Below are 71,504 nucleotides of genomic sequence, written 5' to 3' on the forward strand. Positions count from 1 at the left end.
TCGCGAAAGATTCTGATAAGTCATCGAGTGGTTGACCAGCTCTCGCGGCATCATGACAGTCAGTTTTCGGCTTTCTCTACTGAGGTGCTTGACCAGATGAACCAGAAGCACAATCGCAGTAGTTCTCCCTTTACTACCCTAGCCGATAGAGCGGAACGTAAGGTAGCAAGCACAGGAGCCGGGCAACCCAACTATTGACCCAAGACATGATTCGGAGCTGATGCATATAAGGCCAAACTCGCGATGCCGGAGTACGCTATAAAGCTGTTCGGACTTGTCGGCAACTCATTTGTTCCCAGACCGAGCCCCTGGCAAGTTATGGCGAGGTATATGTGTGAAACCACCACAGGAGCCAAATTCATTTTTTTAAACCGAATGCTGGATGCGGGCTATGTTTACTGGGACCTGAGTGATATGCCAATATTTATTTTATAGATGACAAAGCCGCAACCCCGGCTATTTGACATGCTCGGGGTCGAAGGCGGAGGAAAAAGGCACATTACAGGCTCGAAATAAAGAGTGCGGTCTACAAAAAGTTATTTTGGACCTCCTATTGCACGTCTGCGCCGCCTGTCCTCAGTGGTTGGATTCCTTGACGGAAATAACCCTTAGGTGAGTGTATGAATCCGAACTCCGATGGAGTCCATTGAGGTGATTAGCCTTTTCATCACCTGTGGTAAAGGATAATGAAAGAGAAAGATTAATTAGAAAAAAAGGTTATGGGAGTGCTTGCAGGCTCGTCCGTATTGTGCTTCCGTCGATGCCCAGGGTATCTTAAGTGCATAGTTATGTATGCGCGATACAGATTTCGCAGGTATATGAGGTGGGCGGCGGAAGCCGAACTGCTAGGTCCGCTCCGGAATTGGTCGATCCTGTTGAACGGATACCGGTGGCTTAATGGCCGGCAAGGTGTGCGGTTTAATGAGACCGCTTTGTACTTCAGCTGAGGTTGCCACAGTATAATCTTTAGTCCGGAGGGAGTGCTTCTCCTGCTCCCATGTGGAGTTGTGTGTCGCGTATACCATATTCACTATTTTTACTTCGGGGGGAAATTTCTTCCGACCCCCGGTATTTGGTTGGTGAGTCTCTTCGTCGTCGCTATCACCGGGCGGCCTCCTACCCTTGTGTTTGGCCTTGAGCTTGCCGGCCTGCTTGAAGACCCAACAGCTTCTGTTGGTATGATTAGCTGGTTTGTCGGGGTGGCTGTGAATCTGGCAGGGCCGATCTAATATCCTGTCTAAATTGGATGGTCTGTCTCTATTTGCCTTGAAGGGCTTTTTCGTTGATCGGGTTTGGGACCGCTGAATCCGGCGTTGACCGCAGTGTCGCGCATTCTTTCATTATCATTGCGACGTTTGTGCTTGCTACGCCGTGGCTTGCCGTTGCCGTCTCGGACTTCAGAAGTGCCCGGATCGCTGGCGCTGTTGCTTCTACGAGCGAGCCAGTTGTCTTCTCCCGCGCAAAAGCGGGTCATTAGAGCGGTAAGGGCTGACATGGATTTTGGTTTTTCTTGACCGAGGTGGCGGGCAAGCCACTCGTCCCGGACGCTGTGTTTGAAGGCCGCTAGGGCTTCCACGTCCGGACAGTCTACGATTTGGTTCTTTTTAACTTAGAACCTAGTCCAGAGCTTCCTGGCTGACTCTCTGGGCTGCTGGACAATGTGACTTAAGTCATCGGCATCTGGCGGCCGAACATATGTGCCTTGGGAGTTGTCGCGGAAGGCATCTTCCAAGTCCTCCCGGCTGCCAATAGAGTTTTCCGGCAAACTGTTTAACCAGTACCGAGCTGGTCCTTTGAGTTTTAACAACAGGTATTTGATGGCGTGAAGGTCATCTCCTCTGGCCATGTGGATATGGAGGAGGAAATCCTCAATCCATATCGCGGGATCAGTTGTTCCGTCGTATGATTCGATATTCATGGGTTTAAACCCATCTAGGAATTCATGCTCCATTACTTCGTCTGTGAAGCAAAGAGGATGTGCAGCGCCTCTATATTGGGCCACACCACGACGTAGCTCCGATGGAGTCTGTCTGCGGTTTTCAGCCCGGGCGTGACTAGGTTTGTCGCGTCCGAGTAGATAGTCGTTGCCACGCGTCGGGGCATGTCCTCGTGATCCGTAGATCGATCTAGTATGTCTTTCTCTGCTATCCGGGCCCTGCCGGGGGTCGTATGTATAACCCTGAGCTGTTTTATCCTTGCCTTTATGGCAAGGTGGGGCGGGCTGGTATTCGGCTTGAGTTGCCGTTCTGTCGTGACCGCGTTTTGGTCAATCAGCCGCATTGTGTGATGATGGTATGGGCACCGATGCCTCATCACTGAACAGAGGTAGCAATTTGCGCTTTGAATAATTTTTAGTTGGGCCGCTGAGGCCGTATTCTTCGGCAACTAGGATTTCGGTCCATCTATCACTGAGCAAATCTTGGTCAGCTTGAAGCTGTTGCTGCTTCTTTTTCAGGCTCCTTGTAGTGGCTATTAGCCGGCGTTTAAAGCGCTCCTGTTTGAGGGGTTCCTCAGGCACGATGAAATCCTCATTGCCGAGGCTCTCCTCATCCTCGAAGAGCGGAAGATAGTTACTGTCCTCCGAGTCTTCATATATGGCCTGTTCGTCAGGGCTAACGTGCCTGTCTTCCCGTTCATCATGTTCGGTCGTTTGCTCGCCGGGATCTTCATTGTCTTCGGCACCGTCCGGAGTGTGACCGTCTCCTATGTCGGTGTTGCTGTTCTTGATGTGGCGGGATTTAGAGCGGCGCCGCTGACGCCGGCGCTTTGGTTGTGTCTTGGGAGGCTCGTCCTCGACTGGCTTTTCCTTGTCCTCGTCGTTATTCTCTTTGGGTGTATCCACCGTGTAAACGTCGTACGAAGAAGTGGACGTCCATCGTCCGGTAAACGGAGGGTTTTGGCCATGCTCCTCATCTGCATCGTCGTCCATACCATCAATGTCTTCGGAGCCATAATCGAGCATGTCGGTTAAGTCCTCGACAGTGGCTATGTAGTGGGTGGCGGGTGGGAAGCAAAATTCCCCATCATCAGCCTCCAGTTCGAACCGGACATAGTTTGGCTGTGAGTCCCCCGCTAAGGACAGCTTTTTTAATGAGTTCAGCACGTCGCCTAGAGGCGAGTGCTGGAAGATGTCCGCTGCACTGAATTCGGTGATCGATGACCGATCCATCTCAACATAAGCGGATGCACATGGTTCAGAACTTATCACCGGAAACAAGTCTGAGGTTCCGGAGACACAGATATCACCCGAGGTTGGGTCTGCGTGCGGCTCCAACGCCGCGGAGTCTGGGGCTTCCATGGCGGGGTTGAGCTTCCCATCCTCGGATGGCGAGGTCTGCTCTGGATCTAAGGCCGGAGCGGTTACAGGTGCAATTTCCTGAGTATGGTCCGATGACAGATTTAAATCATGTTCATCGTGGGGGTAGGGAGTGGGTGCCGTGGTCTCGAATCCGTCGAAGATCAAGTCTCCGCGGATGTCCGCGACGTAGTTCAAGCTACCAAATCTTACCTGATGGCCAGGGGCGTAGCTGTCGATCTGCTCCAGATGGCAAAGCGAGTTGGCCTGCAGTGCGAAGCCGCCAAACACGAAGATCTGTCTGGGGAGAAAGGTTTCCCCTTGGACAGCATCGTTGTTGATGTTTGAAGAAGCCATCGAACATTTTGGGGACGGCACAGTGGAACTCTCAATGAAAGCACCAATGTCGGTGTCAAAACCGGCGGATCTCGGGTAGGGGGTCCCGAACTATGCGTCTAAGGTCGATGGTAACAGGAGATGGGGGACACAATGTTTACCCAGGTTTGGGCCCTCTCTATGGAGGTAATACCCTACTTCCTGCTTGATTGATCTTGATGAATATGAGTATTACAAGAGTTGATCTACCACGAGATCGTGATGGCTAAAACCCTAAAAGTCTAGCCTGTATGACTGTATCCGTTTCCGGACTAAGCCCTCCGGTTTATATAGACACCGGAGGGGACTAGGCTTGTACAAAGTAAGTTACAGAGAAATGAATCTTCATATGTGGTCGCCAAGCTTGCCTTCCACGCCAAGGAGAGTCCTATCCGGACACGGGAGAGAGTCTTTGGTCTTGTATCTTCACAGCCCATTAGTCCGGCCCATGTCCAACAGGCCGGACGCCCGAGGAGACCTTAGTCCAGGACTCCCTCATCGATCACAGAGGGCTTCTACATCAACACCATAGCCTCTCGGATGATGTGTGAGTAGTTTACCACAGACCTTCAGGTCCATAGTTATTAGCTAGATGGCTTCTTCTCTCTCTTTGGATCTCAATACAAAGTTCTCCTCGATCTTCTTGGAGATCTATTCGATGTAATTCTTTTTGCGGTGTGTTTGTCGAGATCCGATGAATTGTGGGTTTATGATCAAGATTATCTATGAACAATATTTGGTTCTTCTTTGAATTCTTATATGTATGATTTAAATATCTTTGCAAGTCTCTTCGAATTATTAGTTTGGTTTGGCCTACTAGATTGATCTTTCTTGCAATGGGAGAAGTGCTTAGCTTTGGGTTCAATCTTGCGGTGTCCTTTCCGAGTGACAGCAGGGGCAGCAAGGCATGTATTGTATTGTTGCCATCGAGGATAAAAAGATGGGGTTTATACGCACTCTCATCTTTCCATCATTGCTAGCCTCTTTGGTACCGTGCATTGCCCTTTCTCACCTTGAGAGTTGGTGCAAACTTCGCCGGTGCATCCAAACCCCGTGATACGATACGCTCTATCACACATAAACCTCCTTATATCTTCCTCAAAACAGCCACCATACCTACCTATTATGGCATTTCCATAGTCATTCTAAGATATATTGCCATGCAACTTTCCACCGTTTCATTTACTATGACACGCTTCATCATTGTCATATTGCCTTGCATGATGATGTAGTTGACATCGTATTTGTGGCAAAGCCACCATGCATAATTTATCATACATGTCACTCTTGATTCATTGCCCATCCCGGTACACCGCCGGAGGCACTCATATAGTCATATTTTGTTCTAGTATCGAGTTGTAATCATTGAGTTGTAAATAAATAGAAGTGTGATGATCATCATTAATAGAGCATTGTCCCAAATAAAAAAGTAAAAAAAAATAGAAAGGCCAAATAAAAAAAGAGAAAAAAAGAAAGGCCCAAAAAAAGAAGGGACAATGCTACTATCCTTTTTCCACACTTGTGCTTCAAAGTAGCACCATGATCTTTATGATAGAGAGTCTCTTATTTTGTCACTTTCATATACTAGTGGGAATTTTTCATTATAGAACTTGCCTTGTATATTCCAACAATGGGCTTCCTCAAATGCCCTAGGTCTTCGTGAGCAAGCAAGTTGGATGCATACCCACTTAGTTTCTTTTGTTGAGCTTTCATACATTTATAGCTCTAGTGCATCCGTTGCATGGCAATCCCTACTCCTTGCATTGACATCAATTGATGGGCATCTCCCTAGCCCGTTGATTAGCCGCATCAATGTGAGACTTTCTTCTTTTTTGTCTTCTCCACACAACCCCCATCATTATACTCTATTCCACCCATAGTGCTATGTCCATGGCTCACGCTCATGTATTGCGTGAAAGTTGAAAAAGTTTGAGATTACTAAAGTATGAAACAATTGCTTGGCTTGTCATCGGGGTTGTGCATGATGAGAGCATTTTTGTGTGACGAAAATGAAGCATAGCCAAACTATATGATTTTGTAGGGATAAGCTTTCTTTGGCCATGTTATTTTGAGAAGACATAATTGCTTAGTTAGTATGCTTGAAGTATTATTATTTTTATATCAAAATTAAACTTTTGTCTTGAATCTTTCGGATCTCAACATTCATGCCACAATAAAGAGAATTACTTAGAAAGTTATGCTAGGTAGCATTCCACATCAAAAATTCTGTTTTTATCATTTACCTACTCGAGGACGAGCAGGCATTAAGCTTGGGGATGCTTGATACGTCTCCAACGTATCTATAATTTTTTATTGTTCCATGCTATTATATTATCTGTTTTGGATGTTTAATAGGCTTTATTATGCACTTCTATATTATTTTTGGGACTAACCTATTAACCGAAGGCCCAGTGCAAATTGCTGTTTTTTTTCCTATTTCAGTGTTCCGCAAAAAAAGGAATATCAAACGGAATCCAAATGGAATGAAACCTTCGAGAGAGTTATTTTTGGAACAAACGCAATCCAGGAGACTTGGAGTGGACGTCAAGGAAACAACAAGGAAGCCACGAGGCAGGGAGGCATGCCCAGGGGGGTAGACGCGCCCCCACCCTCGTGGCTCCACCGACCTACTTCTTCACCTATATATACTCATATACCCTGAAAACATCCGAGAGCACCACGAAACCCTATTTCCACCGCCGCAACCTTCTGTACCCGTGAGATCCCATCTTAGGTCCTTTTCTGGCGCTCCGCTGGAGGGGGAATCGATCACGGAGGGCTTGTACATCAACACCATAGCCTCTCCGATGATGTGTGAGTAGTTTACCACATACCTTCGGGTCCATAGTTATTAGCTAGATGGCTTCTTCTCTCTCTTTGGATCTCAATACAAAGTTCTCCTCGATCTTCTTGGAGATCTATTCGATGTAATTCTTTTTGCGGTGTGTTTGTCGAGATCTGATGAATTGTGGGTTTATGATCAAGATTATCTATGAACAATATTTGGTTCTTCTCTGAATTCTTATATGTATGATTTAAATATCTTTGCAAGTCTCTTCGAATTATCAGTTTGATTTGGCCTACTAGATTGATCTTTCTTGCAATGGGAGAAGTGCTTAGCTTTGGGTTCAATCTTGCGGTGTCCTTTCCGAGTGACAGCAGGGGCAGCAAGGCACGTATTGTATTGTTGCCATCGAGGATAAAAAGATGGGGTTTATATCATATTGCTTGAGTTTATCCCTCTACATCATGTCATCTTGCCTAATGCGTTACTCTGTTCTTATGAACTTAATACTCTAGATGCATGCTGGATAGCGGTCGATGTGTGGAGTAATAGTAGTAGATGCAGAATCATTTCGGTCTACTTGTAGCGGACGTGATGCCTATATACATGATCATGCCTAGATATTCTCATAACTATGCACTTTTCTATCAATTGCTCGACAGTAATTCGTTCACCCACCGTAATTTATGCTATCTTGAAAGAAGCCACTAGTGAAACCTATGGCCCCCGGGTCTATCTTCCATCGTATTATTTTCCTATCAATTTACTATTTCTTTCGTCTTTTATTTTGCAATCTTTACTTTCCAATCTATATCATAAAAATACCAAAAATATTTATCTTATTATCTCTATCAGATCTCACTTTTGCAAGTGGCCGTGAAGGGATTGACAACCCCTTTGTCGCGTTGGTTGCAAGGTTCTTATTTGTTTGTGTAGGTATGAGGCGACTTGCGTGTAACCTCCTATTGGATTGATACCTTGGTTCTCAAAAACTGAGGGAAATACTTACGCTTTGCTGCATCACCCTTTCCTCTTCAAGGGAAAACCAACGCATGCTCAAGAGGTAGCATACTAAAATTGCTTGAATCAAGTGGGAGTTAATTTTCCAGATAAAATAGTGATTGACAGAGTTCTCTAGTCACTATCACCAAGTTACTGGAACTTCGTGATGAACTATAATATGCAAGGGATGATGAAAGTAATTCCCAAGCTCTTCGCGATGCTGAAATCAGCGAAGGAAGAAATCAAGAAAAGCATCAAGTGTGGATGGTTGACAATACCACTAGTTTCAAGTAAAAGGGAAAGGGAAAGAAAGGGAACTTCAAGACAAATGGCAAGCAAGTTGCCACTCCCATGAAGAAGCCCAAAGCTAGACCCAAGCCTGAAAATGAGTGCTTCTACTGCAACAGAAATGGTTATTGGAAGTGGAACTGCCCTAGATACTTGGCGGATAATAAGGATGGCAAAGAGAACAAAGGTATATTTGATATACATGTTGTTGATGTGTACTTTACTAGTGTTTATAGCAACCCCTCAGTATTTGATACTGGTTCAATTGCTAAGAGTAGTAACTCAAAACAGGAGTTGCAAAATAAACAGAGACTAGTTAAGGCCGAGGTGATGATGTGAGTTGGAAATGATTCCAAGGTTGATAAGATCACCATCGCACACTCCCTTTACCTTCGGGATTAGTGTTGAACCTAAAATAAATGTTATTTGGTGTTTGCGTTGAGCATAAATATGATTGGATCATGTTTATTGCAATACGGTTATTCATTTAAGTCAAAGAATAATTGTTGTTCTATTTACATGAATAAAACCTTCTATGGTCATACACTTAATATAAATGGTTTATTAAATCTCGATTGTAGTGATACACATATTCATAATATTGAAGCCAAAAGACGCAAAGTTAATAATGATAGTGCAACTTATTTGTGGCACTGCCGTTTAGGTCATATTGGTGTAAAGCGCATGAAGAAACTCCATGCTGATGGGCTTTTGGAATCACTTGATTATGAATCAATTGATGCTTGCGAACCATGCCTCATGGGCAAGATGACTAAGACTCCGTTCTCGGGAACAATGGAGCGAGCAACAGACTTATTGGAAATAATACATACTGATGTATACGGTCCGATGAGTGTTGAGGCTCACGGCGGGTATCGTTATTTTCTGACCTTCACAGATGATTTGAGCATATATGGGTATATCTACTTGATGAAACATAAGTCTAAAACATTTGAAAAGTTCAAAGAATTTCAGAGTGAAGTGGAAAATCATCGTAACAAGAAAATAAAGTTTCTACGATCTGATCGCGGAGACGAATATTTGAGTTACGAGTTTGGTCTTCATTTGAAACAATGTGGAATATTTTCGCAACTCACGCCACCTGGAACACCACAGCGTAATGGCATGTCCGAACGTCAAACCATACTTTATTAGATATGGTGCGATCTATAATGTCTCTTACCGATTTACCACTATCGTTTTGGGGTTATGCATTAGAGACAGCTGCATTCACGTTAAATAGGGCACCGTCTAAATCCGTTGAGACGACACCGTATGAACTATGGTTTGGCAGGAAACCTAAGCCGCCGTTTCTTAAAGTTTGGGGTTGCGATGCTTATGTGAAAAAGTTTCAACCTGATAAGCTCAAACCCAAATCGGAGAAATGTTTCTTCATAGGATACCCAAAGGAAACTGTTGGGTACACCTTCTATCACAGATCCAAAGGCAAGATATTCGTTGCTAAAAATGGATACTTTCTAGAGAAGGAGTTTCTCTCGAAAGAAGTGAGTGGGAGGAAAGTAGAACTTGATGAGGTAATTGTACCTACTCCCGAATTGGAAAGTAGTTCTGTTGGGGATCGTAGCAGAATTTAAAATTTTTCCTACGCATCACCAAGATCCATCTATGGAGTATACTAGCAATGAGGGGAAAGGAGTGCATCTACATACCCTTGTAGATCGCGAGCGGAAGCGTTCTAATGAACGGGGTTGATGGAGTCGTACTCGCCGTGATCCAAATCACCGATGACCGAGTGCCGAACGGACGGCACCTCCGCGTTCAACACACGTACGGAGCAGCGACGTCTCCTCCTTATTGATCCAGCAAGGGGGAAGGAGAGGTTGATGGAGATCCAGCAGCACGACGGCGTGGTGGTGGAAGTAGCGGGATCCCGGCAGGGCTTCGCCAAGCACAAGCGGGACGGAGAGGTGTTGCAGGGGGAGAGGGAGGCGCCAGGGGCTGTGGTGCTGCTGCCCTCCCTCCCCCCACTATATATAGGCCCCCTAGGGGGGCGCCGGCCCTAGGAGATCAGATCTCCAAGGGGGGCGGCGGCCAAGGGGGAAGGGGGGCGGCGGCCAAGGGGGAGGGGGGTGGCTTCCCCCCCAAGCCAAGTGGGGCGCCCCCCACCCCCAGGGTTTCCAACCCTAGGCGTAGGGGGAGGCCCAAGGGGGGCGCCCCAGCCCACTAAGGGCTGGTTCCCTTCCCACTTCAGCCCACGGGGCCCTCCGGGATAGGTGGCCCCACCCGGTGGACCCCCGGGACCCTTTCGGTGGTCCCGGTACAATACCGATAACCCCCGAAACTTTCCCGGTGGCCGAAACTGGACTTCCTATATATAATTCTTCACCTCCGGACCATTCCAGAACTCCTCGTGACGTCCGGGATCTCATCCAGGACTCCGAACAACTTTCGGGTTTCCGCATACTAATATCTCTACAACCCTAGCGTCACCGAACCTTAAGTGTGTAGACCCTACGGGTTCGGGAGACATGCAGACATGACCGAGACGCCTCTCCGGTCAATAACCAACAGCGGGATCTAGATACCCATGTTGGCTCCCACATGTTCCACGATGATCTCATCGGATGAACCACGATGTCAAGGATTCAATCAATCCCGTATACAATTCCCTTTGTCAATCGGTACGTTACTTGCCCGAGATTCGATCGTCGGTATCCCAATACCTTGTTCAATCTCGTTACCGGCAAGTCACTTTACTCGTACCGTAATGCATGATCCCGTGGCTAACTCCTTAGTCACATTGAGCTCATTATGATGATGCATTACCGAGTGGGCCCAGAGATACCTCTCCGTCATACGGAGTGACAAATCCCAGTCTCGATCCGTGTCAACCCAACAGACACTTTCAGAGATACCCGTAGTGTACCTTTATAGTCACCCAGTTACGTTGTGACGTTTGGTACACCCAAAGCACTCCTACGGTATCCGGTAGTTGCACGATCTCATGGTCTAAGGAAATGATACTTGACATTGGAAAAGCTCTAGCAAACGAACTACACGATCTTTTATGCTATGCTTAGGATTGGGTCTTGTCCATCACATCATTCTCCTAATGATGTGATCTCGTTATCAATGACATCCAATGTCCATAGTCAGGAAACCATGACTATCTGTTGATCAACGAGCTAGTCAACTAGAGGCTTACTAGGGACACGTTGTGGTCTATGTATTCACACATGTATTATGATTTCCGGATAACACAGTTATAGCATGAACAATAGACAATTATCATGAACAAAGAAATATAATAATAACCATTTATTATTGCCTCTAGGGCATATTTCCAACAAGTTCATCATAGAAATCAGTTCCAGTGATTCCTACACCAATTAGTGAGGAAGCTAATGATGATGATCATGAAACTTCAGATCAAGTTACTACCGAACCTCGTAGTTCAACCAGAGTAAGGTCCGCACCAGAGTGGTACGGTAATCCTGTTCTGGAGGTCATGTTACTTGACCATGACGAACCTACGAACTATGAGGAAGCGATGATGAGCCTAGATTCCGCAAAATAGCTTGAGGCCATAAAATCTGAGATGGGATCCATGTATGAGAACAAAGTATGGACTTTGGTGGACTTGCCCGATGATCGGCAAGCCATTGAGAATAAATGAATTTTCAAGAGGAAGACGAACACTGATGCTAGTGTTACTATCTACAAAGATCGAATTGTCGCAAAAGGTTTTCGACAAGTTCAAGATGTTGACTACAATGAAATTTTCTCATTCGTATCGATTCTTAAGTCTGTCCGAATCATGTTAGCAATTGCCGAAAATATGGCAAATGGATAACAAAACTGCATTCCTTAATGGATTTATTAAAGAAGAGTTGTATATGATGCAACCAAAAGGTTTTGTCAATCCTAAAGGTGCTAACAAAATGTGCAAGATCCAGCAATCCATCTATGGATTGGTGCAAGCATCTCGGAGTTGGAATGTACGCTTTGATAGTATGATCAAAGCATATAGTTTTATACAGACTTGCGGTGAAGCCTGTATTTACAAGAAAGTGAGTGGGAGCACTACAGCTTTTCTGATAAGTATATGTGAATGACATATTGTTGACCGGAAATGATGTAGAATTTTTTGGAAAGCATAAAGGAGTGTTTGAAAAGAGTTTCTCAAAGAAAGACCTCGGTGAAGCTGCTTACATATTGAGCATCAAGATCTATAGAGATAGATCAAGACGCTTGATAAGTTTTTTCAATGAGTACGTACCTTGACAAGTTTTTGAAGTAAGTTCAAAATAGAATAGTCAAAGAAGGAGTTCTTGCCTGTGTTGCAAGGTGTGAAGTTGAGTAAGACTCAAAGCCTGACCACGGCAGAAGATAGAGAGAGAATGCAAGTCATTCCCTATGCCTCAGCCATAGGTTCTATAAAGTATGCCATGTTGTGTACTAGACCTATTGTATACCCTGCCCTGAGTTTGGCAAGGGAGTACAATAGTGATCTAGCTAGGAGTAGATCACTGGACAGCGGTAAAAAATTATCCTTAGAGGACTAAGGAAATATTTCTCGGTTATGGAGGTGATAAAGAGTTCGTCATAAAGAGTTACGTCGATGCAAGCTTTGACACCGATCTGGATGACTCTAAGTCACAATCCGGATACATATTGAAAGTGGGAGCAATTAGCTAGAGTAGCTCCGTGCAGAGCATTGTACACATAGAAATTTGCAAAATACATACGGATCTGAATGTGGCAGGCCCATTGCCTAAACTTCTCTCACAAGCAAAACATGATCACACCTTAGTACTCTTTGGGTTTTAATCACATGGCGATGTGAACTAGATTACTCACTCTAGTAAACCCTTTGGGTGTTGGTCACATAGTGATGTGAACTATGGGTGTTAATCACATGGTGATGTGAACTATTGATGTTAAATCACATGGCGATGTGAACTAGATTATTGACTCTAGTGCAAGTGGGAGACTGAAGGAAATATGCCCTAGAGACAATAATAAAGTTATTATTTATTTCCTTATTTCATGATAAATGTTTATTATTCATGCTAGAATTGTATTAACCGGAAACTTAGTACATGTGTGAATACATAGACAAAACAGAGTGTCACTAGTATGCCTCTACTAGCTCGTTGAATCAAAGATGGTTAAGTTTCCTAGCCATAGACATGAGTTGTCATTTGATTAACGGGATCACATCATTAAAGAATGATGTGATTGACTTGACCCATTCCGTTAGCTTAGCACTTGATCGTTTAGTATATTGCTATTGCTTTCTTCATGACTTATACATGTTCCTATGACTATGAGATTATGCAACTCCCGAATACCGGAGGAACACTTTGTGTGCTACCAAACGTCATAACGTAACTGGGTGATTATAAAGGTGCTCTACAGGTGTCTCCGATGGTACTTGTTGAGTTGGCATAGATCGAGATTAGGATTTGTCACTCCGATTATCGGAGAGGTATCTCTAGGCCCTCTCGGAATGCACATCACTATAAGCCTTGCAAGCAATGTGACTAATGAGTTAGTTGTAGGATGGTGCATTACGAAACGAGTAAAGAGACTTGCCGGTAGTGAGATTGAACTAGGTATTGAGATACCGACGATCGAATCTCGGGCAAGTAACATACCGATGACAAAGGGAACAACGTATGTTGTTATGCGGTTTGACCGATAAAGATCTACGTAGAATATGTAGGAACCAATATGAGCATCCAGGTTCCGCTATTGGTTATTGACCGGAGATGAGTCTAGGTCATGTCTACATAGTTCTCGAACCCGTAGGGTCCGCACGCTTAATGTTCGGTGACGATCGGTATTATCAGTTTATGTGTTTTGATGTACCGAAGGTAGTTTAGAGTCCCGGATGTGATCACGGACGTGACGAGGAGTCTCAAAATGGTTGAGACATAAAGATTGATATATTGGACGGCTATATTCGGACACCAGAAGTGTTCCGGGTGATTTCAGAGAAAACCGGAGTGCCGGAGGGTTACCGGAACCCTCCCGGGAGAACTAATGGGCCACATGAGCCTTAGTGGAGAGAGTGAGGGCTGGCCAGGGCAGGCCGCACGCCCCTCCCCCTCTAGTCCGAATTGGACTAGGGAAGGGGGGGCGCCCCCGTTTCCTTCTCCCTCTCCTTCCTTTCCCCCTCCTAGTAGGAGTAGGAAAGGGGAGTCCTACTCCTACTAGGAGGAGGACTCTGACGAATCTTGATTGTTTCCAGCCGTGTGCGGTGCCCCCCTCCACCATAATCCACCTCGGTCATATCGTCATAGTGCTTAGGCGAAGCCCTGCGTCGGTAGCTTCATCATCATCGTCATCACGCCGTCGTGCTGACGAAGCTCTCCCTCGACACTCAGCTAGATCGAGAGTTCGTGGGACGTCACCGAGCTGAACGTGTGCAGATTGCGGAGGTGCCGTACTTTCGGTACTAGGATCGGTCGGATCGTGAAGACGTATGACTTCATCAACCGCGTTGTCATAACGCTTCCGCTTACGGTCTACGAGGGTACGTGGACTACACTCTCCCCTCTCGTTGCTATGCATCACCATGTTCTTGCGTGTGCGTAGGAAAATTTTGAAATTACTGCGTTCCCCAACACCTGGATTAAGGGGTCCTCGGGCGTCCGGACTATGTAACATGGGCCGGACTAATGGGCTATGAAGATACAAGACAAAAGACTTCCTCCTGTGTCTGGATGGGACTCTCCTTTGCGTGGATGGCAAGCTTGGCGTTCGGATATGTAGATTCCTTCCTTTGTAAACCGACTCTGTACAACCCTAGGCCCCTCCGGTGTCTATATAATCCGGAGGGTTTAGTCCGTAGAGGCAAGGATAATCACAATCATACATGCTAGACATCGAAGGTTTAGCCATTACGATCTCGTGGTAGATCAACTCTTGTAATCCTCATATTCATCAAGATCAATCAAGTAGGAAGTAGGGTATTACCTCCATCAAGAGGGCCCGAACCTGGGTAAACATCGTGTCCCCCGTCTCCTGTTACCATCGACCCTAGACGCACAATTCGGGACCCCCTACCCAAGATCCGCCGGTTTTGACACCGACACCAGGCCCCGCAATAGAAATGGGACGAAGCACACTCTCTCCTCCTTATTGGGGTTGGGGAAGTTCTCAGCCATCGCATCGTTGCCGATTGAATACAAGCCCGCTCGAAATGACTCTAGATCCACGAGGGGGAGGTAACCCTACGTTTGGAGTCGGCTCAATTGAAGATGAGGCACAGAGCAACTCTGCCAATCACCCTCTTGAGGTCCATGGGGGCGCGAAGAGGAGCCTGGGGCACTGGCCATGATGGAAGGCTTTGCTCGTGGCTGAACTTGGTGGTTTTCCTTCTGCGTGATGTGAGATGATATTTGGAGATCTACTTCTCCTTATATAGGTGCCATCCAAGCATAATGAGGAGCTTATTTGCAAAAAAGAGTATAGACCGTTCATATTTGCCCGGCGCGCGAAAATCAAAGCATCAACAGGGGGAATCGTAAAAGACATCGAGGTTATCACCGGATTGTCATTGGTCCGGATTATAATGAAGAACCCGCCTTGCAAAGCCGAAGACATGAGCCGAATACTGCGTCATCATTGAAGGCAAGTTCGGGGGCTACTGAGGGAGTCCTGGATTATGGGGTCCTCGAGTGTCCGGGCTGTGTAGCATGGGCCGGACTGATGGGCCATGAAGATACAAGATAGAAGGCTTTCCCCCGTGTCCGGATGGGACTCTCCTTTGCGTGGATGGCAAGCTTGACGTCCGGATGTGTAGTTTCCTTTCTCTGTAAACCGACCCTGTACAACCCTAGGCCCCTCCGGTGTCTATATAAACCAGAGGGTTTAGTCCGTAGAGGCTATCCGAATTTACATAGGCTAGACAGCTAGGGTTTAGCCATTACGATCTCGAGGTAGATCAACTCTTGTAACTCCTATACTCATCAAAGTCAATCAAGCAGGAAGCAGGGTATTACCTCCATTAAGAGGGCCCGAACCTGGGTAAACATCGTGTCCCTTGTCTCCTGTTACCTTGGATCTTCAGACGCACAGTTCGGGACCCCCTACCCGAGATCGGCCGGTTTTGACACCGACAACCACGTCATGTGTTGGCTTGAACTCGGTCGCATCTAAGATGCTATTCGATCAATTCGCCTCCTGGTGGTTCCCATGGCCATAATTTCACAATAGTTGCTCGTGTCATGCCAAAACCCAACATTGACACATTGATGCCCGACAAGTGATAGGGGCACACATGATCTAATCACGATGTCCTTGGCATAAAAGGTCCATCCATGTATCTTCCGTCGAGACGATCAGGGTCAACTATTGGGAGCTTCAGCAGTGAATGTTCAGGGCCAAGTTGAGCCGGGGATTTTGGAAGCTATGGCTTTCAACGAAGGTCTTGCACTGTCATATGATCTTTACACCAGAAGGATACCTGTGGCGACCGATTGTGAAGCAACTGTAAAGCACCCGAAGAGCCCATATTTGGGAACCAGCTCAACTATTATTCAAGACATAAAGAAGAAGTTTGAAGATTTCGAAGCTATCAATTTTTAGCATGAGAAGAGAGAGATGAACCGGGAGGCTCCTGATATTGCTGATATTGCTAGAGCGTGTACAACTTTAGAGTTGCTTTACCCGCAAAAAAAAAACTTTAGAGTTTCTTCACAACCAAAGCCGCCCTGGACTCGAGAAAGCCTTTCTATCTTTTTTTTTTTAGAAGAGAAAGCCTTTCTATCAGGAGGGCGCGTCGTCCATGTCACAGCACAATGCCCGTCATTTTTCTCCGCACTTTGCTCTCCATCACAGCAGAGAACAAGCCCAAAGGTTGTTCTTTACCGCGCGGCCCCTCTCAACCAGCCCAACCCCCAAACGGCCCACGCAGGGCCGCCAGCCCGCGCCACCCTCCGCTCGGTGCGCGACAGCCAGTACACAGACAGGCAGTGTTGTTCTGAGCTCCTCCGGAAACCTCGCCACCCCCAGTCTCGCTCGAGCACAGATACAAGCTTGGAAAAGGAAAAATCTCCGATGGCTCCTTCCGCTTCGCACGCCGGCGCCGCGCTCGTGCGCCTCCCTCCCCGCCCCGCGCCGAGCTCCCTGCCACAGCAAGGTGCGCCAGCTTCCGCCTCTCACTTTCGGATCCAGTGAAAATGCAAGTACGAGAGCTAAAACCCTAGCCCTGCTCAAGGTTTTGGCCGCGCCGGAGCCTCGCTGCTGGCCGTGCGTGCGACCAAGGACTCGGACGGGTTCAGACCTCTGGTCTCCGAGAAGCCCGAGTGGCCGGCGCCGCCGCCGGCGAAGCGGGAGGGGCTGGATGGTTTCGGCCGGGAGGCGAGCAATGGGGAGGAAGACGGGCAGGCGCAGGGCGAGCTGGCTCCGTGGAGCGTTCTCAACCAGCTCGGCGTCGAGGTGAGCGCGTCCACCCGCCTTGGTATTTTTACCGATTTGAATTCAAGGAGTCTGTCTTGCTCAAGGTTTCAGTGTGTTTGTTTAGCATATGGGGATAATTGCTTCGGTATTCAGATGAGTTCCAGGATGCACATGATTTGTCCCACGTTCAGAAAACAAGCAAGTTGCCATTGCCAGCTTTGGGTTATGGTGATGACTCTGCTGGAGTTTGATATCGAGTTACGGTAGTTTAAACAGATTTGGTAGAGCACAGTTGCCTGGAATTACCCAAATTTCAGGTAATTTTCAGCCCTTGATTTGCACAGCGATCTGTGCGATTCTTCGTCCCGTCTGGTGGTGCAAGTACTTGCCCGAGCTGCGAGATGGAGCTGATATGGAGGCCGTGGAGAGAATGGGTGGCCTTGCTGAAGAGGTTGTTAGAGTTGTGAGGCAGAGCTGACTCTGGTGGCCTTGCTGGAGAGGCCTTCTGAGTGGAGTTTGGGGTTCACCAGCACCCGAGATGCACTCATGCTCTCTGTGCTTAGTGGGAAGGCCAGTGGGGGTCGCGCGCTTGCCTCATGCGACGGGGTGGTGTCGGAAAGCGGGTTGACGAGAAGGGATGGACAGTGGCGGTGACAGCGGCGACTACGGGAGAGGGGGACATTTAGAGTTGGGGTCAATGGAGAGAAAGCAGTTAACGAAATTTCAGTCACATGTGTACTAAGAGGTTCCTTAGAGCATCTCCAATAGATGATGTAAATGCAAAAATAACTAACTTATACATCTCCGAGGCCCAAAAACCCCATCCAACAGATGATGTAGATGCAAAAAAAATAATTTACATCACCTCTTCCAAGTGATGTAAAATACAACACTTGGAGATGCAAACTGCCTTCATTTCCCTTCCGCCCGCCCGCCTGCCACCCGCCCGGCTCCGCCGCCGGCGTTCTGCCTGGAAACGCTGGCGGCGCCGCCGCCGCCCGTCCGTCCATCCTCGACCCTGCCGCAACCCCACTGCCTATCACAGCCGCCAGCCGCGCCACCCTAGCCGCTGACGACCCACCGATTTGAGTCCGCCCCGCCGACGACCACCTGCTTTTGCCGCCGGTGATTTGTGCCCGGAAATGCCCCCGCCGCCGCCCGTCCGTCCATCCCTGACCCCGCCGCGACCCCGCAGCACATCCCCGCCGCAAGCCGTGCCGCCCTAGCCGCCGCCGACCCGCCGATTTGAGTCCGCCCCGCCATTGACCGCACGGCCGATTAGGAGGTTCGCCGGAGCTTCGGCGGCCGTAATGGCCGTAGCAGCTCACGGCCGCCTTCCCTGGTAGCTGCTGCCCGCTGCCGAGGCTAGTAGGGCAGCGCGACCACCGCAACCCGCCGAGCCGGCGTTTCTCGGTTGTTGCCGCCACCGTTGTGTCGCCGCGAGCGGAGTCCTCCGGCAGCCGTCCGGCCGTCCAGAGGCTGTTGAAGCACCCGCCGCCCACCCCAGACGGGCTTTGTGCTGCCCATCAATGCTCCAACCCGCCGCCAGCCGGTTTCTTCCACCTCGCATGCAACGTGTTCGACAAAATTATTTGTTGGAGTAGGAGGTTTACATCACCAAATATACATCATCTGTTGGAGTAGGAGGTTTACATCACCAAATATACGACATCTGTTGGAGTTGGTTCTTTTTTGGAGATGTAAAAAGCACTTTTTGGTGACGTATATTATACAACGCCCACTTTTACATCTCCAAATTTACATCATCTATTGGAGATGCTCTTAGTTAGTTATACTATCTCCTAAAGTGAATGCTTAGAGAGTGATTGTGTTCTCTTTACTCCTAAAGAGATGCAAATGTGTGATGACAGTCTGTTCACCTTCTCCTCTTGCTCCTTACATCTGGGATCATCACAAACCTACATACACTTGCAGAGACACCAATAACTGTCCTCCAAATTCAGAATCCAGATTCAAATCGTGGGTGTTTTGTGAACAAAGAAAAAAAAACAGTTGCCTTTGCATCCACTGCTAAAGTCTATCCTAATAAAGTAGTTTTGCTGATGTTAGAACTGATTTCTCTGTGCTTTTATTTTTTTTCATAGAGGCACATATGCGTCTAAGCAAAGAAAAACTATCTGTTGAAATGCATATATTTCTAAAGGTAAACACTTTATGATACACTAAGTTGAAGGTTTGTTTTCAAAAGACAATGAGTAACAGCAGCAATTCATATGTTGGATTCAGAATCTCTGGTAATTTGGTCACACTGTTTTGCCGTTATAATTACATTAAGCTACTTTCTGGATCTTCATAATGAAAATCTACTAGTCTTTTCAGTTCATACAGCCGTAGTTTTGATATGATTGAGTGAATATTTTACATTCACTAGGGACGATATAATATTTTGGAACTCTTTTGTTCTTAAATGCCATTAAATTTCTTTCAGGGCTGCTCTTGCTGTGAAAAATGCTGTTTTGTGCTATTCTGTGCACTGGTTGCGGTAATGCAGTTTTAATGGACTAACTATGTGTAACTGTCTTATGTAGTTGGATTCTGACAGTTCATATACTGCTCTAGTCTATGGGTCCTCCGCCATTGTTGCTATTTGGATATCATCAATAGTGGTTTCTGCACTTGAATCAGTCCCTGTGGTACGTTTCTTTCTATTTCTCACACTCTTGTCCCGTCCTGATCCCAATGCCGCCATTTATTTGTATCATAATATGTATCTGGTTTGAAAACTGGCTAGCTTTGGACTTGTTGCCATTTATTTGTAGATATCGATTGGAATAGGAAAAATGAAAATTAGACTTCTATGATTTGCTTATCACACTTGAAATAGCATGATATGGCAAAAAGGCAAGAATTATCAATCAAAAGTTTGTTTTGGAGAAAGCATATAGCTAAAAAGGGAGCATACTCCCTGAATCGCAAAATATATGTCTTATTCTTTTGGTCCTAAGACCTTTTTTAGTTTGCCCAAGCTTATAAGAATAAATATCGATATCTGTGATACCAAATAAATACACTATGGATATACATTTCATGCTGTATCTATTGGTATTGTAGACGTGGATTTTTTTAAATATAAACTTCGTCAAACTTAAGAGAGTTTGATTTAGGACAAAACAAATAGGACTTGCATTTTCGGGAAGGAGGGAGTAGTTTATTTGCTGGAAATGGTGAGTAGTGCAAACTTGCTGATTCCACCAATGGATAGAATCTGGTTTAGATCTTAATGAAACAGTTACCTGGTCACACTGAACAATTGTACCAGCTCTAGAAACATCCCTTCTTTTAAATAAGTTCTAAAACACTGTACGAAACGCGTATGGAAATTTGTGAATCTCACAATATGACTGTACATGGGCAGGTTCCTCAGGTGATGGAAGTGGTTGGCCTCGGCTTCACGGTTTGGTTCACCTCGCGATATCTGATATTTAAGGTGATCAGCGTGCCCAATTTCAATTTTGAATCGATAAATACCAATACCGGGCTGATGTTTGTACACCTCTGATGATGCAGGAAAACAGGGACGAGCTGATCACGAGAATCGGCTCCATCAAGAGGCAGGTGCTCGGGTCTCGTGACGACTGACTGATCAATTTTCCAGCGGTCTGTTGTAGCCCTAGTGAAAAAGAGGTCGCACTGAAACACCGACGGTGTTTGAGGAGAGATAACCTGGTACCCGTGCCTGCTTCCCCTTTTCCGACACAAAATAGTGTTCTGAATAATTAGTACACTAGTACTTCATTTCAGGCCTTCCTTCAGATTGTGGTTGCTTCTGGATTGGTTATACCGAATCCTGTCATTTGACTATCGCGCCTTTCTGCCACTCGGTCGGAATAAAGTGTAGGGGCAAATGCCGTCTTGCGGAGCTCTATGCATTGCATGGGGCCTGCTGGGGCGGCTAATTATTCAAGCCATCCGTCGTTGGGTGCAGCCGCGTCAGGTTCAGGTCAGGTGGCTGCGAACGCGGTCTCTGTCGTAGGGTTCCCGTGCAATCAGAGAGTTTTAAACTTGATTGTCACTCTGTTTCCGTGCCCTACTTTGGTTGGTGTTTGTTATTTTGTCCCTCGGCCAGCCAGGCTGTTGGTCGCCGCTGCAATGAGAATCGCCGCCCCCTCGGCAACAAATCATGCCGTTTTCGTTCCGCATACAAAAAAGGTAGGAATGCTCAGTTTCTGGAAAACAGTTCCTTTCTCTTGCTCTCGCTGTCGAAGACATTTTTTGATTTCCTGGGTTTAGCCACGGCGTGCATTCGTAACGATTACCTCGATCGAACGAGGCATGAGAAGAAAGGTAAGGTCAACTGGGCAGCTCAGTGTCAAAACTGACGATCGTTTTGAACACTGAAGCGTTTTGACCCATCACAGCGCAAAGGAGGCAATCGCTTTCCTAAAAGGCGCTTAGTTGGCCTCTCTCTCTAGTAGTCTATCATAGTCGGAAGGGGGCAATCGCTTTCCTAAATGGCCGTTAGCGCTGAGCATGAGGCAGGAATCGGCTGGGGTTTTTGCCCTGTGGCTGTGGGGGCGAGGCGAGGCGGCTATTACAGAAGCGACCAGGCAGCAAGGCGGAGGAGGGTCGTCCTGATTAATCTATTGACAGAAGATTGTACGGACAACAACAAAGATGAGAAATGAGCCTACCGACGACAATAACTGGGCCAACGTTATGAATTCAGTGCATTCTACTCCTACTACCGGTCAAGATAGAGGAAGGAATGGTCATCTGTTCAATCAATCAACAAGATGAAAAGGCCCATGGGACTTCTCGAGATCATAACCGTGAAGATAGATGAGATTTCAAGATAGATAGACCTACCAGCAAAATAGGCTTGGCACTGGCGGGGACATCCTACTGGCTGCAAGAGCGACCTGGATTTGTATCGTGTGTTTTGTGTTAGCTGACTACTATCCAAAAAAAAAAGAAAAACGCACACCCGATGGCAGCAAGGTTTGGATGAAGGATGGAAAGCACACCGCCGCAGGTGCGTGCAACGCATGCCATGAGAACCACGAGACCCATCACAGAACCAAACTAGAGGTCTACGACGGCCTTTCAGTCTCAAGGTCTTCAACAACAGAGATGCAAAACCACACGCAGCGAAAGTGAATCGCAATTGCTTTCCCCATCGCCGGAACAAAGAATCGCTCTCTCTCAAAAAAAAAAAAAATTTCGCTCTCTCCGTCAGCCCCCTAGAGAACGTCGCCTTCCGTGGCAGAAAGCAACCGATTTCCTTCCAGAAATGCACAGCGCAAGGCTGCACGGCCCAATTTCATCATCAGAGAAGAAAACACGCATCGCATTCCCGTTTCCAGCACGCGGACGCGAACACGCACGCAAATATCACCCGCAACACTTCTGTCGCGGTTTTTGTCCCCTCACGGAAAGATCCTCGTCGTCCCCACCCACCATCGGCCCCTCGCCGTCCGTTCAGATCTTTCCGCCCCCGGCCGGCGAGGCCACACCGCCGCACCTTTCTCTCACACGTGCCGCCGCGAGCGCGGGGAGAGACGGCCGCGTCCACCCGCTCCGACGCTGACCTGTGGGCCATGGCTGCGTCCGCCCGGCCGCGGTGACGTGGTAGGTGCCTTCGTCTTCCCCCAGATAAAGCCAAGCCCAGCGACGCCAACAACTCCTCGTGGACTCCTCCCCAAAACTAAACCCTCCCCCACCCTCTCCCTCCTCGGAGTTGGATGCGCCGCCCGTGACCAGCGAGCCGCCGCGAGAACCAGACCACCGCGACCACCGGCGGAGATGGCGTCCATCTCCGGCGCGGCGGCGCCGCCCTCCTCCTCCTCCGCGTGCCGGCTGCGGCTCCGGAGGCAGCTGCTCATGCGCCCCTCCCACCTCCGCCTCCGCGCGCCCCATTCCATCGCGGACCTCTCCCGCTCCTCCTCCTCCGGCTCCTCCCACTCCCACGCCCCGGCCCCGCCGCTCGCGTCCAGGGCGCCGGCCCAGGGCGGCGGCGCGGTCGAGAAGGACCCGATCAAGCTCTGGGACCGCTACGTCGAGTGGCTCTACCAGCACAAGCAGCTGGGCCTCTTCGTCGACGTCAGCCGGATGGGCTTCACCGACGACTTCCTCCAAAGGATGGAGCCGCTCATGCAGCGGGCCTTCGTCGCCATGGGGGAGCTCGAGAAGGGCGCCATCGCCAACCCCGACGAGGGCCGCATGGTCGGCCACTACTGGCTCCGCGACCCCGGCCTCGCCCCCAACTCCTTCCTCCGCACCAAGATCGAGAAGACCGTCGACCACATCCTCGCCTTCTCCCAGGACATCGTCTCTGGCAAGGTCAGCGCATTTCACTGCATTTTATTTTTCATACAGTTGAATTGAATTGTTGCTACTCCTGAGGTCTGAGGAGTATAGGGTTGATAAAGGAGTATGCGAGTTTGTGATGCAATGGTACTATCACTCTTGTGTATTTATATCTCTGCCATGATATTAAAGCTTAATTTTAGGGGTGGGTTGAGGCAATGCAACTGCTTATAGTCAGTCAGAGAAAGAGTGCCAGTGGTAGCTAGCTTTAGTTGTCTAGCAAGGCCCCTGGAAGCATTCGTGACGAAATTATCAGAAGAAGTTGACCATACAGGTTTTTGCTGTACAATTCTATTGCTGTGATATGCCACCCATGAGGAAGTCTTGAGTATGTTTGTGTGTAATAAGCATGCTCTGTCATTGTAATACACATAATGCAAGCACACTCACAGTTTGGAGATTGGCTTGCTTGTATTTTAGGGAATGTGCATCATACAAGAGATGGGTGCCGATTATGTTAAGCTTATTCAGGCTTTTCGTACCTTCACTTTTAATCATTAGTTCACTACAAGCTCTTACAAGCCAGTTTTGCTATAAAAATGCAGATTAAACCTCCGTCGTCTCAGGTTGGTCGTTTTACTCAAATACTCTCTATAGGAATTGGAGGGTCATCTTTGGGGCCTCAATTTGTTTCCGAGGCACTTGCGCCTGATAACCCCCCATTGAAGGTATTGTCCCGAGTCCTTTAATCTGCGCAATGTACCTTGATTGCTTTTTTCCATTCTGTGTATTTAGGTGTGTTTCAAGCACTATAAGCATTACCTTTTTTTCTGCTTGATATCAGATACGATTTATTGACAACACCGACCCTGCTGGAATTGATCATCAAATTGCTCAACTAGGGGAGGAACTTAAATCTACTCTTGTAATTGTAATCTCTAAGGTACGTATATAGTTCCTACATTTCCTTATTATGCCCCTCTTTCCCAATTGCTATTAGATACTTGTTCGCATCACATGCTTGTTTATACGTACAGAGTGGTGGTACACCTGAAACCCGGAATGGTCTACTAGAAGTACAAAAAGCCTTCAGAGATGCTGGACTGGATTTTTCAAAACAGGTTTTGACCTCAGTTCTTTTTTCCCCTTTTGCATGTTAATTCATATATTGAAATGGCAAATGCTGTACGTTGGGCTAATCTTTAACTGCAACCAGTGAATATTACTCTGGACTGTTAATTTATTATAGATGCTGATGCCATCCTATCAGGGTTGTGACGTATACTGAAATGATTTGTCTCATGTTTCATGTACAGACTAGTGACAAGGAGAGAATCTGTATGAACTGCCCTGGATCCAGTTCTTACCACGTTTGTAGTATTTTAGTTGTGTCGTATAACTCGATTCTCTATGGATTCGATGCATCAATACATAATTTTGTGGTCATTGTCAATGCTCAATAAGTAAGCATTCATGTTGATAATACAATTGACTTTTCTAAACCAGTGTGAAAACTGTGCATAAGACACAACAACAACAACTAAGCCTTTAGTCCCAAACAAGTTGGGGTAGGTTAGAGCTGAAACCCATAAGATCTCGAAACCAAATCATGGTTCTGGCACGTGGATAGCTAACTTCCACGCACCCCTGTCCATGGCTAGTTCTTTGGTGATATTCCATTCCTTCAGATCTCTCGTTACGGACTCCTCCCATGTCAAGTTTGGTCTACCACGACCTCTCTTTGACATTATCAGCACACTTTAACGATCCGTTATGCACTGGAGCTTCCGGAGGCCTGCGCTGTATATGCCCAAACCATCTCAGACGATGTTGGACAAGCTTCTCTTCAATTGGTGCTACCCCAACTCTCTCATGTTTATCATCATTCTGGACCCAATCGTTTCTTGTGCGGCCACATATCCAACTCAACATGCGCATCTCCGCTACACCTAACTGTTGAACATGTCGCCTTTTAGTTGGCCAACACTCAGCGTCATACAACATCGCGGGTCGAATCGCCGTCCTATAGCACCTGCCTTTTAGCTTTTGTGGCACTCTCTTGTCACAAAGAACGCCAGTGCATAAGACAATCATACAATTTTTTAAGACGGAAACAGATTGCCCACAGCCTTATTGTTATACAACTAATATTTGATGACACATCTGTTTTGCAGGGTGTTGCAATCACTCAAGAAAATTCTCTATTAGATAACACTGCCAGAATAGAGGGATGGTTAGATCGATTTCCTATGTTTGACTGGGTTGGTGGTAGAACATCAGAATTGTCAGCGGTGGGGTTACTTCCAGCTGCATTACAGGTCAGTGCCTTGTCTTCCACTTTCCCGTATTGCAGAGAAGCAGACTTCCATGAAATTCCAGATTAACATGAGTGGTGTTTGGCACTTACCAGGGTATCGATGTCAAGGAAATGCTAGTTGGTGCAGCACTAATGGATGAGGAGACCAGGAACACCGTGGTATGGTATTTTTGATGTATAGACTAGTTTGGTCATATGATATGACTATGGAGAATGTCTCAAATATTGCTTTGCACTTATCCAGGTTAAGGAAAATCCAGCAGCATTACTTGCGTTATCTTGGTATTGGGCTACAGATGGAATAGGCAGTAAGGTTTGTGGCCTCCTTCGTTACAATTTTTGTCGAGGTTTCTGATTTCAGTATTTTGCTTACTAGTGACTTTACCCCTTTTCCAGGATATGGTTGTACTTCCTTACAAGGATAGTCTGCTACTTTTGAGTAGATATCTACAACAACTGGTCATGGAATCTCTTGGGAAAGAATACGACCTTGACGGCAATCGGGTATGTATCCTTGCTTCTCTACCCCCAGTACCTGATGTTCTGTATCTACACTACCAGCTGCCAGATTTTGTGCTCAGTTGTGTGCTTTGTTAAGCATATAAATTTTTAATGGCAGGTTAATCAAGGGCTAACTGTATATGGTAACAAAGGAAGCACAGACCAACATGCGTAAGTTCACACTTATTTTTTTACATTACTCGCTTTGGTTAAAGTGCAACTTTTACTGAACTGTCTATGGTCGCAGCTACATTCAACAGCTAAGAGAAGGGGTGCACAACTTCTTCGTTACTTTTATCGAGGTTTTGCGTGACAGGCCTCCCGGTCATGATTGGGAGCTTGAACCTGGAGTCACATGTGGTGACTACTTGTTTGGGATGTTGCAGGTTTGTCTTCAGAGTTCAGATTTTAAGAGATAGAATTATGTTAATTTGTGCACTAGTACGATGATTAATGACAGAGGAACCTATACCTCGCAGGGTACACGTTCTGCTCTTTATTCTAATGACCGAGAGTCCATCTCCGTTACTGTGGAAGAAGTAACTCCCAGAGCTGTTGGAGCACTGGTTGCACTCTATGAACGTGCAGTTGGAATTTATGCTTCTTTAGTAAACATCAATGCATATCATCAGCCTGGTACTATACTCAAGATGCACTATTATTGCTCAGGATCCATAACTTATTGTTGTTATTCTTATCATTATATATGCTGTATGATGCAGGTGTCGAGGCAGGGAAAAAAGCAGCAGGAGAGGTATTGGCCCTTCAGAAAAGGGTGCTGACTGTTCTGAATGAGGCCAGGTATGAAATCTCTTACTCCCTCTGTATCTCAATATAAGACGTTTTTTGACAGGGAGTATTACATTTTTTGTTCTTTGATGAAGCTGTACTTGTTTTGCGTAGTATTCCAGGCAATGTTTAGATTACATAGTATGCATGCCCTGTTACCTGCTGAATGTGAAAATGTTTAGAATAATCTAGATTTCAGAAATTCTTCATGGATTATGATTGACAGTTACATGCCACCAGATAGCAAGACTGCTGCTTGAACAGGCGGACTTGAAAATCCACCTACAGACGCTTTTCGCCCATTCGCCCAATCATTCCGGATAACGCTTGCATCCTCTGTCTTACCACGGCTGCTGGCACAGAGTTAGCTGATGCTTATTCCTCAGATACCGTCATTGTTTCTTCTCCGAGAAAAGAAGTTGACAGACCCGTAGGCCTTCCACCTCCACACAGCATTGCTCCGTCAGGCTTTCGCCCATTGCAGAAAATTCCCCACTGCTGCCTCCCGTAGGAGTCTGGGCCGTTTCTCAGTCCTAGTGTGGCTGATCATCCTCTTGGACCAGCTACTGAACTACTTTGCGAGCCTTCACTGCCCCCTTCTGTAACTTCCCTTCTTTCGTCCGTCCACAAGACAGTCAAAAGTAAGAGAGAAAGAGGCGGCTATAACGCAAGAGTCGTGGCGGTTGTATGCCACAAGGTCCCTATAGACAAGGGAACAAGTGAATCATCGCTTTTGGGCGCAGGCAGCCCTCTACCATCCATCCCATTGCATTCCTCTCGTAGAGTACTGTACTGTCTCAGACCAGATACATCTAAAGCTTAGGTGTGCTAGATTTTCTGTTTATGGACTAAATTTGCTTATCATTTGCGACCATTTTCCCGAAGGCCATCATAGCCATTGATGCACTTTGGCCCTAAGGGAGTCCTATTACAGATTTTGTTGACCCTGCTGAACCATTGACGCTGCAACCAAATGGTGCCCCACTCGGTTAAATTTGACTTAACTCGCAGTCATGGTTTGCAATTCACCCTATGACAAGCATCTCTTATGGTTTGCAATTTCAGCACATCACAGAATTCCAGGTTATTAGCAGAACTGCTGAAGACATGAAATATTGTTGACTTATGCCTGCACTTTGACTTCCGTTGATTAATCCTATAAATGCTCCTTCTGGGGGTGCTTAGATTCCTGTTGGTCATATATGTTTCTTGTTCTCTTTCAGCTGCAAAGACCCTGCTGAACCATTGACCCTGGAGCAAATCGCAGATCGTTGCCATTGCCCTGAAGATGTAATTTCACCTTTCTCATGCCTTTTGTTTTTTGCCAACTTCTATTTTGCGATATCTTAACTCGTGCATTATGTGTTTTATTTGCATCAGATTGAGATGATATACAAAATAATTCAGCACATGGCAGCCAACGATAGAGCACTTATAGCGGAAGGTAGCTGCGGTTCTCCTCGAAGCGTCAAGGTTTACCTTGGAGAATGCAATGTAGACGACCTATGATTACCCCCTTCATCTTTGCGTTTTGGATCTGTGTAAAATTGGGTGGGTCTCCCAGAATAAAAGGAACAACACCAGTGGCTGGGCTTGTGTGCTCCAGATGTGCCATTAGTTTCTTATTTGGTTGTGATGGCACGATTGCTCCTTGTGCTTTAGGGTACAGATTTTCGGTTTTAAGTGCCACCAGTTACAAAACAATGGAGGATGTTACTGAGTTTCAATATCACCACTGTATTCTGTCAAGCTCCATTCGACACACATCTGGTAGTACAATTGTTTGCAAACAATTTGAGCATATGCCTTTTCTGGCATGGGAATAAAAATATCCAAACAAGTGGGTATATTCATTTGGTGCAGGTGATTCACAAAGTTTATTCTGGCACCAATGCAATGTTGTTGACATGAATGTCATATTTACATTTTGGGGATACATATGCTGAGCTTCAGTTGCTTCACGCGGCCAAATCAATGGCCTATTTACATTCGAGCAACAACATAATTTATTTAAATGGGCTTCCGAGCCTTCAATCAACAAACATAAACGCTAAGCCTCAATCCTTCAAGCATCCAAATAGACCTAAACTCTAGACCTCAATTCTTCAATCGGCAGTATATCAACTACTCAGACATTTTTCCAACCAATGTGGTACTCCTTTACCTAAATAAATGTAGCACGCCAGTAACAACAATCACCACCACCCATCACTCACAGGAACTTGGACACCACACGCCAGGACATCTGAATGGCTGTGCCTGCTGCCTTTAGAATTGCTTGGTTATTGTAGATGCTGTTACCATGAAAAATGTGCACTGCAATCAGATTACACAGGATATGTATTATGTATACATGCAGTACTTACAAATGAAATAAGGCTGTTAGTAATTTATTATCTACTGTAGATGCAATTTTTAAGGGTGTGACTGCCCCTTGTCCGAACAGGTCCCAATCCCCGATCGATGCCCCAAATTATGATTAGTTGACTCCATCAGATCTTGGAAGTGATCAATCATGGGGCTAACACATATCACATATCTGCTCCCAGGGTTAATTAGTAGTACTAGTGAAGACTAATAGAGCATAACCTCTTCAGGAGCATTTTGAAGCTTGCAGCAATATGTAACCCACTAGGTTGGATGAGATTACCAAATGGATGACCGAGACAAACTCTGAAGACATAGCTGGCAGTACATTTGACTATGCTCATCACCAGCTCGTGTGCTTTGTGAAATGAAATTAGCCGCTGAGGATTGGTCAGAAAACTAATTTGCAGTATTTCCCTCGGGGGGAACTCAAGCTTAGTAACAAGCCATGCAGGTTGGGTAAACATTTCTCGAAAGTTCATGTCCAAGGTTAGCGAAATAACTTACCCAACAGCTGTGGCACCCCATGAAGCTACGTTATAAATGACTTTTGTCCCATCCCATGCCTTCCGAAGTTTGCCTTTTCTCTTCTCGGCTGAAAATGTCTTCTTAAGGGCTGGCAGAAGAGCGGTGATGAAGTTCAGCATGAGATCTTTCATTGAAATGATTCAAGTAATCATTCTGATGAACAAAGAAAAGAGAGAGCAAACCTTTTTGAAGTCGATCAGGAGATAATTCCTGTAGAACATGAGATATTCATGGATCAGATGTTAGATCAACTCACATACATGAAGAGAAACGACTCGGTAAAAAAAACGACACGAGATATTATAGAGAAGAGCAGCACAAGTATATCAAGTCCGGAACATGGTGACTGGGGCATCTCTTATAAAGAGATATGTATGACATGGAAATGAACCAATTTTTCTCAAATATATCGATTATCATGTGGACAGACGTTAAATCAATGATTGTTTATTGCATCAAACCACATAATAAGGGAACAGGAACAAAGGTTTTGAGGTGATGATAGAATCACATTGAAGTGAAAATAGCAGGGCATTCCTACCTTGGTTTTTGTAAGTGTCGATAAGTATGTGGCTACAAAGAAAGCTATCCCTTCAGCTGCATCCTCTGGCTTAACAAGAACATATCCATTGTCGTCATCATCTTCCCACACATCTCCCGCCTTTATCACATCCCATGATTTATCCAATTCAACTGTAGCAAAGAACATCGAATGAATTTAGAGTATCACAACTCTATTTCGAGAAAGGTAAAATAAAAAGATATGCGAAACACAACATTCCACTGCATGAGTTATTTAGGTGTCCATACTTAGATACATTGCAGGCACTACCAGCAGTAATAACAAGTGCATTCAGTAGAGGCATACCTGCCCCGTTTTGAAATACAGACTTTTGAATTTCATGGAACTCCTGAAGAAATTCTGGTGATTCAAACCTAGATTTAAGGAGATCAAACACCTGCAAGGTGAAAGCAAGCCGTTCAGACTTCAGAGCGTTGGGACAGCTAACAGCTTCATAGCAACATGAACTATAATAAAAACTCTCCATGCTCTCCCTCATATCACTCGAGAAAATAAAATCAAAGTGAAATGAGATTGTTCGGCACACATTCTAAATGGGAAAAGTGGGCATAATAACATGCAAAATAGAAAAATGATTGCACGTGCTATACTGATCCTTGTTCCTCACCCCCTGTTAACGGCAGTTGCATTCCTAGTTTATGAATACTAAGAAGATGTTTAGCCTAAACCATCACATTCCACTGTTCCACCATCACAGATGTCAACATCTTTACTTTGGATAACCTCACTGCATCTGATCCTGCTTCTAATAAAAGGGCATCTTCTCATGGTAGACTATCTGACTCCAGATGTTCACAACTAGTCCGCAGTCAGCACTCACCAGGCAGAGGAACCACATACAAATATGAGTATGGAAGCACTTTTTAACTAGTTACGGAAACAAAGGTACCCCCAATTCAGATCCAGATGGCCAATAACCGACCAAGTTCGTTCGACTAACCTGAAATAACGAGAACTTGGTCGAATTACCGCAATTGCTCAACAGTTACACGCCAGTTAATGCAATTCATTAATGCCTCATGGTCTGAATTTTTCAGGCTCGGAAGTACCAAACCTCGCCGCGTCCGTACCTGGTCCGTGGCGCGGTCGGAATCGCTCGCCATCGAAGCCGCCGAGTCACCGTCACCGTCGTCGTCGCCGCCCTCGCTGTCCCCGTACCCGGGCGCCTCGGAGCCGGCGTCCACGTCGGAGAGCGAGGCGCCGAGATCGGCGTCGCCCAGCCCGTCGAGCGTGCGGCGGAGCTCCTGCAGGAGCACCTCGAGCCTCTGGCGCCGCAGCCGGACCTTCGTCGGCGGCCGCCGCGGGGGCGGCGCCGCCGGCGAGGAGGTGGAGGGCTGCTCCATCGGGAGAAACCCTATCGCCGGAGGAGGAGGAGGCGACGCCGGACTGGGCTTTGCGTGGCGTCTTTCTTCTGCTACCAATTGCTTTTGCTACATGGAGAGACGAGACGTGGTGTTTCCGTGCGATGATTGGATTATTAACCGGAGAAGGTGTTTTTGCTGCTTTGGTTTCGTCTCCGATGGTGCTTCCTCCCTACACACGTGTTTGCGTTTGCGGACGCTCGCCGTTCATGTTGCTTGCAAATTGCAAGATACAAGGGCTTTGATCCCACGTGTCAATTTCGAGAGTCGAGACAAACTCTACATCTGTAGAGAAAAGTCCACTTTTCCATCTTTAACGTATCACTTCGTTCACCCCTTAACTTCAATACCGAGGGAATTGTTGTTGGACGGTTATGAGAACAGTGATATTTCCGAGAGCTAAATCTCATACTTGACATTGGTGCTTAAATTTTCCTGAATTTATAACAGGCTTCCGACGATGTGTGTTCAGTGGAAGGATACATTCCTGTGGACTACAAAGACATCGTCAATCTCAAGATGACGTGCCGGCTCGGTCTCTCGGAGGTGCTCATATGAGTAGGGTGTGCGTAACGACATGGGTTTAGATTGATTTTCTTTCCCCTCCCGCAAGGCGACTAGGGAAAGCGTTCCTTCCCTCGATCTCCGCCGGTGAGCCCGTGAATTCGCCTCTCCTCTGCCTGCCGCTCCGGCGGCCAGTGGCGGGGAGGGGATTTCTGGTGCCCCATTTTCGGCTAGTAAATAGGTAGGTTTTAGTTCCGCAGGGGCGACGTTTGGACGGATGGCCGCGCTTCTTCTTTAAGACAGTCTCCCGGGATCCGATCCTCCTCAAGTTCGTCCGCTGGGACGGATTAGACAGAGTTTCGGCGTAGATTCCTGCCAGCTCCTCAGGGCGGCGAGCTTAGGATTTCTTGTTGTGCGTACGCAACGGCGATATTTGGTGTCATATTCTTCGAATCGATTAAAGGATTCAATGGCGACGACTGTCGCACCTAGACGCTGGTCCTTAGGGGCACTTGCACGAAGACTTCTCGGCTGCCATCGACAAGGTCAGGCCAGCTCTGGTATGTGAGCGGCGACGGCGACTCGTTCTGGCGGCGGCAATGGTCGTTCGGTGGTCCATGAACCTCGATGTAATTTTTATTATGTTTGAGATGTTTTGTACTTCCGGTGAATTTTTATAATAGATATTATAGATATGATCTTTTCGCAAAAAAAGAGAGTAGGGTGTGCTTATGTGTTTATATGGATAAGTGTATGTGTGTATGTATGAGCGATTACGTCTGTACCGTGTTAAGAAAACAACTCCAATACCGATTAGAACAACACCTAAACTATCGGTCTACTTTACCTAGATGGCCAAGCCAGCAGGAAGAACCAGCCCTCCCAACTTGTATGGTAGAATTGCGTTGCTTTACTCCACAATACAGAGTGAAGGTTCCATGCCCACTCGCCGGGAGTAACTGCTACGCTCCAGGAAAAAGCGATTAGGGAGGCGAAAATTCCTCCCGTGCTCTGCAGGCGATGCCGTGGGTTCTCTTTCCCTCTGGTCGTTGTTCCGGCGACGGATGGGTGAGGGAACCCCGACTCTGCTTGGGTGTAGTTAGGGTTAGGTTTAGTGTGTTCCACAACGTCGTTTGGATGGTGGTGACGCCGGCGTTTGGAACAAAATGCCCCAATCTCAGCCCCATCTCGATGACGTCCTTGGTGGTGAAATCGAGGGATCTGTGGGAACCTTATTCCATCGTTTCCTTGATGCAATGGATCTGGTGGTGTTTGTTGTGTCTATGGTGTGGTGCCATCTTTGTTTGCGGGAAGATGAAGGTCCATGAACAAGGTTGGAGGCTTGTGGGTGGAAATTCATGTGTTTTGCCTCGACGACATGCAACGGATCTGGGTTTCGAGGAGCACGGAGATGATCCCCAATCGACGCGCCACAACGACAATGGCCTTGCCGGCGGCAGGCCTTTTCTTTGGCTCACAAAGCCTTTAAGGGTGATGGTGTTTCTTCGTCTTCGAAGATGGCAAGTGACAACGATGGCGATTGCAGAAATCTGTTTCAATGAAGTTTTCTTACAAATGTTTGTGGACATGTGTCCTCTCTCTTTTTCTATCGTGGTTCTTATAATTTGACATCTGTTTAATGGTAGACGAAATTTCTCAAAAAAACAAGTGGAGGTGATTTTGGCATACATGGTAGCTACTTGATCAAATTGATCGATACGCAGCAGCTATGGTCAGGGCGCCACATCACCGATTGACTTTAACTTATGACACCTCTATCCCTTCTCTGTCTTCTCAATGGCCTCCTATGCCTTGCCAGTTGCTGCTTGGAGAGACGTCGTGGCATACCCGAGAGCCACCCATGCTTGCATCACGTCGTCTCCATCCTCCAGGCATGGTTGTTCGAGCACTTCCTACACCCACTGATGTCTGTATATCCGTCCTAGGCTCCTAGTCGTGTCGCCGCTTTGTGTTGTTATGTCCTATGATACGTCTCCAATGTATCTATAGTTTTTGATTGTTCCATGCTATTAAAGTATCATTTTGGATGTTTTATACTCATTTACTAGCAACTTTATATCATTTTTGGGGACTAACCTATTGACATAGTGCCCAGTGCCAGTTGTTGTTTTCTGCTTGTTTTTTTACTTTGCAGAATATCAATACCAAACGAAGTCCAAATGCCACGAAACTTTTTGGAGGATTTTTTCTGGACAGAAGACACCCAGGGAGCCAAAGAAGTGCACCAGAGGAGGCCCGTGGGGCCCACTAGGCACCAGGGCGCGCCAGAAGGCCCACGCGCCCTGGTGGGTAGTGGGGCCCACGGGAGGCTTCTCCACCGACTGTCAGCTCTATAAATACTCTAAAATCCCAAAAACCCTAGGGGAGTCGGCGAAACACACTTCCAGCCGCCGCAAGTTCCAGAACCACGAGATCCTATCTAGAGGCCTTTTCCGGCACTCCACCGGAGGGGTCAACGATCACGGAGGGGTTCTTCGTCATCACCCTTGCCCCTCCGATGACGAGTGAGCAGTTTACCACATACCTACGGGTCCGTAGGTAGTAGCTAGATGGCTTCTTCTCTCTTTTTGATCTTCAATACAATGTTCTCCTCGATGTTCTTGGAGATCTATTTGATGTAATGACTTTTTGCGGTGTGTTTTTTTGGAATTCGATGAATTGTGAGTTTATGATCAGATCTATCCATGAATATTATTCGAGTCTTTGCTGGACTCATTTATGCATGATTGTTATAGCCTCGTGTTTCTTCTCTGAAACTTTGGTTTGGTTTGGCCAACTAGATCGATTTTTCTTACAATGGAAAGAGGTGCTTTGTGATGGATTCGATCTTGCGGTGCTCAATCTCGGTGACAGAAGGAGACATGACACACATGTATCGTTTCCATTAAGGATAAAAAGATGGGGTCTATTCCTACATGAACGGATCTTGTCTACATCATTTCATCGTTCTTAATGCATTACTTCGTTTTTCCATGAACTTAATACACTAGATGCATGATGGATACAGTCGATGTGTGGAGTAATAGTAGTAGATGCAGGTAGGAGTCGGTCTACTTATCTTGGACGTGATGCCTATATACATGATCATTGCCTTGGATATCGTCATAATTATTTGCTCTTCTGTCAATTGCCCAATAATAATTTGTTTACCCACCGTAGGCTATTTTCTTGAGAGAAGCCTCTAGTGAAATCTACGATCCCCGGGTCTATTTCCTATCATATTATTTTCAGATCTATTAATCCAAAAATACCTTGCTGCACTTTTTCTTTACTTATTTTGTGTGTGTTCTAGATCTATTTACCCAATCTCATACAATTTAATATATCTCAATACCGAGGAGGGATTGACAACCCCCCTTACGCGTTGGGTTGCAAGTTTTTGTTATTTGTGTGCAAGTACCGTTTACATGGTGTTGCTTGGTTCTCCTACTGGATTGATAACCTTGGTTTCATAACTGAGGGAAATACTTACCATTGCTGTGCTGCATCCTCCTCTCCTCTTCGGGGAATTACCAACGCAGATACAAGCAATCAAGAAGAATTTCTGGCGCCGTTGCCAGGGAGACATCATCAACATCTATCAAGTTCCTAATCACAAATCTCATCTCCTTGCAATTTACTTTATTTGCCATTTGCCTCTCATTTTCATCTCCCCCACTTCTAAAACGTTTCAGACAAACACAAAAATATTTGCCTTCTTTTCATTTGCCTTTTTTTCGTTCGATCTTTTGATTGCTTGTGATCTTGTTTGCGTTGTCGCTATGTCTAGCATAACTACCCCTCCTGTGTCACCGGATTTTAAAGTTTTATACTTCAAACAAAGACAAGGAGAAAATTTGAAAGATGCTTGGTATAGGTTGATGGAATCTTACCGTGTTTACAATATAAAAGGAGATGCAAAGATTTTGCTCCGCAATTTTTACATAGTTTTAACCATGCATCATAGACAACTTCTAGGTTTTGCCGCTAAAGGGAATTTTGTTGAGATTGATGCTAATGCCGCATATGAAATAATAGAGGGAATATTGGGAGTCCCGCCACCAAAAAGGGATTTACTTTTACGCAAGAAGGGGTTAAAATATTAGAAAAATTGGGTGATCTACAGAAAAAATTGGTTGAGTTGCAAAAATTTAATGAACCCCTTAAACATATCAGTGGAAACCTCAATCGCATGAATACACTTTGATTACTCTATGTAATAAGCGGTTGGATATTTTAGATCTTAAGATGGTCCCTTTTCCTGAGAATAATGGGAAGCGTAAAGAGCCACCCGGGTTTGAGAAAACTCTTACAAAGATAGCAAAAACTAAAGATGAAAAATACTTGAATCTATGCATTATGCCTAGCTAGGGGCATAAAACAATAGCGCTTGTTGGGAGGCAACCCATTGAATAAAATATTTTTTCTTTTTCTTTCTGCTTTTGTGTGTTTGCACAATTATGCTACTGCTGTGATTGTGTTTTTATGTTTTAATTAGTGTTTGTGCCAAGTAAAACCTTTAGGATCATGTTGGGTGATAGTTGATTTGATCTTGTTGGAAAACAGAAACTTTTGCGCCCCCTTCTGGAATTGTTAAAATTCACATAAACATGTTTTTGATCTGAATGTTTTACACAATATTGATATGCAAATTGTCCAGGTTGTCCTAAATTTTTAGAATTTTTGGAGTTACAGAAGTATGAGCAAAATTCGAGTCTTTACACACTGGTTTGTTTTTGACAGATTCTATTTTTTGTTGCATTGTGTGCTTATTTTTGATGAATCTATGGATTGTATCAGGGGGTATAAGCCATGGTAAAGTTAGAATGCAGTAGGTACAATGCAATAACAAATTATGGATGGGTTTGCAACGGTACTTAAATTAAAGATTGGTTTTCTTATACTAACGGATCTCATGAAGGTTTTTGTTAAGTTTTGTGTGATTGAAGTTTTCAAGTTTTGGGTGAGGTTGATACGTCCATTTTGCATCATGTTTTCCAACTGTTATTTATAATGTTTTTATGCATAATAATGCTTTTTGGAGTAATTCTAATGCCTTTTCTCTCATAATATGCAAGGTTCACACAAAGAGGGAGAATACCGGCGGCTGGAATTCTGGACCTGAAAAAGCTACGTTAAGCCACCTATTCTGCACAGCTCCAAATGAGCTGAAACTTCACGGGGATTTTTTATGGAATAAATAAGAACTATTGGAGCAAATAACTACTAGAGGGGGCCCACCAGGTGGGCACAACCCACTTGGGCGCGCCAGGGAGCCCAGGCGCGCCCTAGTGGGTTGTGCCCTCCTCGGCCCACCTCCGGTGCCCATCTTCTGGTATATAAGTCATTTTGACCTAGAAAAAAATCTGGAGAGGAATTTCGGGACGAAGCGCTGCCGTCTCGAGGCGGAACTTGGGCAGGAGCACTTTTGCCCTCCGGCGGAGCGATTCCGCCGGGGGAACTTCCCTCCCGGAGGGGGAAATCATCGTCATCATCATCACCAACAACTCTCCCATCTTGGGGAGGGCAATCTCCATCAACATCTTCAACAACACCATCTCCTCTCAAACCCTAGTTCATCTCTTGTGTTCAATCTTTGTACCTGAACTATAGATTGGTGCTTGTGGGTGACTAGTAGTGTTGATTAAAGATTATATGTTCAGATCCATTATGCTATTTAATACCCCTCTGATCTTGAGCATGATTATCATTTGTGAGTTGTTACTTTTGTTCTTGAGGTCACGGGAGAAATCTTGTTGCAAGTAATCATGTGAATTTGATATGTGTTCGATATTTTGATGGTATGTATGGTGTGATTCCCTTAGTGGTGTCATGTGAACGTTGACTACATGACACTTCACCATACTTGGGCCTAAGGTAATGCATTGTGGAGTAGTTATTAGATGATGGGTTGCGAGAGTGACAGAAGCTTAAACCCTAGTTTATGTGCTATTCCGTAAGGGGCTGATTTGGATCCAAAAGTTTAATGCTATGTGTCGTGGAATTGTCATGGCAGATGTCCTCAAGCTAGGACTTAGTCGTGGAGCCATCGCCGCTAGGAAGCTTGAAGGGGTTAACGGGACAAGGAACACGAGGGTTATACTGGTTCGGCCCCTTACGGTGAAGGTAAAAGCCTACGTCCAGTTGAGGTGGTATTGATTAGGGTTTCGATGACCAGGGAGCTTAATTGCTATGCCTGGCTCTCGACGAGATCTTACTTGTCCCTAAACCGCTGCCGGGTCGTCCCTTTATATAGGGGGGCTGACGCCCAGCAACTCTCAGAGTCCCGGCCGGCTCATAAGAGTGTCCGGCTCGGACTCTCAACTATTCTTGCCTTACACTACAAGTTCTACCATAATAATGATTGTAACTACGAGCCTTAAGCCATATCCGGGTCTTAAGCCCATCTTTGGCCCACCGTCTTCAAGCTTGGCACCGGGCTTCTGGCAATGACCATTATGAGTAACCCGGCCCCTCCTGGCGGGTGACTCTAAGGTCTATATCCTCAACATTAGGCCCCAGATTGATTTGAGCCGGCTCATGTCAATCTTCAATCCTTTCGACAGAAAAATCTCCGGCTTATAATTGTGTGAAGGCCATAACCCGGCGTGACGTCATCCTCTGGACTCCGGGTAATCCGCCGTGATGTCATCTTCCATTAAGTCCGTTTTTTACTCCACCAGATCCGCAACGGATCTTATCTTTACTGCCATCCCGAAAATCGAGGCGTTTCATGGGGAGATAACCACGCCGTGGTCTCCTCGTTTCTCGTGCCCACTTATGAGCTCGTCCTTATAAATAGCCTGGTCCGTCGGTCCTTCAGCCACCCGTTCTTCCTCCTTGCGCCACTGTTCCTTCGCTCAAGCTCTGTTGCTGTCGCCGCCGCGGGTCTCCTCCTCCTCACCAACTCCGGCCGCTGCATCAACCTGTTGTGTCCAGAGAAAACGGCGGCGACCTCCGCGACTCACCAGCACCTGTAAGTTCTGACTGCCCCGTAGAACAGATCTGCAGTAGGTTCATCCTGTTCTTCCGTGTTCTTCGCCGCCGCTCGCGAGTTCTTGGTAGTTTTCCTTTTTACTGCCCCTTCTTGATCTTAGGATGGTATAGAACCAGTGCGGCGGCCGTTTAGTACTCATTTCAAATGCAAGTAGACCTCTTTTTACTGCATAAAGGCCCCGTTCGAGCTCAAGAACTCCCCTGCGTCTGTTTTTTAGGTCTAGAAACTTTCCTTTTGACCGGCCATTTTGATCCAAATTATTTACTGCAATGTGTGAAACTTGTTTTCACCACACTTAGTAAAAAACTGCACTCATTGAGTCATGGCGGTTTACATTTCCGGTTTAAAGAAACCACGCGCCGTAGAACCTTCCGACTCAAAGGAGACCATGAGCCATAGAATTTTTCGGCTCATCTGTGATAAGGCCGTAGACAATCGAATTACTCTCAATACCTCGGGCGGCTTAAATAACCCGGTGCACTTAGATATATGTCATTAGTCCCCTTCATAAGCCGCCACTTTAACATTGAACTGAAAATTTTCTTCGGCTTATAATTAAACCGGACGTTTTCCTTTTATCATAGGCTGCCGACTTTCACCATGCCTCCAAAAGCTCCTAAAGCCTCCATTACTTGCAATTGGATGAGGTCCAATGTCACCAACGAGACTTTAGCGGATTTTGTCAAGTCAGGTTACCTGCCCAAGAAGGACGTCATGCCCTACCGTGCCCCCGACCCATCAGAGGAGAGACCACAGACAAGGGACGGGGAGGTGGTCATTTTTGCGGATCACATGAGCCGGGGCTTCGCACCGCCCGGCTCAAAGTTTTTTAGAGATGTGCTGAACTTCTTTGACCTGCGGCCACAAGATATAGGACCCAACTCGGTGTCCAACATATGCAATTTCCAAGTGTTCTGCGAGGTTTACCTTGGAGAAGAGCCCAACCTGCTGCTCTTCAGAGAGCTCTTCTGTCTGAACCGCCAGAACGAGTGCGCCAACGGGCCAAGTTTGGAACTCGGCGGAATCTCCATTCAGCGACAGAGAGACTGCCTCTTCCCTTACGCCGAGCCGCCGAGTCACCCCAAAGACTGGAACCAGACGTGGTTCTATTGCCAAGACACGTCGCCGGCTGACGAGAGCCTGCTGCCCGGCTTTCGCCCTTCACGTCTGGAACCAACTCACCCTCTGTCTGACAAGTTGACTCAGGCGGAGCGCCAACCTCTGCTCCCCACCATAAACAAGATCAAGGCTCTCCTGGGCAATGGTCTCAACGGAATCGATCTGGTCCGAGTCTGGATCTCCTGGTGGGTAATCCCATTGAGCCGCCGCCCTGGCTTAATGTGCGAGTACACGGGCCGAAAGGATGACCCCCTGAGACACAGCCGCAACGATCTTCCTGAAGATGTTGCTGAGGACATGACCAAGGCTCTCTTGAACGAGAGCCTGGCAGACTGCGGGAGGACCGGGTTAGCCCCTTTCTGCAAGACCAACCCAGCCCCAGCGGTAAGCCGCTGATCTGAACATTTTACCTTCTTCTATAGATAACCATCATCTGAATCTTTAAGAAATCATCCTTGTATTTTTCAGGCTGATGACAAATTCTGGAAGGTCAAATATGACCATGAGGCGGCCAAGAAGGCCAGGAAGGCGAAGAAAGCCGCCAAGAAAGCCGCTCCCCGCAAGAAGGGAAGTAGGCCTACTGCTTCAGAGCTGATGCAATTAAGCGACAGCTCCGAGTCAGAGGTAACCCCTGAACCTGTAAGCTCTTGTTATATCTGCTATTTATTTCTGTCCACCTTACCAATACTGTTCACCAACAGGATGACACCGGCGCAAGTAACCCGGTGGTTGAAGAGGTAATGTCACTTTCCTCCGACTCGGAGCCCTTGCCAAGGCTGAAAGTCCGAAGGGTAACCCGGAAAGTAAGCTTTTCACATCCTTTAGCTTATCAAGACCCTCAATTTATTTTGAAGCGACAGGTTCATGAGAGCCGGCGGCACACCCGGACCAACAAAGACACTGACCTCTCCTCCGGGTTACCTGACGCATCGAGGAAACGCCAGACCGAGGTGATCTCAAAATTGTACCCTTTTCATCCTTTGGCAGGTGTTATACGTCAACCGCTCAACTCTTCTGACTCAAATTATCAGGAAACTTCCCCCTCTTCTGGCGACTCTATGCAGTCAAGCCTGCCGGCTTTCAAGACCGTGCCCGGGTAATGATGATCATCTCATGTTGTACTTGTCTTTACTTACATTTTTGTGCTTAACCTTTCTGTCTTTTCAGTGCCCAGGCCAAGCTCACCAAGAGGGCGAAGAAGACCAAGCCGGTTGAAGAGCCGGATTTGCCTGAGCCGGAGGTAGTAGGTCAAGAACCGCCAGCTGCCTCCGCTCCCGAAGCCACCGCTCCAACCGACAAGGCAACTGCAGAAGCTTCTGCTAACCCGGAGGCCTCCAGCTCGGCTCAACCAGCAGATGATCCGGACGTGGTAATCACCCGGACGGAATTTGTTGAGCCGGGGAGACCTACTGCGCTGGCCAAGTGCTCCGCCAAGGGGGAGTTGCTACAGCCCCACCGGGTTAATCTGGACCTTACTGACTACACCAACCTAAACATCAGAGAGATCGTCTCCGGCTTCGTCAGTCAAGTGCACAAGAGCCGGGATGCAGAGATTAGCATGGTGAACCAGATTCAGCATAAGTCTGAGGTACCACTCTTCTTTCTTCTTGCTTAGTGTATAGTTATCTTGTTATTCTTACCATGCTCTAGCCCCCAAGTCTACGACTTATGATAGAATATGTTGTAGGCTTAAGTTCCGGCTTACTCACTTGAACCGGCAATTTGTAGATAGAAACGTTCGATATGCATTAGCCCCCAAGTGCCAAGTGTCTTTGCTTGGAAAGTGCTTGGGACTTTGAAAATTGCATACTAAGTGTTCATCCTATAACCCGGAAATTATGCAGGCTGCTTACAAGAAGTTGGAGGCTGACATCTCCGACCTCAAGACCCGTCTGAAGACGCAAGAGACTGAGACCCGGAAAGCAAACGCCAAATTTGTGTCCAGTATTGCTGCGCAAGAAAAGCTGAAGACGGAATTTGATGCTGAACGGAAGGCTTGGGCCGAAGAAAAGGCCACTCTGGTGAACCGGGCTGAACAGGCGGAGAAGGCTCTAACAGAGAAGACCGCTGAACTCTCCGGCTTAAAGCGCCAAGTGTCCCAGATGGTTGCCGCAATCTTCGGTAAGTCATTTCACCGGCTTTCATCAAGTTTACCATCTTTATATCTCATAACTCATCCTTGTCGGCGGCTTATCTTATTCTGTTACACAGGTCCCAGAAGCGCCAACCTCAACCAAAGCGTGGTCACCAAGTTGAAGGCCGTGTACACCCTGGTGGAGCAACTCTACACCGGGTCTCAACGCGCCTTGGCCGTGGTGGCCCTATCCAATGAGGTGCCGACTCACCTGGCGGAAGTTTTTCGCCGGCTTGCCGTCCTTCCTCAGCGGGTCCAAGAGCTGCGGCGAGCTTCTGCAAGAGCCGGAGCCATAGCCGCTCCGAGCCGGGCCAAGGCGTTCCTTCCAGAGCTAGACCCGGCGGACATTGCCCTCGGCTATCCCAGCTTGAAGGAAGACGGCACGCCCTTCGACCAAAAGGACTTTGCCGCCTGCGTGAAGATCGTGCGTCCAGTGGCCACCCTCATTGGAAATGACATGGATCTGACCAAGTACCAGCCGGGTTATGATGCAGAAAACCAGAGGATCCCCACTCCGCGTTACGAAGCCATCAACTTAATCCCGCCGACTCGTAAGCACACATTTGCCCCGGAAGTTGACCCGGCCGGGTTAATTGACGAGGAAGCGCAATTTGAAGCTCTGAGCGGCATTGACTGGAAGTCGTCAACTTTCCAGGTCTTGGGAACAGCCGGAGGCGCGGAGAGGGATGAACCGGAGACTTCAACCCAGCAGGCATCTTAATTCTGTAGGCGGCTTACCAAACAATGCTCCACCCTTTTGGACTCAATGAGTCTTGTAATAGAGTAGGACCAACACTTTAACTTTGCCGTGCCATCGCGCACGCGTTGAATGCTGAAATCCATTGAAGTTGTCTCCTTTATGCTTCCCCGGGTCATTCATTTTCCTTAGTCTCAAATAATTGTCTTTAACTATCCTGCATAGAAAGACGAATCACAAGTCCCTAGGCGGCTTACCGCACTGAGAATCGTAGTTTTAGACATATAACCCGGAAGATGAATCGAAAAAGACTGGTCCTCAATCATGTCCTTGACATACCCGTAATAACACACTTACCGGCCTGCAAGCACACTCCGGCTTATATAACCCGGGTAATAAGGTTGGTACCTTACCTCCGGTTTACCAGTCTTAAGAACGCCGATTGTATTCAACTAGTACTGTAGATCAAAGTTTACGCCGGCAAGGTGAGACCCACCATGCATACTTTAAGTAATCAGAAGAACTTGCTATAAATCAGAAAAAACTTAGAGGCTTCCGGTTCGAATACAACCAGAGACCCGTCCCAAAGGGGTTACGCTAAGATTCGAATACGATCACATAGCCCCCAGTAGGTGTGGCGATGCCAATCAAGAGGGCACCGACATCTATGTTCTCTTTGTTCGAATACGACCCATGTTTGAACAAGAAGCCCCCAAATGACTTAGGAATTGTTTAACGACGCTGATTCGGATACGATCCACGTCGGTTCCCAAAGGGGTTAAACTATGATTCAAATATGATCACAGAAAACTCCCCAATGAGCTCGGCACTTTGCCAATCAAATGGGTATCGACAGCTATGTTCTCTTTGGTTCGAATACGACCTATGTTTGAACAGGAAGCCCCCAAGTGACTATATTGTGTATGGCTAGATTCGGATACGATCATAAGCCGGACCCTCCTTCAAATTATCATATGATCTTATATTGAAAACAACACGTTTTATCTTTGGAGGAGAAAAAAGGGACAGAGGTCCTGCTTTATTGCTTATCATAATATATACATGGCTTAGGGAAATATGTACATTATGAGAGCCGGTGGCTCAAGTGTAGTAAGGCCGAAGCTGAGCTATGTTCCACGGCCGACGGGTCTCTTCCTCTGACTTACGTGAATCTTTGTGCTCCCGAATGTCAATGAGGTAATATGACCCGTTGTGCAAATTCTTGCTGACCACAAAGGTCCCTTCCCAAGGCGGGGATAGCTTGTGCGCATCTGTTTGATCTTGGATGAGCCGGAGCACGAGATTGCCTTCCTGGAAGACCCGGGATTTAACCCGGCGACTATGATAACGGCGCAGGTCTTGTTGGTAAATCGCTGAGCGGGCTGCTGCCACATCACGCTGTTCGTCCAACAAGTCAAGAGCATCTTGGCACGCCTGCTCATTATCCGCCTCAACATAAGCCGCCACTCGAGGCGAGTCATGACGGATGTCACTGGGGAGGACTGCTTCTTCCCCATAAACCATGAAGAAAGGCGTAAAACCTGTAGACCTGTTAGGAGTAGTGTTGATGCTCCATAACACGGAGGGCAACTCCTCCACCCAACAACCCGGCGTCCGTTGCAAAGGGACCAAAAGCTGGGGCTTGATGCCCTTCAGAATCTCCTGATTAGCTCTCTCAGCTTGACCATTGGATTGAGGATGAGCCACCGAGGAAACATCAAGTCGGATATGCTCTCGTTGACAAAATTCTTCCATGGCACCTTTGGATAGATTGGTGCCATTGTCAGTTATAATGCTGTGCGGAAAGCCAAAGCGAAAAATCACCTTTTTTCATAAATTGAACCGCCGTGGCTGCATCACACTTGCTAACTGGCTCCGCTTCAACCCACTTGGTAAATTTGTCAACTGCCACCAAGAGGTGGGTCTTCTTATCCTTGGACCTTTTAAAAGGCCCAACCATATCAAGCCCCCAGACCGCAAAGGGCCAAGTAATTGGGATCATCCTCAGCTCCTGAGCCGGCACATGAGCCTATCGTGAGAACCTTTGGCAACCATCACATTTACTGACCAAGTCCTCCGCATCAGCATGAGCCGTCAGCCAATAAAAACCATGACGAAAAGCCTTGGCCACAAGAGATTTTGAGCCGGCGTGATGGCCACAATGCCCTTCATGAATCTCACGCAAGATCTCTTGACCTTCCTCAGGGGAGACACAACGCTGGAATGCTCCCGTAACACTGCGGCGATGCAACTCACCATTGATGACCACCATTGACTTAGACCGCCGGGTTATTTGTCTGGCCAACGTTTCATCCTCAGGCAACTCTCCCCGGGTCATGTAAGCCAAATAGGGCGCTGTCCAGTCCGGTATGATATGGAGAGCCGCCACCAGTCGTGCCTCCGGGTCAGGGACAGCCAAATCTTCCTCTGTAGGCAACTTAACAGAAGGGTTATACAGGACGTCCAGGAAAGTATTAGGCGGAACCGGCTTTCGCTGAGAGCCCAGCCGGCTTAAAGCATCAGCCGCCTCATTCTTCCTGCGATCGATGTGCTCTACTTGGTAACCCTGAAAGTGCCCAGCAATAGCATCAACTTCCCGGCGATAAGCCGCCATGAGAGGGTCCTTGGAGTCCCACTTTCCTAATACTTGTTGAGCCACCAAGTCTGAGTCGCCGAAGCACCTTACCCGGCTCAAGCTCATCTCCTTAGCCATCCGAAGACCGTGGAGCAAGGCCTCGTACTCAGCCGCATTGTTAGTGCAAGGAAACATCAACTGTAGCACATAATGGAACTTGTCACCTTTAGGGGAAGCCAACACGACTCCAGCCCCCGAGCCCTCCAACTGTCTGGACCCATCAAAGTGAATAGTCCAGTATGTGTTATCCGGCTTTTGCTCGGGCACTTGTGACTCTGTCCAATCGTTGATGAAATCCACCAAGGCCTGAGATTTAACAGCAGTGCGTGGCATGTATTTCAGACCATGAGGTCCAAGCTCTATAGCCCACTTAGCCACTCTCCCTGTGGCCTCTCTGTTTTGAATGATATCACCAAGAGGGGCAGAACTGACCACAGTGATGGGGTGACCCTGGAAATAATGCTTAAGCTTCCGGCTTGCCATGAACACCCCATAAACAAGCTTCTGCCAATGCGGATACCGCTGCTTGGACTCAATGAGCACTTCGCTGACATAATAAACCGGCCGCTGAACCAGATGCTCCTTACCCTCTTCCTTGCGCTCCACCACCACGGCCACACTGACGGCTCGTGTATTAGCAGCCACATACAGCAATAAAGGCTCCTTGTCAACTGGAGCAGCAAGGACTGGGGGCTCTGCCAGCTGCTTCTTCAAATCCTCAAAAGCGGTATTAGCTGCATCATTCCAGACAAAGTTATCAGTTTTCTTCATCAACTGATATAATGGCATGGCCTTCTCACCCAAACGGCTTATAAACCGGCTTAAAGCAGTGATGCGACCCGCCAAGCGCTGAACGTCATTTATACACGCCGGCTTAGCCAGGGAGGTGATGGCCTTGATCTTCTCCGGGTTAGCTTCAATGCCTCTATCAGAAACCAAAAAACCCAAGAGTTTGCCTGCAGGAACACCAAAAACACACTTGGCCGGGTTAAGCATCATCTTGTAAACCCGGAGATTATCAAAGGTTTCCCTTAAATCATCTATCAGGGTTTCCTCCTTTATGGACTTAACCGCAATATCGTCCACATAAGCATGAACATTGCGCCCAATCTGGTTATGAAGACAGTTCTGTACACAACGCTGATAAGTCGCCTGTGCACACTTGAGTCCAAAGGGCATAGACACATAGCAGAAGGCTCCAAAGGGAGTGATGAATGTCGTCTTCTCCTGGTCCTTAACTGCCATTTTAATCTGATGATATCCGGAATAAGCATCCAAAAAACTTAAGCGCGCACAACCTGCCGTAGCATCAATAATTTGATCAATACGGGGAAGGGCAAAAGGATCAGCCGGACACGCCTTGTTTAAGTCCGTGTAGTCCACACACATCCGCCAAGTGCCGTTCTTCTTGAGCACGAGCACCGGGTTAGCTAACCATTCTGGGTGAAAAACTTCAACAATAAACCCGACCACCAAGAGCCGGGCCACCTCTTCGCCAATAGCTTTCCGTCTCTCTTCATTAAACCGCCTAAGGAACTGTCTGACCGGCTTAAATTTCGGATCAACATTGAGAGTGTGCTCAGCGAGTTCTCTAGGTACACCTGGCATGTCAGACGGCTTCCATGCCAAAATGTCCCTATTCTCATGGATGAACTCGATGAGCGCGCTTTCCTATTTTGGATCCAAATTGGTACTGATGCTAAACTGCTGAGATGAATCTCCCGAAACGAAATCAACAAGTTTAGTCTCATCAGCCGACTTAAATTTCATTGCCGGCTCATGCTCCGTAGTCGGCTTTTTCAGAGAGGTCATATCTGTTGGGTCAACATTGTCTTTGTAAAACTTCAACTCCTCTGTTGCACAAACAGATTCTGCATAAGCTGCATCGCCTTCCTCACACTCCAGGGCCACCTTCCGGCTGCCGTGAACCGTAATGGTCCCATTATGACCCGGCATCTTGAGCTGTAAATACACGTAACACGGCCGTGTCATGAACTTAGCGTAAGCCGGCCGCCCAAATATGGCATGGTATGGACTTCTTATCTTGACCACCTCAAAGGTCAATTTTTCCACCCTGTAGTTATGCTCATCTCCAAAGGCCACTTCCAACTCGATCTTGCCGACTGGATAAGCCGACTTACCAGGTACCACACCGTGGAAAATAGTGTTTGACCGGCTGAGGTTCTTATCCATCAACCCCATACGACGGAACGTCTCATAATAGAGGATGTTGATGCTGCTGCCTCCGTCCATGAGCACCTTAGTGAACTTATATCCTCCCACCCGAGGAGCCACCACTAAGGCCAAGTGGCCCGGGTTATCCACCCGGGGAGGGTGATCCTCCCTACTCCACACTATAGGCTGCTCAGACCATCGTAAGTAGCGTGGAACCGCCGGCTCAACAGCATTCACAACCCTCTTATGAAGCTTCTGATCTCGCTTACACAGACTGGTGGTAAACACATGATACTGTCCACCGCTAAGCTGCTTCGGATTGGTCTGATAACCCCCTGCTGCTGTTGATGACCCTGGCCAGACTGCTGATTAAAGCCCCCTTGACCGTTCTGAGGATTAGAATTTGAGCCGCCGCCCGGGCCATGAAAGCCGCCGGCGCCTGAGCCGCCGCCCGGGCCATTGTAATTCTTAAAGGCCTTCATGATTGCACAATCCTTCCATAGATGGGTAGCTGGCTTCTCTCTAGAGCCATGCCTTGGACAAGGCTCATTCAACAGCTGCTCCAGCGTCGGGCCTGACCCGCCGGCTCGGGGAGGGGGCCTCCCCTTGCGTCGCTGGTTATTACCTTGTGAGCTGGCCTTGGCTACAAACTCTAGGCTGCCATCGGCCTTGCGCTTGCCTCCTCCTTGGTTTCCCGGGTTATGCTGAGGACCCTTGCCATTGCCGTTCTTCTTTCCCTTCCCTGTCCTTTCATCATCTGAAGCGGGGTCCTTGGTACCATCAGAATCGGCGTACTTGACAAGAGCCGCCATCAGTGTACCCATATCATTGCAGTCGCGCTTAAGTCGCCCGAGTTTCATCTTCAGGGGCACAAAACGACAATTCTGCTCCAACATTAAGACTGCAGAGCCGGCATCCATCTTATCCGAGGAATGTATTATCTCCTTAACCCGGCAAACCCAATGTGTCGTAGACTCACCCTCCTGCTACTTGCAGTTAGTCAAATCCACAATTGACATAGACTGCCTACAGGTATCCTTGAAGTTTTGGATGAACCGGGCCTTCAGCTCAGCCCAAGACCCAATGGAATTCGGTGGTAGCCCTTTCAACCAAGTGCGGGCAGTCCCATCTAACATCATGGTGAAGTACTTAGCCATGGCCGCTTCACTGACCTCCAGCAGTTCCATGGCCATCTCATAACTCTCGATCCAGGCTGCGGGTTGTAAGTCTGCCGTGTAATTAGGCACCTTCCTAGGGCCTTTGAAGTCCTTGGGTAGACGTTCATTGCGGATAGCTGGCACTAAACAAGGGACACCCCCAGTCCTGGTAGGGATACCCACGTCGACGGAAGTCGTCGGATAAGCCGGGGGAGTCTGGTAAGCCGTCAACTGAGGCACCTGCTCCGCCTCTTGCCGCGCTCTGTCTTGGTCTGCTGCATGAAAGGCTCCGTTATGAGCCGGGCCATGGCCAGGGGGCGGGTCATGGCGTCGGACGTTACTTGAGCCGGTCGCTGAGACCATGTGTCTGCTGTAACTCGGGCTCCGGCCTGGACGAGGGGTCGAGTGGATCCTGTCCCGGCTGTAGGAGTACGCCTCTTGCTGCGCCAGTCTTGTCTGAAGGAGTTCCCTGACCCGGTGGGTTTCAATAGCCGTCGGAGAGTCGCCGTCAATTGGGAGAGCCGCCAGCCGTGCTGCCGCGGCGACCATGTTCTCCAGCGGGTTAACATAATGACCCGGTGGTATTGGCACGTACTGAGGCGGGGCAGGGTGCACCTGGGGAGGCCCCATCACTTGTGGCTGAATAGGGGTCCCGGACCCGGGCACTATGACCCCTGGCGGGTTACTAGACCCTGCACCTGGCGTGTTGAAGAGGTTTCGTGGATTGTAAACCGGAGGGAGTCGAGATTGGGCCTTTTGATGCCTCCTTCTCAGGACCTCATTGGACGCGTTTTGATCCATCGTGAGCCGGAAGGACTGCGCTTGAATCAACTGGGTTTGGGCGTCAAGAGCCGCCCTCTCCGCAGCCATCCTGATCCCTTCTGCTGCCAGATCCTCCTTAGCTTTCACTAGATCTAACTTTAACTGTGCCACCTCCGCATCATGCTGAGCTTGATCCGCCGGGTCAACCGTGGCGGTTAGCAGGGCCGTCATCTTGTCCGTGAGATCCATTAGCACCTGAGCCGGCGAGGGCACCGGGTTTCCCGCTCCAGCAGCAGGGTTCTGAACAGGCTGCGCACCGGCCATGAAGATTCCAACCCGGCTTGGCGGCTCAAACGGGTCCGGAATACTGTCACCATCGGAACAACCCATGAGCCTGCCATCTTGAAGTTGATACAACGAGTTTGACTCATCGGTGGACGACTCGCCGTCAGAGCCGGCGGCCGTCTCATCACCAGATCCAGATCGATCAGAGAGCCCTCCATGGACACATCCCACAAAGGCATGCCTTAAGGCAGGCCGGGCCCGGGCGGGTCGTGCACGCTGAGCCGTCTCGATGAGATCGGCGCAGAGATCCGGCTCAGGGCCCGGCTCACCAATCTTGCCAATGAAAACATGAATTCCGCCGAAGGGGACCCGGTACCCGTACTCAATTGAGCCGGCGTCGGGGCCCCAGTTTGCATCGTCGATGTAGAGCTTGCCGCGACGACTCTTGGTCATCCGACCCACAGCGTATCCCTTGAGCCCTTCGAAGCTGCCCTTCAAGAACTCAAATCCGCCGTGCGCTGGCCCCACGGTAGGCGCCAACTGTCGTGGAATTGTCACGACAGATGTCCTCAAGCTAGGACTTAGTCGTGGAGCCATCGCCGCTAGGAAGCTTGAAGGGGTTAACGGGACAAGGAACACGAGGGTTATACTGGTTCGGCCCCTTACGGTGAAGGTAAAAGCCTACGTCCAGTTGAGGTGGTATTGATTAGGGTTTCGATGACCAGGGAGCTTAATTGCTATGCCTGGCTCTCGACGAGATCTTACTTGTCCCTAAACCGCTGCCGGGTCGTCCCTTTATATAGGGGGCTGACGCTCAGCAACTCTCAGAGTCCCGGCCGGCTCATAAGAGTGTCCGGCTCGGACTCTCAACTATTCTTGCCTTACACTACAAGTTCTACCATAATAATGATTGTAACTACGGGCCTTAAGCCATATCCGGGTCTTAAGCCCATCTTTGGCCCACCGTCTTCAAGCTTGGCGCCGGGCTTCTGGCAATGACCATTATGAGTAACCCGGCCCCTCCTGGCGGGTGACTCTAAGGTCTATATCCTCAACACTATGGTTAGATTTATTCTTAATACGTTTCTCGTAGTTGTGGATGCTTGCGAGGGGGTTAATCATAAGTAGGAGGTTTGTGTTGGGGAACATAGTATTTCAAAAAAAATTCCTATGATCACGCAAGATGTATCTAGGATAAGCATAGCAACGAGCGGGGAGAGTGTGTCCACGTACCCTCGTAGACCAAAAGTGGAAGCGTTTAGTAATGCAGATGATGTAGTTGAACGTCTTCGCGATCCAACCGATCAAGTATCGAACGCATGGCACCTCCGCGATCTGCACACGTTCAGCTCGGTGACGCACCTCGAACTCTAGATCCAGCTGAGGCCGAGGGGGAGTTTCGTCAGCACGACGGTGTGGTGACGGTGATGATGAAGTTATCGACGGAGGGTTTCGCCTAAGCACTACGATAATATGACCGAGGTGGAAAACTGTGGAGGGGGGCACCGCACACGGCTAAGAAATCAACTTGTGTGTCTATGGGGTGCCCCTTCCCCCGTATATAAAGGAGGGGAGGAGGGGGCCGGCCGGCCTCAAGGGGCGCGCCCAAGGGGGGGGGAATCCTACTCCGACTAGGAGTAGGTTCCCCCTTTTCCTAGTCCAACAAGGAGGGGAAGGAAGGAGGGGGACGCCACCCCCACCCCTTGTCCAATTCGGACTGGGGGGGGGGGGCGCGCCACCTCCTGACCGGCCCTCTCTCCTCTAAGGCCCATGGTGGCCCATTAACTTCCCGGGGGGGGGGGGTCCGGTAACCCTCCGGCACTCCGGTTTTATCTGAAACTCTGCGGAACACTTCCAGTGTCCGAAACATGGTCCGATATATCAATCTTTATGTCTCGACCATTTCGAGACTCCTCGTCATGTCCGTGATCTCATCCGGGACTCCGAACAACCTTCAGTACATCAAATCACATAAACTCGCAATACCAATCGTCATCGAACGTTAAGCGTGCGAACCCTACAGGTTCGAGAACTATGTAGACATGACCGAGACACTTCTCGGTCAATAACCAATAGCGGAACCTGGATGCTCATATTGTTTCCTACATATTCTACGAAGATCTTTATCGGTCAAACCGCATAACAACATACATTGTTCCCTTTGTCATTGGTATGTTACTTGCCCGAGATTCGATCGTCGGTATCACTATACCTAGTTCAATCTCGTTACCGGCAAGTCTCTTTACTCGTTCTGTAATGCATCATCCCGCAACTTACTCATTAGTCACATTGCTTGCAAGGCTTATAGTGATCTGCATTACAGAGAGGGCCCAGAGATACCTCTCCGACAATCGGAGTGACAAATCCTAATCTCGATATATGCCAACTCAACAAACACCATCGGAGACACCTGTAGAGCATCTTTATAATCACTCAGTTATGTTGTCGTTTGATAGCACACTAAGTGTTCCTCCGGTATTCGGGAGTTGCATAATCTCATAGTCAGAGGAACATTTATAAGTCATGATGAAAACAATAGCAACAAACTAAACGATCATAGTGCTAAGCTAACGGATGGGTCTTGTCCATCACATCATTCTCTAATGATGTGATCCTGTTCATCAAATGACAACACATGTCTATGGCTAGGAAACATAACCATCTTTGATAAACAAGCTAGTCAAGTAGAGGCATACTAGGGACACTCTGTTTGTCTATGTATTCACACATGTACTAAATTTCCGGTTAATAAAATTCTAGCATGAATAATAAAAATTTATCATGATATAAGGAAATGTAAATAACAACTTTATTATTGCCTCTAGGGCACATTTCCTTCAGTATCTCACTTGCACTAGAGTCAATAATCTAGATTACACAGTAATGATTCTAACACCCATGGACTCTTGGTGCTGATCATGTTTTGCTCATGAGAGAGGCTTAGTCAACGGGTCTGCCACATTCAGATCTGTATGTAGCTTGCAAATCTCTATGTCCCCTTCCGACACTTGATGACGGATGGAATTGAAGCATCTCTTGATGTGCTTGGTCTTCTTGTGAGATCTAGATTCCTTTGGCATGGCAATTGCACCAGTATTGTCACAAAAGATTTTCATTGGACCCGATGCATTAGGTATGACACCTAGATCGGATATGAACTCCTTCATCCAGACTCCTTCATTTGCTGCTTCCGTAGCAGCTATGTACTCCGCTTCACACGTAGATCCCGCCACGACGCTCTGTTTGGAACTGCACCAACTGACAGCTCCACCATTCAATATAAATACATATCCGGGTTGAGACTTAGAGTCATCCGGATCAGTGTCAAAGCTTGCATCGACGTAACCATTTTCAAAGAGCTCTTTGTCACCTCCATAAACAAGAAACATATCCTTAGTCTTTTTTAGGTATTTCAGGATGTTCTTGACCGCTGTCCAGTGACCCACTCCTGGATTACTTTGGTACCTCCCCACTATACTTATAGCAAGGCACACATCAGGTCTGGTACACAACATTTCATACATGATAGAACCTATGGCTGAGGCATAGGGAATGACTTTCATTTTCTCTCTATCTTCTGCGGTGGTCGGGCATTGAGTCTCACTCAACTTCACACCTTGTAATACAGGCAAGAACCCTTTCTTTGGCTGATCCATTTTGAACTTCCTCAAAATCTTATCAAGGTATGTGCTTTGTTAAAGTCCAGTTAAGCGTCTTGATCTATCCAGAAATAGAAAACTCTTATTCAAGTATGCCCAATATGTAAGCAGCTTCACCGAGGTCTTTAATAGAAAACTCTTATTCAAGTATCCTTTTATGCTATCCAGAAATTCTATATCATTTCCAATCAGCAATATGTCATCCACATATAATATTAGAAATGCTACAGAGCTCCCACTCACTTTCTTGTAAATACGGGCTTCTCCAAAAGTCTGTATAAAACCATATGCTTTGATCACACTATCAAAACGTTTATTCCAACTCCGAGAGGCTTGCACGAGTCCATAAATGGATCGCTGTAGCTTGCACACTTTGTTAACACCTTTTGGATCGACAAAACCTTCTGGTTGCATCATATGCAACTCTTCTTCCAGAAATCCATTCAGTAATGCAGTTTTGACATCCATTTGCCAAATTTCATAATCATAAAATGCGGCAATTGCTAACATAATTCGGACAGACTTAAGCATCGCTACGGGTGAGAAAGTCTGATCGTAGTCAACTCCTTGAACTTGTTGAAAACCTTTCGCAACAAGTCGAGCTTTGTAGACAGTAACATTACTGTCAGCGTCAGTCTTCTTCTTGAAGATCCATTTATTCTCTATGGCTTGCCGATCATCGGGCAAGTCAACCAAAGTCCACACTTTGTTCTCATACATGGATCCCATCTTAGATTTCATGGCCTCAAGCCATTTCGCGAAATCTGGGCCCATCATTGCTTCCTCATAGTTTGTAGGTTCGTCATGGTCAAGTAACATGACGTCCAGAACCGGATTACCGTACCACTCTGGTGCGGATCTTACTCTGGTTGACCTACGAGGTTCGGTAGTAACTTGATCAGAAGCTTCATGATCATTATCATTAGCTTCCTCACTAATTGGTGTAGGAATCACTGGAACTGATTTCTGTGGTGAACTACTTTCCAATAAGGGAGCATGTACAATTACCTCATCAAGTTCTACTTTCCTCCCACTCACTTCTTTCGAGAGAAACTCCTTCTCTAGAAAGGATCCATTCTTAGCAACAAAAATCTTGCCTTCGGATCTGTGATAGAAGGTGTACCCAACAGTTTCCTTTGGGTATCCTATGAAGACACATTTCTCCGATTTGGGTTCGAGCTTATCAGATTGAAGCTTTTTCACATAAGCATCGCAACCCCAAACTTTAAGAAATGACAACTCGGGTTTCTTGCCAAACCACAGTTCATATGGTGTCGTATCAACGGATTTAGATGGTGCCCTATTTAACGTGAATGCAGCCGTCTCTAAAGCATAACCCCAAAATGATAGCGGTAAATCAGTAAGAGACATCATAGATCGCACCATATCTAATAAAGTGCGGTTACGACGTTCGGACACACCATTACGCTATGGTGTTCCGGGTGGCGTGAGTTGCGAAACTATTCTGCATTGTTTCAAATGAAGACCAAACTCGTAACTCAAATATTCACCTCCATGATCAGATCGTTGAAACTTTATTTTCTTGTTACGATGATTTTCCACTTCACTCTGAAATTCTTTGAACTTTTCAAATGTTTCAGACTTATGTTTCATCAAGTAGATATACCCATACCTTCTCAAATCATTTGTGAAGGTCAGAAAATAACGATACCCGCCACGAGCCTCAACACTCATCGGACCGCATACATCAGTATGTATGATTTCCAACAAGTCTGTTGCTCGCTCCATTGTTCCGGAGAACGGAGTCTTAGTCATCTTGCCCATGAGGCATGGTTCGCAAGCATCAAGTGATTCCAAAAGCCCATCAGCATGGAGTTTCTTCATGCGCTTTACACCAATATGACCTAAACGGCAGTGCCACAAATAAGTTGCACTATCATTATTAAACTTATATCTTTTGGCTTCAACACTATGAATATGTGTATCACTACTATCGAGATTCAGTAAAAATAGACCACTCATCAAGGGTGCATGACCATAAAAGATATTACTCATATAAATAGAACAACCATTATTCTCTGATTTAAATGAATAACCATCTCGCATCAAACAAGATCCAGATATAATGTTCATGCTTAACGTTGGCACCAAATAACAATTATTCAGGTCTAAAACAAATCCGAAGATAGATGTAGAGGTAGCGTGCCGACGGCGATCACATCGACTTTGGAACCATTTCCCACGCGCATCGTCACCTCGTCCTTAGCCAATCTTTGCTTAATCCGTAGCCCCTGTTTCGAGTTGCAAATATGAGCAACAAAACCAGTATCAAATACCCAGGCACTACTGCGAGCATTAGTAAGGTACACATCAATAACATGTATATCAAATATACCTTTCACTTTTCCATCCTTCTTATCCGCCAAATACTTGGGGCAGTTCCGCTTCCAGTGACCAGTCCCTTTGCAGTAGAAGCACTCAGTCCCAGGCTTAGGTCCAGACTTGGGTTTCTTCACTTGAGCAGCAACTTGCTTGCTGTTCTTCTTGAAGTTCCCCTTCTTCCCTTTACCCTTTTTCTTGAAACTAGTGGTCTTGTTGACCATCAACACTTGATGCTCCTTCTTGATTTCTACCTCCGTAGCCTTTAGCATTGCGAAGAGCTCGGGAATTGTCTTATCCATCCCTTGCATATTATAGTTCATCACGAAGCTTTTGTAGCTTGGTGGAAGTGATTGAAGAACTCTGTCAATGACACTATCAACCGGAATATTAACTCCCAGTTGAGTCAAGTGATTATGATACCCAAACATTTTGAGTATTTGTTCACTGACAGAACTATTCTCCTCCATTTTGCAGCAGTAGAACTTATTGGAGACTTCATATCTCTCAATCCGGGCACTTGCTTGAAATATTAATTTCAACTCCTGGAACATCTCATATGCTCCATGACGTTCAAAGCGTCGTTGAAGTCCCGGTTCTAAGCCGTAAAGCATGGTACACTGAACTATTGAGTAGTCATCAGCTTTGCTCTGCCAGGCGTTCACAACGTTCGGCGTTGCTCCTGCAGCAGGTCTTGCACCTAGCGGTGCTTCCAGGACGTAATTCTTCTGTGCAGCAATGAGGATAATCCTCAAGTTACGGACCCAGTCCGTGTAGTTGCTACCATCATCTTTCAACTTAAATTTCTTTAGGAACGCATTAAAATTCAACGGAACAGTAGCACGGGCCATTTGTCTACAACAAACATAGACATGCAAAATACTATCGGGTACTAAGTTCATGATAAATTAAAGTTCAATTAATCATATTACTTAAGAACTCCCACTTAGATAGACATCCCTCTAATCATCTAAGTGATCACGTGATCCAAATGAACTAAACCATGTCCGATCATCACGTGAGATGGAGTAGTTCTCAATGGTGAACATCACTATGTTGATCATATCTACTATATGATTCACGCTCGACCTTTCGGTCTCAGTGTTTTGAGGCCATATCCGCATATGCTAGGCTCGTCAAGTTTAACCCGAGTATTCTGCGTGTGCAAATCTGGCTTGCACCCATTGTATGTGAACGTAGAGCTTATCACACCCGATCATCACGTGGTGTCTCGGCACGACGAACTGTCGCAACGGTGCATACTCAGGGAGAACACTTGTACCTTGAAATTTAGTGAGAGATCATCGTATAATGCTACCGCCTCACTAAGAAAAATAAGATGCATAAAGGATAAACATCACATGCAATCAATATAAGTGATATGATATGGCCATCATCATCTTGTGCCTTTGATCTCCATCTCCAAAGCACCATCATGATCACCATCGTCATTGGCTTGACACCTTGATCTCCATCGAAGCATTGTTGTCGTCTCGCCAACTATTGCTTCTACGACTATCGCTACCGCTTAGTGATAAAGTAAAGCAATTACATGGCGATTGCATTTCATACAATAAAGCGACAACCATATGGCTCCTGCCAGTTGCCGATAACTGTTACAAAACATGATCATCTCATACAACAATTTATATATATCATGTCTTGACCATATCACATCATAGCAAGCCCTGCAAAAACAAGTTAGGCATCCTCTACTTTGTTGTTGCAAGTTTTACGTGGCTGCTACGGGCTTAGCAAGAACCGTTCTTACCTACGCATCAGAACCACAACGATTTTTCATCAAGTGTGCTGTTTAAACCTTCAACAAGGACCGAGCATAGTCACACTCGATTCAACTAAAGTTGGAGAAACAGACACCCACTAGCCACCTGTGTGCGAAGCACGGCGGTAGAACCAGTCTCATGAACGCGGTCATGTAATGTCGGTCTGGGCCGCTTCATCCAACAATACCGCCGAATCAAAGTATGACATGCTGGTAAGCAGTATGACTATTATCGCCCACAACTCTTTGTGTTCTACTCATGCATATAACATCTATGCATAGACCTGGCTCTGATGCCACTGTTGGGGAACGTAGTATTTCAAAAAAAATTCCTACGATCACGCAAGATCTATCTAGGAGAAGCATAGCAACAAGCGGGAAGAGTGTGTCCACGTACCCTCGTAGACCGAAAGCGGAAGCGTTTAGTAACGCGGTTGATGTAGTTGAACGTCTCCGCGATCCAACCGATCAAGTACCGAACGCACGGCACCTCCGCGATCTGCACACGTTCAGCTCGGTGATGTCCCTCGAACTCTAGATCTAGATGAGGCCGAGGGAGAGTTTCGTCAGCACGACGGCATGGTGACGCTGATGATGAAGTTACCGATGCAGGGCTTCACCTAAGCACTACGACAATATGACCGAGGCAGAAAACTATGGAGGGGGGCACCGGACACGGCTAAGAAATCAACTTGCGTGTCTATGGGGTGCCCCCTTTGTCGATGTCAAAATCAGCGGATCTCGGGTAGGGGGTCCCGAACTGTGCGTCTAAGGTCGATGGTAACAGGGGACACAATGTTTACCCAGGTTCGGGCCCTCTCTATGGAGGTAATACCCTACTTCCTGCTTGATTGATCTTGATGAATATGAGTATTACAAGAGTTGATCTACCACGAGATCGTAATGGCTAAAACCCTAGAAGTCTAGCATGTATGACTATGATTATGATTCTTCATCCTCTACGGACTAAGCCCTCCAGTTTATATAGACACCGAAGGGGACTAGGCTTGTACAAAGTCGGTTACAGAGAAAGGAATCTTCATATTTGGACGCCAAGCTTGCCTTCCACGCCAAGGAGAGTCCCATCGGGACACGGGAGAAAGTATTCGGTCTTCGTATCTTCATGACCCATCAGTCCGACCCATGTCTAACAGGTCGGATGCCCGAGGACCCCTTAGTCCAGGACTCCCTCAGTAGCCCTTGAACCAGGCTTCAATGACGAGGTGTCCGGCGCGCATATTGGCTTCGGCATTGCAAGGCGGGTTCCTTCTCCGAATACTCCAACACAGTCTTCGGACGCAACGAACGTGTCCGGCTCTGCAAAACAAATCCCACACACAACCGCAGAGAGTATAATATTTCACGAGTCCAATCCGCTGACAACTTTTTGTAATGTGACATCACGTCTGCCCGGTCATTTATTTCAAACCATTTTCATCTACCGTTTTACGTTTCAAGATGCAGTTTTCATTGGCACATCTTGTCAAAGCAGAGATCGTGTCCCCTTATCGCGGGATTTATCATCAATACGGGTGTGGGTAATCCAACCGTGCCGTTTGCACAGCCCTTGGGAACAGGCGAGTTTTAAGGCGAGTGGGGAGGCGCTTGATATTCACTGCCTTTATAAGGAGATAAGGATTCCCTTCTTTCACCCACGCCTTCTCTCTATCCCTGTCCTCCCATTCTCGAGCTCCAGCGCTCAAGTCCTCATCTTTTCCGCCGCAAGAAAGCGCTCGACCATGTCTGGATCCGTAGCGCAAGGCAAGTGGATGGCCTCGTCCGTCAAGGAGAAGGACATCACTGAGCTTCGGGAGGCTGGGTATCTGGCGAAAGAAATCGCCCACCGGCTTCCGGCCAAGGGGCAAGTTGTCCCCACCCCGAAGCCCAATGAGAGGGTGGTGTTCATCCCCCATTTCGTCTACGGGTTAGGGTTTCCTCTGCACCCTTTCGTCCGCAGACTAATGTTCTATTACGGGCTAGATTTCCATGATCTAGCCCCAAACTCCTTCCTCAACATCTCGGCATTCATTGTCGTGTGCGAGGCCTTCCTCCGCATTCCTCCCCACTTCGGACTATGGCTTAAGATCTTCAATGTGAATCCGAAGGTAGTGGATGGCCAACACGCGGAGTGCAGAGGCGCCATGGTGAGCAAGCTGCCCAATGTCACATGGCCCAAGGGTACTTTTGTGGAGACTATCAAAGAGTGGCAGAAACTATGGTTCTACATCACAGAGCCCCGCGACGCCACCTGGGCCACGGCTTGCGAATTCAAGTCCGGAGCTCCAATGCGGCTCACCTCCTGGCTAGAGAAGGGCCTGAATTGGTCTTCGTCGGACGAGCTGACGGCACTGCAAACGCGCATCCAGAGCATGGTGGACAAGAACATCAAGCTCGTCAATGTGATCCAGGTGATGTTAGTTCGCCGGATCCTTCCATGCCAGAGCCGGACTTGCCACTTATGGGAGTTAGATCCGGCCAAGCACCAGACCTTGCTACGGTTCTACGGACCACACACGAAGATATCTGGAAGGTGCTCTTTAAGGGCAATGAGACGCCGCCGAACATAGACTCGGACCGTGGGCACGATCTTGCCCATCCTGCCAGTGCGGTAAGTCCTTCACATCTCAAGGTGCATCCTCTACTTGTTTGACCAAGGAAGATATCTAAACTTCACCATTTATTTTTCACGACTGGACGAAGAAGGCGGAGCAGATTCGGTGTCTGGCTCCGCTGCCCGAGGAACCAGTCATCCCGCTCCTGATGAAGATGCTGGTCCCGGCGCCCTATCAGGCGCCTGAGAAGAAGGCCAAGAAGAAGGCCAAGGGGGTCCGGAGTGGCCCCAGCCGCAAGGGAGCTTCAGACGTGTCGTCCGAAGACAAGACTCACTCCTCTGCCGCCGAAGATGGCGACGAGGAGGAGGAAGAAAGCAACTCTCCCCCTGATGGGGGAAGGAAGAAGAGGGCGGCCTCCACAAATCTGGAGGCGGAGGCGCCCAAGAGGGGGAAGGGCCCCCTCACGGATAACTCCGTGTGGGACGTCGACAGCAGCCCAGGGCGACGCCCCCGAGAGAAGCCCCTGGCCGCATCATGAGTACTGAAAAACCCTGATACATCCCTATATCCGACCTCTCTACTTCACAGTTTTAACATGTTTAAGCAATTGCAGTCCGGCCCGCGACAGCTCCATGCGATCCTCATCGGGGGATTCGCTGGATTCAAAGGCGATGGCCAGCGAGTCACCACCGATGGCTCACTCTCCCCAGGCCAAGGGTGACGCCGAGGTGCTGTCCCAAAGGACCTTCCCCGGCCAAGGAGAGGTTCAGGAGGTCGTCAAGGCGGCGCTAGAGGATAACTCCACGACCGCCAGACACACGGGGGGGGGGGGGGGAGCCCCCATGGAGACTGGCGATGGGGGCCATATCCAATTCGGCCCCCAGCCGGATACCATCCTGGAGACCTACACGGCTCTGGGGTCTAGCGAGCAGCCTCCTCTGAAGGGGGGAGGTGTGCCTATTGAACCGGTGACCTCTGTCCAACTAGAGGCACCAGATAATCAGCTGGAAGCGCTACGAGGCGCTTCCATTGTGGAGGAACACCGTGTCCTTATGGGTACGGTGGTCGAAAGGGTTCAATCCGTCAAGAGCGGACCGACCGAAGCCTGCACCAGTCTGCTGACAGGCTTTGAGGTAAGCGACACAAAATAGAAAGTCATGGTATAGACAGTAGCCCCTGAGACACTATCCGGTGTTCGTAAAGAAAAGACGGACAGAGGATCAAGTAATTTTCGTAGGAAACTAACTAAATATGTCTTGTTTGAATGTGCAGGCGTCGTTGCTGGCCGCAACCTCCCATGCTGCTGTGGTCTCCAGACTAAAGCAGAGTCTGGAGCGGGCCGAAGAAGAGCTCAGCCTTGTGAAAAGGCAGCTGGAGGACAAGCAAGGTATGTGGTGGCTTGTTGTATATTCGAAAAGAGTAAATGATGTGTGCTGACCGAAGTGCCATGATATTTGTAGGAGCGGCGACCGAGGTCGAGGTCCTTAAGAAGGCGCTGGCCGAGGCCAAGGAGAAAGCTGCCAAGGAACAAGCCGCTCGTGAGAAGCACGAGGCCAGGCTTGATGAGGTCCAGCAGGAACTCCAAGATGCCGTGAAGAAGTGCGAGTCCTTGGAACGCGATGTTTCGGCTCAAGAGACCGAACTTGCCAAGGCTCGCCAAAGCACACAAGAGGCCCGGGCCGAAGCCCAAAGCACCCTCCAAGAGATCCAACAGGCCAAGAAAATCACCACGGGTAAGGCTTTTATTATGCAAAGCAAGTATGTGAAGAAGAGGTATCTCTTACTAACCCGGATTTGGAGTTCTCCAGGGGCGTTTGTGGATCTGCTGCGCAGTGTTTCTGATGCTGCGGAATTCTTCCGGGCCGAAGAGGGGAGCTCAACGGAGAAGCTGTTCTGGTCGCAATACGTTGCACCAGAACATCCGGTGCCCTTTAGCGACCAGCTAAAACAGCTGGTCGAGCTGCATAGGGTGGCCGAACTAGCTATGAAGGATTTAATAATCCGGCTGTGGCCTACCGAAGCTATACCCAGCAGCTACTTCGGGCTCGTGAAGCGGCTGGTCAATGCCTGCCCCCGGCTTGACGTTATCAAGCGGTCGGTCTGCATCGAGGGTGCGCGGATGGCCTTCGCCCGCGTCAAGGTGCAGTGGGCGAAGATGAACACCGTCAAGCTCGCGACCGAGGGTCCGCCCAAGGGCAAGGAGCACCACATGCCCGAACTATATTTTGACAATGTCTTGGAGGGACCCCGCATTGTGGTGGCGCAGTGCGCCAAAGATGTAATCTTTGAATGAGTACATTTGTACTATCTTGCCCTGTATTATGGAACAAGTTAATTTATGTAAGATAAATGTTTGTTTAATATTTTACCTCCTGTGCGGCCGTGTTTATGAAATTCTGAGAGTTGGCCAGTCGTCGGCTTCAGCCCCCACGTAGATAGTACAAGGGTGTTCGGGATGGAATCTAAACACTCTTGATCCAATTGTTTGGTCCTTGAAGGAGGTGTTTAGCGCAACGAACCAGGCAATTGGACTATGTGGCTTTATCACCCTCACTTAGCCATAGGAGTTTGATAATGAAAATTTAGGTGCAACCCCTAGTATCCGAACTAGGGTATTGTAAACACCTAATCGGGCGAGAACCGATCCATCGCATGATGCAGAAAAAATCGCTAAAGATTTGAAACCTCCGAAGAGCTGACCAGCTCTCGCCGCATCATGACAGTCAGTTTTTGGCTTTCTCTACTGAGGTGCTCATCCGGATAAACCAGGACACAATCGCAGTAGTTCTCCCTTTACTACCCTAGCCGATATAGCGGAACGTAAGGTAGTAAGCATAGGAGCTGGGCAACCCAACTATTGACCAAAGACATGATTCGGAGCCAATGCATATAATGCTAAATTCGTGGTGCCGAACTATTATTGTAAAAAGTGTTCGGACTTTGTTGCCATATTATGGGTCGCAATGAAGCCCCTGGCAGATTAAAGCGTACCAAAGTGTACGTGCGCAACTTTGAGAAGATTACAAAAGAAGGAAAAAAAGGGAGTAGAAAGCTAGTGCCGCAGAAGTTGGGCCGCAAACTGTTTCCATTATAGTTTGATTGATACGTCAAAGCGTATTCGTACAGGTGGTGCAATAAGCGACCGGGCTATTTAACATGCCACTACCAAGGGAGAGCTGCGTGCGGGCCCTGAGAACAGGTAGAGTGATCGTTAAAGAGACCACCTAAAAATTCCCTTGTATGCCAGTGCTTCTTGACATCTTGGTGTATCCGTCCTGTCGAGAGGACCAATGATTAGGTCGTCAGAAGAAGCCTACAGAAAAGAAACCTGAAAGGGTAAAAAGGAAAAATTGAAAGTATGTGTGTCCGGGGGCGGTCGAGCCGTAGTGTGGATCACGGGCTAGTTATGCCTCCGTCTATGCCCATGGTATTTTGAGTGCGTAGTTATGTACGCGTGGTGCAAATGCCGCCACTTTGTTGGGACTGGGACGAAGGCCGAATTACTAATCGACCTCTTGACGAGCTGCGCTGTCCTGCTGCAGAGTAGTCCGGACTCGTTTGACAGTGTCCGGGAGTTCGGCCGACAAATTAAGGTTCTTCTTGAGAAGGCCGCTCTGTACTTCTGCTGCTAACGCAGCGGTGTGCTCCTCTGTACGGAGGGAGCGTTCCGTATTTCCATTGACTGTTATGATACCGCGTGGCCCGGGCATCTTGAGCTTAAGATAGGCGTAGTGTGGCACCGCGTTGAAGCGCGCAAATGCGGTTCGTCCCAGCAGTGCGTGATAGCTGCTGCGAAAGGGGACGATGTCGAAGATCAGCTCTTCGCTTCAAAAATTGTCCGGGGTCCGAAGACAACCTCGAGGGTGATTGAGCCCGTACAGCAGGCCTCCACGCCTGGTATGACTCCTTTAAAGGTAGTCCTTGTGGGCTTAATTCTTGAGGGATTAATGCCCATTTTGCGTGCTGTGTCCTGATAGAGCAGGTTCAGGCTGCTACCTCCGTCCATTAGGACCCGCGTGAGGTGGAATCCATTGATGATTGGATCGAGGACCAGTGCGGCTGACCTGCCATGATGGATACTGGTCGGATGGTCCCTGTGATCAAAGGTGATCAGACAGGAAGACCATGGGTTGAATTTTGGGGCGACTGGCTCCATCGCATAGACGTCCCTGAGTGCGCGCTTGCATTCCCTCTTGGGGATGTGGGTAGCGTATATCATGTTCACCGTTTTGACTTGAGGGGGAAACTTCTTCTGTCCCCCTGTGTTCGGTGGCCGAGGCTCCTCGTCATCGTCCTCGCTTTGCGACCCCTTCTCCTTGTTCTCGGCATTTAACTTGCCGGCCTGTTTAAAAACCCAACAATCTCTGTTGGTATGGTTGGCTGGTTTTTCTGGGGTGCCATGGATCTGGCACGGATGATCGAGTATGCGGTCCAGGCTGGATGAGCTCAAATTGTTCTTTTTGAATGGCTTCTTCCGCTGACCGGAGTTAGTGCCACTGAATCCGGCATTGACCGCCGTATCATCGGTGTTGTCACTATTGTTTTGATGCTTGTGCTTGTTGCGTTGGGGCTTGCCGTTGCTATTTCTGGCTTCAGAGGTGCCGGCGTCGCTTGCGTTGTTATTGCTACGCGCCAGCCAACTATTCTCGCCCGTGCAAAAACGGGTCATGAGTGCCGTGAGGGCCGCCATAGGCTTCGGCTTTTTGTGGCCGAGGTGACGAGCGATCCATTCGTCGCAGATGCTATGCTTAAAGGCCGCTAGGGCTTCGGCATCCGAGCAGTCGATCTGGTTCTTTTTAGTTAAGAACCTAGTCCAGAATTTCCTGGCTGACTCTCTGGGTTGTTGAACTATGTGGCTTAAGTCGTCGGCATCCGGAGGACAGACGTATGTACCTTGGAAGTTGTCGAGGAAGGCGTCTTCCAGGTTCTCCCAGCTGCCAATTGAATTTTCAGGGAGACTGTTCAACCAGTACCGAGCTGGTCCTTTGAGTTTTAGCGGGAGGTATTTGATGGCATGGAGATCATCACCACAGGCCATATGGATATGGAGAAGAAAATCCTCAATCCATACCACGGGGTCCGTTGTCCCGTCATATGATTCGATGTTCACGGGTTTAAACCCTTCCGGGAATTCATGGTCCATTACTTCATCAGTGAAGCAAAGGGGGTGTGCAGCGCCTCTGTATCGGGCCACGTCGCGACGTAGCTCGGATGGAGTCCGTCTGCGGTTTTCGGCCGGGGCATGAGTGTGATTGTAGCGTGTGGCTAGATAGCCGTTGTCGCGTGTCGGGGCGCGTCCCCGTGATCCATAGATCGATCTTTTCTGACCTGCTCTACTGTCCAAGCCCTGCCGCATGTCGTAGGTATGTCCCCGAGCTGTCTTATCTCTGCCTTTACGGTGAGGTGGGGCGGGCTGGTGTTCGGCTTGAGTTGCCGCTTTGTCCCGACCACGTGGTGGTCGGTCAGCCGCATTGCGCGATGACGGTACGGGCTCCAGCGCCTCATCATCGAACTGAGGTAGTAATTTACGCTTCGGGTAATTTTTGGCTGGGCGCTTGAGGCCATATTCCTCGGCTGCCAGGACATCCGTCCATCTATCATTTACCAGATCTTGGTCAGCTTGAAGCTGCTGCTGCTTCTTTTTCAGGCTCCTTGAAGTGGCTATTAGCCGCCGCTTAAAGCGCTCCTGCTCAAGAGGTTCCTCAGGCATTATAAAATCCTCGTTGCCGAGGCTCAACTCCTCCTTGGAGAGCGGAAGATAGTTATTGTCCTCCGAGTCTTCGTCTATGGCCTATTCATCAGGGCTAACTTGCCCGTCTCCCCGTTCGTCCTATTCAGAATTTGCCTCAACGGGGTCTTCATTGTCTTCGGCACCGCCCGGAGTATTATCGTCTCCTGTGCCGGTGCTGCTGTCTTTGCTGCGGCATGGTTTGGAGCGGCGCCGCTGATGCCAGCGCTTTGGTTGTGTCTTAGGAGGGTCATCCTCAACTGGATTTTCCTTGTCATTGCCGCTATTCTCTTTTGGTGCATCCACCATGTATATGTCATATGAGGAGGTGGTCGTCCATCGTCTGGTGAACGACGGGTTTTGGGCCTCCTCTTCTCCGGCATCGTCGTCCATATCGTCGATGTCTTCGGAGCCGTAATCGAGCATGTCGGTTAGGTCCTCGACAGTGGCTATGAAGTGGGCGGTGGGCGGGAAACAAAATTCTCCGTCATCAGCCTCCAGTTCGAACCGGGTATAATTCGGCTGTGAGTCCCCCGCTAAGGATAGATTTTTTAATGAGTTTAGCACATCGCCCAAGGGCGAGTGCCGAAAGATGTCCGCGGAGCTGAATTCGACGATCGATGATCGATCAAGCTCGACGTACGCGGACGTACAAGGTTCGGAACCTGTAGCCAGAGACGAGTCCATGGTTCCGGTGACACATATGTAACTTGAAGTTAGGTCTGTGTGCGGCTCCAACACCGCTGAGCCTGCGGTTTCCGTGGCGGGGTTGAGCTTCCCGTCCTCGGATGGCGTGATCTGCCCCGGATCTAAGGCCAGAGCAGTTATAGGCGCTATTTCCTGGGTGTGGTCCGATGACAGATTTACGTCATGTTCATCGTGGTGGCAGGGAGCGGCTGCCGTGGTCTCGAATCCATCAAAGATCAAGTCTCTGCGGATATCCGAGACGCAGTTCAAGTTTCCAAATTTGACCTGATGGCCAGGGGCGTAGCTTTCGATCTGCTCCAGATGGCCAAGCGAGTTGGCCCGCAGTGCGAAGCCGCCGAATATGAAGATTTGTCCGGGGAGTAAGACTTCCCCTTGGACAACATCGTTATAGATGATCGAAGGAGCCATCAAACCTTTTGACGACAACACAGTGGAACTCTCAATGAAAGCACCAATGTCGGTGTCAAAACCGGCGGATCTCGGGTAGGGGGTCCCGAACTGTGCGTCTAAGCAGTACAAAAAAAATACACTTCCGTGATGATACGTGTTTGTCACAGTAGGTCACGTTTTCTGTCATGCATGTACATCCATGACAATTTTATGACAAAATCAAGATAGTCATACCTGTGCTGTCGTAGAAGTGTTCCATGACATTACCAAAATTATCATCAGAGAAGTGTCCACTTCCATGACGATAAATCGCGCGTCACAGAAGTGCTTTCGTCAAGGGTGACCAACACATGGCAGCCACCGTAACGGAACACCGTTAAGCTATCGGGTCCGGTTTTGGATTCGATAACCCGTTAACAGCCCCGACCAATGGGGATTTTCCACGTGTAAAATCATCATTGGCTGGAGGGAACACGTGTCGCCTCGCCGTTGGGACAGATGTCATCCACTCATTGGACCCAAAGCGCCTATGATACGTCAACACGTGGCACGGCCCAACAAAGGCCCATTCGTGTGAAAAGGCCGGCCCATTTGACTTGGTCAAAAGGTGGCGGGCCGGCCCACGACAAGCCTGTTAACGACCTGTTCGCATATAGCCCATTTATAGCCCGCTAACCCAGGGCCCGTTTACGGCCTATACGAATTAGGCCCAGTAGCATCATGTGGGCCGTCCAATATAATTCCAGCCCGTTTTAACTTCCTGCCCATGTATGGCCCATGACGTCTTTCGGCCCATATGAGGCCCTTAGTAACCCTCGGCCCATTAACGACCCGTGGTAAAACTGGCCCGTAATGAAAAGTGTATCACTTTATACCCATTAACGACCCATTATTCCGTTGGGCCGTTTCCAGCCCACGTTATCTTTCGGCCTTCTCAGGGCCCATTTATTCTTGGGCTCATTTCCAGCATTCGTTTACTTTCGGCCCGTTACTGTCATTTTCTGATTGTGGGACAAATTCAGCCCGTGGTTACAGTCGGCCGTTTGTGGCCCGTTAGTACGTTGGGCCGGTTTCATAACGTCATCAAATACAGCTGATTAACGACGACCCGTTATGGTTGGCCCATGAACGGACGATTTCAACTCTAGCCCATTTATGACCATAATGTGGTCTGTTATTGGCCCATGTTTGGCCAACCGATCATACGGCCCGTAGAAGATATGGCCCGTAGAAGGCCCATTGTGTCTACGGCCCATATAAGGCCCATTGTTTTTACGCCCCGTAGAAGGCCCATTGTTTCTACGGCCCTTAGAAGGTCCATTGTTTCTACGGCCCGTAGGAGGCCCATGTTAAGTACAGTAAATATGTAGCCCATGGTTAATGTGGCCTAGTTTTAAAAAATAGGTTATTGCGGCCACTAGCAAACCGCGGAAAAAGAACTGCACTGACTACAAGAAAACAAATAAACAAGACAATAAGGAAATAAATAGGCAAGGAACTTACGCTAGGCTATCACGGCTATTACACATATTGCATCCACTGGGCATCAAAGTTCGCCACTAGTGCAAATATAGGGAACAAAGCAGCATATAAACGCCGCAGCAAAACAAGTCCAGAACTGAAACCACTTCAGAAGAGCTAAAGAAACAATATCCTGGGTACCCATAATGCTGGCAAGATGCTTAGCAAGCTTATTAACTTTCTCTTGTTTGGCGCTTAAATCCTCCAGCACTTGCTGTTGCACCAGAAAGTATGCATCTGAATTCTGCAGGGACTTCCTCAGTCCTTCGGCTTCCTGTCGCATAACATCTGATCGGTGTCTTTCAACTTGAAGTTGAGACTCAAGAAGCCGAACTGATTCAGGCAGCAAGTTCGAAGAGCTGGTGCCAGCAGTAGTAGCCAGTAACTCGAACACTACATCAAGACAGGACTTTGGGGTTGTCTCAGTGTCTTCAATATAGTTTTTATCAGCTTTCTTGGAGACCAACAGGGATGTCTCACTATCTTGAACCTTATCTGCATTACTTCCTGTACCATTGCATAACGGGGTACTCTTCTCCAATATTTATCCGCATTCTAAAAGAGAAACAAACAAACACATAACAGGTTTACAATGTAGTATATGAAACTCATTTTGGTAAACCAGTTCAGTAGTAAGGTGGACATGATAACAGCATGAAACAAACATATATCTATGTAGTATGGTCACTGTATGGTCTATATCATTCTAGTTTATGTTGCCAAATCAAGATAGATACAGTTCGAATCATATCTCTTTAAGACAAAGCAGCTTAGACAGAATATAAGTGTGGGAAACTACACAACAATAACAACACTTGTAAGGTGCATGGCATGAGAATATATCTGTTTATTCAATTGAAACTGAAATCAACATAGAGCAAGTTACAACAACAAACACATTAAAGAAACAGGTTTAAAACATACCTGGTGCGCCATTGGAGTTTCAATTGCATCCTTCAAATTTGAAATTAGTTGGTATGAGGAATTACAGTGATGCAAGAGCAAAGTAGTATGAACCATAGCTACGGAACCTAACCTGAGAACAATTCTTCTTCTGCTTTAAGCGTTGACTTGTGGTTCGGAGTGGTGGTCCTCGTGCTTTGGGCACTGCAGTTTCCTTACTAACTGCTCGTGTTTGGGTGCTCTGTGGTGGAGACGGTGCTGTGTCAACGGGAACTGGGTTACTATCTGCTGGGGTTGGGGTTAGAAGGGGTGTAGCTGGTTCTCTGTCCAACTGGGTAGGGGTACAATCTGTGTGGGTCTGGGTTATGTGTGGTGGGTCTGGTTCTTGGGCAAGTACAACTGTGGTTCTATCTTCATCGACAGGTAGCACGATCTTTTCTCAAGACCGTGTTTTTACTCCCACAGATACTGCCATCACCCCCTCCAATTGAAATGGCTGATAAATAAGAAAAGTAATTGAATGTACAGACATTGTAAGATAGACAGGTGCAATGGATAGTAGGGAAGAAAACAGGGCATGAAATAATTCACATTTATGTTGTCTAACCAAACAGAATAGCAGGACATAATTTCACATATATGATGGCTAATTAAACATGATAGCATGACACAATTTCACATGTATGATGGCTAACTAAACAGGATAGAATGACATACTTCAAAATATGATGACTATGTAAACAGGATGACGTGATATAACTATACGATGTGTCTATTAAAGTGGTTGGCATGCCATAAATCACAAACATGCCGTCGATGGAAACATGATGGCATGATATAATTCACGGATAGAATGACATAATTCAAAATATGATGACTATGTGAACAGGATGAGATGATATAACTATATTATGTCTTTAGAAAATGGGTTGGCATGCCATAATTCAGATACATGCTGTCTATGTAAACATCATGGATTGATATAATTCAAATATATGATTTATATACTAAGGAAGTGAGCAGAGGGCAATCACATATATGATGTGTCAACTAAGGAGATGGCATTCAATATCGTGTATATGATGTAAAAACTAAGCATTGCAATACAACATATGCATGATATAAGTAATATAACCCTGCCAAGTTGGAGCATACACCTCAGGGGGATAATAGGACTGGTCATCTCCCTCTGAATCCTCCTCTGAAGAGCTATCTGTAACCAGCAAGATATCTGCTTCACCAGGTAGCATTGTCTGCTCTGAAGACCTTGTTTTCACTCCAGATTTCTCCATCACCAATTCAAATGGCTGATGCACAGGAAGAGTAGTTGAATATACAAACATTGTCGACAAAAGCAATGAGAAATACAAAAAAGGATGGCATGATATAATTCACATATATGATGCTTGGCTAAACAACATGGCATTGCATAATTCACACATATAATGCCTTGCAATAAGATAGCATTGCATAATTCACATATATAATGTCTTGCAACAAGATGGCATTGCATAATTCATATATATGGTAATTAGACACTAAACAGGTGGCATTCACACAAAGCATGTCTAAACTAAGCAATGACATAGCAATGCAAGATACCATATGCACGATATGAGCAACAT

At 47.5% G+C, this 71,504-nt stretch overlaps 3 protein-coding genes across 4 annotated transcripts; 2 read left to right on the forward strand and 1 right to left on the reverse strand.

Moving 5' to 3' along the window:
- Positions 1–16,653: 16,653 nt before the first annotated feature.
- LOC109778461 (protein CURVATURE THYLAKOID 1D, chloroplastic) lies at positions 16,654–20,939 on the forward strand. Its single transcript, XM_020337017.4, has 5 exons — positions 16,654–16,857; positions 16,936–17,156; positions 19,667–19,771; positions 20,494–20,565; positions 20,646–20,939. The coding sequence occupies exons 1-5, from the start codon at positions 16,776–16,778 to the stop codon at positions 20,715–20,717; spliced, it is 552 nt and encodes a 183-aa protein (XP_020192606.1). The 5' UTR covers positions 16,654–16,775; the 3' UTR covers positions 20,718–20,939.
- Positions 20,940–22,377: 1,438 nt separating this feature from the next.
- LOC109778459 (glucose-6-phosphate isomerase 1, chloroplastic) lies at positions 22,378–28,847 on the forward strand. The gene is made up of 14 exons (XM_020337014.4): positions 22,378–23,417; positions 23,990–24,112; positions 24,229–24,327; positions 24,422–24,505; positions 25,559–25,702; positions 25,795–25,860; positions 25,946–26,014; positions 26,098–26,205; positions 26,321–26,373; positions 26,450–26,588; positions 26,682–26,838; positions 26,925–27,003; positions 28,215–28,281; positions 28,372–28,847. Exons 1-14 carry the CDS (start codon positions 22,881–22,883, stop codon positions 28,498–28,500), a joined length of 1,854 nt encoding a protein of 617 aa, XP_020192603.1. The 5' UTR covers positions 22,378–22,880; the 3' UTR covers positions 28,501–28,847.
- LOC109778460 (uncharacterized) lies at positions 28,815–32,111 on the reverse strand. Of its 2 annotated transcripts, none has more exons than XM_020337015.4 (6): positions 31,540–32,111; positions 30,755–30,845; positions 30,428–30,579; positions 30,069–30,096; positions 29,866–29,974; positions 28,815–29,285 (listed from the first exon to the last, which is right to left on the reverse strand). In XM_020337015.4, the coding sequence occupies exons 1-6, from the start codon at positions 31,810–31,812 to the stop codon at positions 29,204–29,206; spliced, it is 735 nt and encodes a 244-aa protein (XP_020192604.1). In that variant the 5' UTR covers positions 31,813–32,111; the 3' UTR covers positions 28,815–29,203. The 2 variants fall into 2 exon arrangements, with proteins under 2 accessions (XP_020192604.1, XP_020192605.1); XM_020337016.4 differs by having other exon boundaries at positions 28,815–29,307.
- Between the last annotated feature and the right edge of the window lie 39,393 nt (positions 32,112–71,504).

This window comes from Aegilops tauschii, chromosome 5 (assembly GCF_002575655.3).
Source record: "Aegilops tauschii subsp. strangulata cultivar AL8/78 chromosome 5, Aet v6.0, whole genome shotgun sequence".
NCBI classification, from domain to species: domain Eukaryota; kingdom Viridiplantae; phylum Streptophyta; class Magnoliopsida; order Poales; family Poaceae; genus Aegilops; species Aegilops tauschii.

Bases quoted from the DNA above. Each gene is read 5' to 3' on its own strand.
- LOC109778461 (XM_020337017.4), top strand. From the start codon at position 16,776: ATGGCTCCTTCCGCTTCGCACGCCGGCGCCGCGCTCGTGCGCCTCCCT. The intron at 17,157-19,666 runs GTGAGCGCGTCC...TGTCTTATGTAG, and splicing joins TCAACCAGCTCGGCGTCGAG to TTGGATTCTGACAGTTCATA. The intron at 19,772-20,493 runs GTACGTTTCTTT...GTACATGGGCAG, and splicing joins CACTTGAATCAGTCCCTGTG to GTTCCTCAGGTGATGGAAGT.
- LOC109778459 (XM_020337014.4), top strand. From the start codon at position 22,881: ATGGCGTCCATCTCCGGCGCGGCGGCGCCGCCCTCCTCCTCCTCCGCG. The intron at 24,506-25,558 runs GTTTTGACCTCA...TCTGTTTTGCAG, and splicing joins GACTGGATTTTTCAAAACAG to GGTGTTGCAATCACTCAAGA. The intron at 25,861-25,945 runs GTATGGTATTTT...GCACTTATCCAG, and splicing joins AGGAGACCAGGAACACCGTG to GTTAAGGAAAATCCAGCAGC.
- LOC109778460 (XM_020337015.4), bottom strand. From the start codon at position 31,812: ATGGAGCAGCCCTCCACCTCCTCGCCGGCGGCGCCGCCCCCGCGGCGG. The intron at 30,580-30,754 runs GTATGCCTCTAC...TCTTTGCTACAG, and splicing joins TGTATTTCAAAACGGGGCAG to TTGAATTGGATAAATCATGG. The intron at 29,975-30,068 runs GTTTGCTCTCTC...CTCTTCTGCCAG, and splicing joins TCCTGATCGACTTCAAAAAG to CCCTTAAGAAGACATTTTCA.